This window comes from Lontra canadensis, unplaced genomic scaffold, assembly GCF_010015895.1.
Source record: "Lontra canadensis isolate GAN:19392208 unplaced genomic scaffold, GSC_riverotter_1.0 scaffold2, whole genome shotgun sequence".
Lineage (NCBI taxonomy): Eukaryota > Metazoa > Chordata > Mammalia > Carnivora > Mustelidae > Lontra > Lontra canadensis.
The window spans coordinates 55603563-55675651 of record NW_022630996.1 but is presented as its reverse complement, the minus strand read 5'-3'; positions in this window follow the sequence as shown (position 1 = coordinate 55675651).

Genomic DNA, 72089 nt, shown 5'->3' with positions numbered 1-72089 from the left:
CAGCATTAGGGAAATACAAATCAAAACTACAGTGAGATATCACCTCACACCAGTCAGAATGGCTAAAACTAACCAGTCAGGAATTGACAGGTGTTGGTGAGGATGCAGAGAAAGGGGAACCCTCCTACACTGTTGGTGGGAAGGCAAGCTGGTACAGCCACTCTGGAAAACAGTACAGAGGTTCCTCAAAAAGTTGAAAGTAGAGCTACCCTATGACCCAGCAATCGCACTACTGGGTATTTACCCTAAAGATACAAATGTAGTGATCTGAAGTGGCACGTGCTTCCAAATGTTTGTAGCGGCAATGTCCACAATAGCCAAACTGTGGAAAGAGCCTAGATGTCCATTATCAGATGCATGGATAAAGAAGATGCAGTGTATATATATATATACACACACACAATGAAATACTATGGAGCCATCAAGAGAAATGAACTCTTGACATTTACAATGACATAGATGGAACTAGAGGTTATCATGCTAAGTGAAAGAAGTCAAACAGAGAAAGATAAGTATCGTATGATCTCTCTGATATGATGAATTTGATAAGCAAGATGGGGGTCGTGGGGGTGGGGAGGGAAATAAATGAAACAAGATGTGATCTGGAGGGAGACAAACCATAAGGGGCTCTTAATCTCAGGAAAAAATTTAGGATTGCTGGGGGGTGGGGTGAGATAGAGTGGCTTAGATATGGACATTGGGGTAGGATATGTGCTATGGTGAGTGCTACAAATTTTGTAAGAAATGTGTTCAGACCTGTACCTCTGAAGCAAATAATATGTTATATGTTAATTTTAAAAAATCTGCCTTAAGAATATAGAAAGGCAGAAAAATTAAAACAAAAGTCAGTACAATGAAAGAAACAACAAAGATAGATTAAAAATCAGTAAAATTAAAAAACACACAATCAGTATAGAAAATCAATGAAATCTAAAGTTTTTTTTTTATAGCATCAAAGATTGATAAACACTTAAATAGACTGATCAAGGGAAAAAAGTAGAGAACACAGAGACTACTCATGTCAGGAATAGAAAAAGGAACCAAGTTGCACATCCCACGGTATTAAAGGAATAACAGAATATTATAAACAACCTTATGGCAGTAAATTTTTTTATTTAAATGAAATGCACATATTCTTGAAAGACACAACTTACAAAACCTATGCAAAATAAACAGAAAATTGCATAGCCCTATAAAGCCACATATTGTTTAAACATTTTAATTTGTAGATTTACAATAAAACATCAAACTTCCCACAAAGAAAATCCAGGTCCTGATGTGAATTCTAGCAAAAACCTACAGTAAATATACTACCAATATTATACAAAGTGTTTCACAAAACAAAGGAAAAAAGGACATTTCCAAAATGATTTATGATGCAAACTAACCCTCAGATCTAAACTGGGCAAAGTTACAAGAAAATAAATAATCCTCATAAATATATCCAAAAATCCTTAACAAAATATTAGCAAACTGAATCCAGCAATATATCAAAAAAATCATGAGTAAATGTGTTGTAACCCAAAATGCAAGATTAGTTCAATGTTTGAAAAATTAATCTGATCTAAGGATCCACATTAATGAAAGAGAAAAATTACATGGTTATACCAATAGATAAAAAGATTTTAACATAACATCTCCCATTTATGATAGTTTCAACAAATAATTAATAGAACACTCCCTTAAACTGCTAAAGAATATCTATATATTAAAAAAAAAACTACCAACAGCATTGTATTTATTGATGAGAAACTCAACATTCCCCACCTAAAATTGGAAACAAATCAAGAATCTCCACCAATAACCACTTCTATTCACATTATATTGGAAACACAAGCTAGTGTAATAAGTCAAGAAATCAAATAAAATGATCCAGAGTCAAAAGAAAATGTAAAACTGTATTTACAGATGACATGGTAATCTTAGAATTCTAAGAAATCTTAAAAATTAAAAAGAAAAAACCCTGCCAGATCTAATAAGTAACTTTAACAAAGCTATATAATAAAAGGCCAATCAACAAGAAATCATTTTTCTATATATTATTAAAACAATTTAGATGAAACTTAACAGCCAATAGATGGGCACCTGGGTGGCTCAGTGGGTTAAGTCTCTGCATTCAGCTCAGGTCATGATCTCAGTGTCCTGGGATCAAGCCCCTCATCAGGCTCTCTGCTCAGCAAGGAGCCTGCTTCCCTCTCTCTCTGCCTGCGGCTCTGCCTACTTGTGATCTCTCTCTGTGTGTCAAACAAATAAAATCTTAAAAAAAAAGCCAATAGAATTAGAAACATAAAAAAGGGATAAAACTAATAAAAATGTGTAAAACTACTATCTTGACAATAATAAAACATTGCTGAGAGAAATTAAAGGAGACCTTAATTAAATGAAGAGATATACCATATTTATGAAACAAAAGACTCACCATTATCAATAATTTTTATATTATTATTAATTATCCTCAAACTGATATGTACATTGATGCTGTCCAAAGTCCTAGAAGACTTATTTGTAAATATTGACAAGCTGAATTTAAATCTTATATGGCAATAAGGAAGATGCACAATAGCAAAAATACTCTTGATAAAAACAAAGTTAGAAGATTTACAATACCTGACTTACAATAAGCTACAGCAATCAAGACAGTATAATATTGACATGGGGATTGATGAAGAGCTCAGTAGAACAGAAATAAGCACATGCTTATATGGTCTTTTCAATAAATACACCAAAATAACTTAATGGGAAAAGGAAAATCTTTTCAACAAATAGGACTATATACAACGGAGAAAAAATAAGCCTATAGACTTGTATCTCATACTCTGCACAGAAATTAGTTCAATATGAACTACAGACCTACATATAAAATCTAAAACAGGGACACCTGGGTGGCTCAGTTGGTTAAGCAGCTGCCTTCAGCTCAGGTCATTCCAGCGTCCTGGGATTGAGTCCCACATCGGGCTCCTTGCTCAGCAAGGGAGCCTGCTTCTCCCTCTGTCTTTGCCTGCCTGTGCTCACTCTCTCACTCTCTCTCACACACACAAATAAATAGATAAAATCTTAAAAAATCTAAAACAATAAAACTCCTAAAAATCACTTAGATGAATATCCTTCTGACCTACAGGCAAGAAAGAATTTTTTTAGACAGAACCAAAAAGTGATAATAATAAAAGAAAACAGTGATAAATTAGACATCACAAAATTTAAAAGTTCCTCTTCAAAAGATACCTGAATCAGTAAGCCACAGGCTGAGAGGAAATTTTTGTGATATATACATCTGGCAAAGGATTTATTTCTAGAATATGTCTTTTTAAATTGTACGTCAATAATAAAGAAAAATGAACTTAAAATGAGTAAAAGACATGAGCAGATACTTCACAAAAGAATACGTACAGGGGCGCCTGGGTGGCTCAGTGGGTTAACCGCTGCCTTTGGCTCAGGTCATGGTCTCGGGGTCCCGGGATCGAGTCCCACATTGGGCTCTCTGCTCAGTGGGAAGCCTGCTTCCCCCTCTCCCCCTCTCTCTGCCTGCCTCTCTGCCTACTTGTGATCTCTCTCTGTGTCAAATAAATAAAATCTTAAAAAAAAAAAAGAATACATACAAATAACCAATGAATATTAAAATCTGTTCAACATCATCAGAGAACAAGGAATATAAACTAAAACTCTAATAAGGTACCCCTATATACCCAACAGAATGGATAAAAGTATAGGCTTACGCCAATATCATACTTAAGCAAAAACGTAGAACTTCTATGTATTGTTGGTAGAGGGATAAAATGGTATAATCACTTTGGAAAATGATTTGGAAATTTCCTATAAAGTTAAATGTATTCTTACCTTATATCTAAGAATTTGGGTTTTATGGTTATTTATGGGTATTTCCTAAGATAAATGAAAATATATGCCCACAAAACCACTTGTACAAGGATGTTCAGAGTAAGGTTACTTATAATAGGAAAAATATGGAAGCAATCCAAATATCCATCAACGAAGAGTGATATATTCATGCAATTGAACAATACTCAGCCATAAAAAGAAATAAACTACTGATACAAGAAACAATAAATCTCAAAAAATTAAAATCCATCAGAAACTTCTAGCCCCATGAGATAAAGTAAAAACTGCTTTGTATTATTAAAGGTTAGTGCCTCAGTAATCAAGTTTCAGCTTTTTCCATCTTCACTGCTCTGAGCACTCCTGTGGTTTCAGCAATAGCAGATATACTCCAGGAGTTTGCAAATTCTTTTGCAAAGGTAATAAATTTTAGACATCATAGGCCATGTGATCTCTGTCACAAATACTCAACTCCACCACTGAAGTGCATGAGTTTCTCTAAGCAATATGAGTATGTCTGTGTTTGGCCCGCAATCTATAGTTTTTTTTTTGTTTTTTGTTTTTTTAAGATTTTATTTATTTATTTGACAGAGAGATAGAGGAAGAGCATAAGTAAGCAGAGCTGCAGGCAGAGGGAGAGAGAGAAGCAGGCTCTCTGCTGAGCAGGGAGCCTGCTGAGGAGTCTGATCTCAGGACCCTGGAATCATGACCTGAGCCGAAAGAGCCGCTCAACCAACTGAGCCTCCTGGGCGCCCCACACCAAGCTATTTCATACATAAAAGAGTACCTACTACATGATTCCATGTTAGAAGAGGCAAAACTAATCCACAGTTAATTATTATTGGATCAGGTTGCCTCTGGGGGTTGCCTGAGAAAGGGCACACAGGAACATTCTTGGGTGATGGAAACTTTATGCTTGATAGACATGTGATACCTGGGTGTTTACATTTTTTCAAAACTCAGATTATGCCTCAATAAAAAAAAAAAACTGAAACTCAAACATAAGTAAAATTCAATGCTAATACTAATATCTAGAGTTTATATTAGTGTTTTAAGTATTATGTAACTATAATCTGCTATAAGGACTTTAATTAAATGTCCTTAAAAAGAACTGAAAAGTTTTCCTCAGGTTTATATAATAATGAAAATGTTGTACAGTAATAAAAACTTATTTTGAACATATTTCAATACTAAAAATATTCGATCAGGCAATACAATTTTTATTTTTATTGTGTAAGCCACACAGATTTTCATGACATTAAATCAATATACAGAATTTCTAGGGAGTTGCAAATTTTCACTACTAGACATAAAAGAATCAAGTGGAAAAGCTGAATAAAACTAAAGAAAGTAAGATTACCATCAGATTTAAATATGTATTTTGGGGGCGCCTGGGTGGTTCAGTGGGTTAAAGCCTCTGCCTTTGGCTCAGGTCATGATCCCAGGGTCCTGGGATTGAGCCCCGCATCAGGCTCTCTGCTCAGCAGGAAGCCTGCTTCCCTCTCTCTCTCTGCCTGCCTCTCTGCCTACTTGTGATCGCTGTCTGTCAAATAAATAAATAAAATCTTAAAAAATAAATAAATATTTTAAATGTGCTACTGTTTCCTATATATATATATTCACACACACACATATTTCTATATACACACGTATATACATGGAAATAGAGCATGTTCTATAGTGGCATGGGTTTCGAAGTTTGTGTTTGATTGTGGCTCTACCATGGACAAGTTCTGAGACTCTGGATAAGTCACAACGTTTTGATTTCTGAGTTCCTCTTATACAGAATGTGGATAACAACAATAATACCTAACAAATATGCAACAGTACAAAGAGAGATTTTTTAAGCAATACTTTAGACATACTATGGACTCAATAAAAGTTAGCTACTATTGTCCTTATTTTATCAGATATGACCATATATGAAGATCAGGATATTAGTATGGAAGTAAATATGGATATGGATAGGAAAAAATACTAAACATTTCAATAAAATACGAATCCCACCTCAGTCGTAAGATTATGGGTAATTTTTAAATACTTTTATGCTTTCTACTTTTCCTCAAGAAAGATTTTTATAAACAAAAATATTAAATCTTGGGGGAAAAAAAAGGTTGTCTCTCAACATCCCAAGCAAATATCTCAATGCCCTCCAAGGTAGCCCAGCTGTCCTCGAGATAGCAGACATCATCCTAAGTCAATTCTGTGCTATAACTGTGAAAATATCTCCTCAATAATTAAAGCATTAGCCAGTTGGCCTTTTCCATAAAATCATAACAGAAATGGCTGATCACCACATTATGTAGGAAATTCTGTATCCCATGGCTGGAGATTAATAGAATGGCATATTCCATTGACATTGTCATACTAAAGCAACAGTGTTCTCTCCATGCAGCCACAGAAGTGGGTACGCTGTTCTGAGCCAATCTAAGGTGATTACCACGGAAACAGCACTCATTTTACTAACAGCAAGGCATATTATCCTTCATGCATGGTGTAGCATCCAAGTTTAATAAGATTCTGAAAGTGAAACTGAGGACATTTGGGAAAAGGACCCTAAATTCTGTGGAAGTATTTTGTCACCTCTTATTTGTTTATCACTTGCACATCAAACAGCCATCTCAATTATGCTAATGAATCAATTTAATAGAAGGGCAAGTAGGTACACCATAACAGAAAGAAGGCAACGTTAATAGTACAGACTGGAATGTTTGATTAAAGTAGTAAAAAAATCATCCATCTTATACCATAGTATGGAGGAATGTGGTGGGGGAGGGTGAAAAACAGGAGATAATTTTATATTAGGATGACACAGATAAATCAGAAAGCAGCTTTTTAAGCTATGATTTTTGGTGAGGCTAAGCAATTATTGAAGATCGGGACTGGCTTTGGTATTAAGGAGTTTTCTAGGGCCTGGGAGAGCAGAACCATGCCACTCTCTAACCCTGCCCACCCAGCTGCCAGAGTACTCTTTCTAAAAAACAGATCTTTAAAGCATAAAACCCACCAGAAACTCCACCATCATCCATAGGATAAAAGGAAAACTGTGTTTACTTATCAGTAGGCAAGAACCTCCAACATCAGGCTCTAGCTTTATAAACATCCACTCCAATCAGCCCTCCTAAGGCTTCAGCAATATGGTGGTACTTGCTGACCCCTTACATAACACCTTGATTTTTTCCATACAACAATGCTTCAGCACAGGTTGCTTTGCCTACATAAAATGTCCCTTTCTTCTTTGTTCAGCTGAATTATTCCTACTCATCCTTTACAGTTAAGTTTCTAAACTTTCCAAATTCCAGAGGTAATTACTCCTCTTGTGTGTCACCAAGACATTGTACATGGGTACCACATTAACACAGGGATTATTGACATATATGTTTGTCTCCTAGGAAACTATGTGTTTCAGGAGAACAGAGCAGAAATGGTGTCTTAATTACATTTGTATCTTTTTTCAAGGTAAATAGTTCATGTTCTATAAAAAATTTATTAAATATTGACTTGAATAAATAGAAAAAGATAGTATTTTTTAAACCATCATAAGGTTAATTAAGTTCAGAGAAAAACTGTGGATTTATAAAGAGAGGCACAAAACCAAATTAGCCCTATTTTTCTAATTTTTCATCAAATTTATCCCTGTAAACTAAAAATTTCTTGTCTATAATCCCTCAAATTATTTGGATATGATTTAGAGCAGAATTGCTTCTTTGGCCTAATTGATATCCAATAGCTTACGAGAATCATAATAACAACCAAAGTGGAAGCTTGAGGTCAAACAGGAGTGTTTATCACTTGAATGAACTGAGGCTATTGACTGCTAGGGGCAGTCAACTTACAAAGGGGCAGTTTTCAACGTTCATCTCACAGATACTATACCAAGGACAGACACACTCTACAAAGATTTTTGGAAGTAACTTAACCTCCAGAAAAGATTAGTTTTCCAGTTATCAATCTGTTTGACTGAAATGGGATAGTCTTTCTGCATTTTAAAAATTATAATGGGGATAAAAATATATTATATGTTTATAAAAAATTTAAAAAATTAAAAAATTTAAAAAAATTTAAAAATAAAAATTATAATGGGAAGTTTCATAACTGACATATTTTCTTCTGTGAATAGTTTAACTGATAATATCTCAATTACCTCCCCACAATCCTTCTCCCTACTCTTGTCCCAGACTATCAGAAAAGCCCCAAGCATCGTTAAGTTTTTCAGCTCTCTCCAATGCATATCAAGTCCCTATGATAGCATTTACTAAAGTATGCTACATGCAATCCCAATTCCATAAGATGTTAATATTTATTATATGAAAAGAGGATTCCATGATCAAATAATCATAATATACAGTAAAAAGTTATCTTTCACTAGCACTTCTCAGAGACTTTAATACATTAAAGTGTATCAAAAATCTCACACTTTAATATATGTTCATATATCATATAGGAATTACTGCATATATGACCATGACATATTTTTTCCAAGCATCTCTCAAAGTACTAGTGGTCTATGAAACACATTTTGAGAAATTCAATTCTCTTACCCAAAAGAAGGATGTAAGGACTGTGAGATATTTTAAGAGCATGATGGCGGTCTACTCTCAGTATGACAAGACTGACAAGGAAATGACCATAGTAGGCACTGGACAATCTCACCAAAGTAATATGTGTCTCCCAAATAAGAAACAAACATAATTGTGAATAGTTGGAAATTCAATCATTTTTCTTTTTTTTTTAATTTTATTTTTTTCAGTGTTCCAAAATTCATTGTTTATGTACCACACCCAATGCTCCATGCAATATGTGCCCTCCTTAATACCCATCAGTCATTTTTATTAATTACATTTAAAGTATTTTTCCAAATGAAAAAAGAATGGACACAATTACAGATAAAGAATATACCTATAGAGTTAAAACAGAAATATTAAGATGAACACTCTCGGAGTCAGAATTAGGGAGGTGGGACACACACTATGTCATCCAAAATTCTGTCTTAGCATTTCTTACTCAAGGGTAATTTACACATACAAAATATTATGGTGTTTTTTTTTTAATTAGAATATAAACAATATCACAGCTGCACCCATGAGTTTTTCCTTTGGAATGCTAAATAAATCCTATTATACAGATGATGTATGTGCAGGCTTTAACCTGTATATGAACACAGATATGGAAATGAGACTTGCAACAGAAGCAAACAATGGGGACCAACAATGAAAATGAAGGAAGGCAAAGCATGGAGTGACTAAGACAGACTTGAGATCTAAGATGAGGTGCTGAGAGCTCAAAACATGAGTAGGCAATAGTTAATACTAAAAAATCAAAGGAAATAGTTGGTCCAAGTCTGCTGATGGTTAGAAAATATTCATCCAGCCAATAGAGGCTCACAGCAAGAGCACCTTCTGACCTAGGAGAAACTGGTTAAAATTAAAAGACTTCACATCCTAGAAATGCTGGAGATCATTGTGATCTAAATAAAAAAAAAAATTCATAGAAATAGTCCTGAATTTAATTCTATATTCTGCCACTTCCTAGAGACCTTTGGATAAGTTCCTTGTGGGAAACTCACAAGAAATCAAACAAAATAATGCATATAAATTAACTAGAGCTCTCCCTGTCCCTCAAAAGATGTTTAGTAAATATTAGCTATTACAATCATTGACGTTTCTGGGGTTGTAACTTGATTTGGGATAAAACAGAGAGCTACCTATATTAAATACCAAAAGAGGTTATGAATCTGTAACTTGCATTGTAAGAATCTCCTTATCAGAATGGGGAACGAGAGAAAAACCAAGATGCTGTATAGAAGTCCAGGGAACAACACTAGTTCATGTTCAAGGCTTAAATTGTAGTCAGACATCTCAGGTTTAATGTCAGTTCTCAGTGCTCCTTGTGCAGTTACCCTGGTCACCATGGTCAACCTCAGTAAGGGTGGAAACAATGCTGTATTATCTATCTATCATCTATCACCTATCTCCTGAAAGTATAATTAGGGTGGCATTCATAAATTTGTTTCTTCAATATGAGGTACAAGTGCAGCGCACAATGCAGAGCTGAACAGGACCTGCTTTGCATCTGAGCCTACACTTCACCAGTGAGCAGCTAGGTCACCTTCAACAAGCCTTGTAATATGTTGGTTTTAACTTTAAGGCTTTCCAAGATGTGAGGTATACCTGCCTCAAGAAGGACTTGAGCAGGAATAGGACAGGAAAGAGTCCACAAATGGGGTATGTCCAGGGCTTCAACTGTATAAGGATGAAAACAGTAGAGGCTAGAGGCAGACAAGAGGAAGCTAGACTTGACTTCCTGTCTCACTAAACCTAGTCCTCATGTTTTTCCAATGACTTTTGGTGTTCAAGGCCCTCTACCAACTTTCCTCAGTTCTTTTTGGCTAGCCATACTCCCTATTGTTCTTCTGATACTTATGGTTCTTCATTGGGCAGAGAGTACATAAGGGTCACCTAGGAAGTATTTGTAAGTTAATAGTGCCCCAATCACTACTGATGGGATTGGCGGTATGTGTTCCTGGATTCTGTGGATGGCATGTCAATGCCAATGTAGAAGATGGCATAAGTGTGAAATGCCAACACAGAGACACACTCATCTTTGGAAATACTGTTCTTACCTCAATCTTTTTTTTCAGGCAACAAATATAATTACCCAATGCAGGATTTGGGTGTATACACAGGCACCCATGCTCACTCACCTGAATGTCATCTTGTCATTACTAATTTGTATCTCGTATCCTATTCTTAAAAACTTCAGCTCAAATATGGTGATTAAAAAATGTAAACTATAACTTAGAGTTTTAGAGGACAGAAAAAATCTGGACATCTCGTATGTAATTCTCTCCCTCAATATGCACTATATAAATGGAAAGAAAATGTCTGCCCCCTCACACTCTTCAAACTTGGGCATTGAATCCCCTATGAAGCTTATACTAGCCCCAAAAATCAGCCTCTGAATTGTTCATTCTTTGGTTAAAGTTATCCTTTTGACTGGCATGCCTCATAAAATCTTTGCAAGTAATGCAAAGAGGTTGTTAAGTAGAAAATATTTCAAGAGCTCTGAAAATATAAGCTTGACAGAGACATAGCCTTGAAACCCTCAGTTTACAAGAAAATTTATTGTACACACATGTTGTAGCATTAGAATGTAGTATGTGGCATTAAATCAAAAAGGAGACAGCCAAACACCTACAGTTCTATGCCAGAGTTAAAAAAAAAAAAAACAAAAAAACACCAGTCACCCAGAGAAGGGAAAAAAAAAATTAAGTGCCAGGAAAAGAAAAAGAAATGACTATAAAAAGCACCATGGGAATGTTATAAACTATCATTTTCTGGGCTCTGACTTTGAGCTAGTAAGAGACCATCAGTTCTTCAAATGGCTTCAACAGATGGAAAATAAAAATTACCAATGAATATACTGGAACCTTGTTTTACAGCTCTATACATTTGAGACACACTACAAAGCAAGGAGTAAAACTTGCAAATACCCTAAATACCTAAATACCTAAATACCCTAGTAAATACCCTAAATAAATACAGATTATAACTGTTACAAAGGTGACAAGTATGAAGTTGGCCGGAGGGGTGAGGGGATATTATAATTTTTGTGTTTTGCAGTAAGTCAGTTTGTGCGACCAGGAAGTCATCGTTTCCAGAAGAAATCACTACAGGTGTGGCCGTCAGCCAGTGACTCACCAGGCTTTCACCAGCAATGAGTATAAGGTTCCTTCTAAGTCTTAGAAAAATGTGGAAGCTTCGTTATTAGGAGTAACAGTTGAAAAATCATAATAGTATCTTCAGATAAAATTTAGTAATTTTTCAAGAGGGGATATCTTCATTACTATTGATTCTTTATGGTCCAGAAAATTAACAGCACTCAAGCCTTTGTCTTGGCCCTGAAACTATAATTCGCACAGTGACACCATTATAACCTCAAACTACTCATTACGGCCTCAGGTGTGAAAGAGATAATAAGAACAAATAAAGACTGTTCTCAGTAACATGGACTCAGTCAGAATCCCAATTTAGTGCCCAGAAATGCTGAGAAAAAGAACAGCAGAAAATATTCAACACTCAAAACACCAAACTCCCATAACATGGTTTGGTGCACAAACTCTCAAATTAGAAATATATACAGTAGTTAAACCATATAGTTCATCATTATATAATGAATAACAACAGCCTAAGAATGGTATTGGTGAGATTAATCAAGGGAACACAAGATGGTTTTAAGGCACCGAAGTCTGAATACATTGTTTCAAATGTTCTCCACAGACTTTTTCGAAGATTCAAATTTTTTAAAAAAAATCTAAATGATAAAAAACAAAGTTGCATAATAATAATAAGTTTGGGGGCTTTTTTGAGTTCTGAGTGAGGTGATTACCTTTCTTCTCATGTCTTCTTAATAGTGCAGCTGCTATATTCTTTTGCTGCACACATCCTTGCATGAGCTCTTTTGTTGGTGTATGCACAGGCTTTGAAGAAAAGACTCAGCTACTGGTGTTAATCCAACAATAGCACAGCCCTATTCACAACCCCAGCAAACACATAATGAATACAACCAAGTCCAAACTGTGCCAACTGGATTGTTATGCTGACCCTGCAGGACAACGTGCTATATTTCAAAACAACTATTAGTAACATATGCAAACAAAATGTGTGATGGCTTAAATTTTTTTTTTTTTAGACTGTGCAGCTGGTTCTGCTGTTTACTTACCATCTATTAACCCTTCCTCCTTCTTACTAAAACCTGGATTTTTTTTTTTTTTTACATCAAATCCTTACTGCAATTTGTTCTGTTGTCCACCCAGACACTTGAAGAGTCAAGGCAAGATCCTGTTATGGGCCTTGTTATAAACAAGGTATTTTCATGGTTCAGCTAACACTTTTTTAGCTTCACCTAAAACTAATCTTCCCAAGCTCTTGGAATATTGATGATGTTTATATTGCTGACTAGGAGCCCAGGCACAACACTGTTCCAGGATTACCATCTATTGCATCGGGCTGCTGTCATGACATTGTTGTTTGATGAAGTTCATTCAATGATAATAGAGTCATAAGATAACTTCATTAATTTTATTGTCTTAAACATCCAAATGCAATTTATCTTAGAAAATGGTCAGTTTTTAAGATTATATCACACGCTACTAATGAGGTTTCCAGTGTTCAAATATTTTTTGGAAGAACAATAGAGAAGTTCAGGGTCAATTAGAAGTTACAGAAAAAGATGGGGTGCCTGGGTGGCTCAGAGGGTTAAGCCTCTGCCTTCGGCTCAGGTCATGATCTCAGGGTCCTGGGATCCAGCCCCTCATTGGAATCTCTGCTCGGCAGGGAGTCTGCTTCTCCCTCTCTCTCTGCCTGCCTCTCTACCTACTTGTGATCTCTCTATCTCAAATAAATAAATAAAATCTTAAAAAAGAAGTTACAGAAAAGGAAATTCTTATACCATGTACAAAATGATAGTGACCAAAACCAACATTACCCATACAAACACTCAAGATACTGCATTTAGTGACCAACCAGAAACCATGCCATTTGGGTACTAACTAGGAGAGAAACATGCTGCAACATTTTGACAATAGTAGAATTTTGACATGAAAATATTTGTTTCACTTGGGTATCTAAAATTATATCAGCATCAATTAAATAATTTTTATTTGAGTCAGGTTTCATTATGTGGTCATATTTCCAAGGTTGACAACAATAACTTGGATACCTTTCCTAATATGATAGTTTTATTTTCTGTCACTCTCTCTGGAATATAAGCTTGCATAAAACTCTAAGTTTTGTTTTTTATGTTTCCTCAGTGCAGAGAACTGTGCCTGGTGAATGGTAGGCACCCAAGAGGTATCTACTGAATGAATGAGTGAATGAACCTAGAACACAGGCCATCTGCTCCACAAAGAAACACCGAAGTCGCATGCTTCCAAGCATCCACCAAACCCTGTGTTCAGAGGAAAGATAAATAAACAAATGACCATAGCAAATCCCTAGCTCAGTAAATTGGCAAAAATTTCTATATTTTCACACCTTAAACCACAAGAGGCAACTTAATGCACTGTGACATTAGCATTACTATCAAAAGTTAATCCAATCCAAGAAATTGGTAATCACTTGTCCTCTTTAATTACTGGTTAAGAGTTTCTAGATGTCTCCAGGGATGAATTCATGGATAGCTGAGCATGACATCATAGTCACCAAATCATTTCATTCATGACACAGGGCGGGGGAGGGGAGAGCAGAGAGGGGGATAAAACTAAATTATGTCAAGTGTACCACTTAAAAATACAAGGCAGAGTATCTGGGACCTAGTAACATCACTAACAGGATAAAAGTACAGAGCCTCTGAAACAGTGACTGAATTAGTAAAGAATTTTTAAAAATAAAACTGAGGACTTCACGTTTGGGTGCCAGAACTTACATTCAATTGATGGTGAGGGAAAACAAAAACTAAAACAACAACAACAACAATGGAGAATAAAAATCATATCTTGTTCTAAACATAATACTAAAAATAACTCCATTTTTAAACAGGTCAACACAAAGTATGCCAAGAAAAAAGCAACATGGAAGCGGTTAATAGAACCAATCCAGATTTTACTCAACTTCAAGTATGTAGCTCATATAGCACTTTGTGTTATTTGTACTAAGATAAACATATTCTCGTCAGTAAAATTAACAATCAAGTCATTTTTGTTCTCTGACAGCAGTAGCTTGCTTTATGATCAAGGGATAAAAAATGGAATGAGATGGACATGTCCTCAACTTCTACACTATAGACTTGAGAAAGCTTACTTCTTAACCCCATGCACTAAGATCAGCTGTAACACCCAGCATTTTTCATGTGGCTCCCTCATGTCCTTCTCCGTGGCCAGTTCATAAGGGCATCTGGCATGCCACCACTCGCACTCCCTCGATGAAGTCACCTTTTCTCACAGTAAAGTGCTTCACTGGGGTCTCTTAAATCATCCAGCCAGTGCTATCCCAGAAAACTGTTGTTACAGCACTGCATTCAAACAAAATAAAACTGCATTCAGCAAATCAATCCCTTACAACAGAGCTCGACCCTTTGACATGTGTCATTTCATTTTAATCTCCATGGCTCTGCGAGATAGAGATTACTAGTCCTATTCTATGATTTAGGAAGCAGAGGAGTCCTGACTTGCTGAAGGTTAGAGAGCTGGTCCAGCAGCTTGGCTGTATTGATCCCACATTTTTAAGGCCAGAGCTCTTTATACGTTCTACAGCTGCCCTCCTAATGAACTTCTCACAGGTGCTCAGTTCTCACAATACTCTTTCACATTCTGTATCACTGGAGTGATTGTTCAACGAAGATTCTGAAATAAGTTTTCCCAAGAGTCAAAAACAAATTAAAGGCCTAATTCACAAATGACAACATGCACGGCATGAAAAATAAAATAGCCAGGCCACAAGTATGAAAGACCATTTCTTTAGAAAGACTGCAGTCTGCACATACAGATAAATGATTAGTCTTCCCTGATTTGTATGCAGCTGGTAGCTTGTCTGAACCCTTCAGGTTATGACCATGACACTGGGATACTTTTGATTTTCTTCTTAATTGAAAATCACATGGTAACGATGGCCAAGTTCTGTGTAGCACAATCTCATCATCTCGCAGGGGCAATCAATGACTTCAAAGCTGTCTAGCACTAATAGAAGTGCACTCAAATAGCTTTCAGGAGAACACAATCACTGTCTTCTCTTTTCTAATTTTTCAGCACAATAGTTCAGAGCAATAGGGGGAAAATGTGTTATTAGAAGAAAAGATGTGAGTTTTTACCTTGGTTTTATTACTTTCTACCTGAGTTACCTTGGGCAAGTCACTTAACCTCTCTGGGCCTCAATTATCTCCTATGTAACACCCAAAGATAATAATACTCATCCTGTCGACCTCACAGGGCAGTTAGGAGAATCAATTGACATGAGGGGGAGTGCAAAGTGTTATGTAAATGTAAAGGGCAGGCAAGGAAACTTAGAGACTTTCAATCAAAAACCTGACTTTTATTCCCCTATCTTATTTTTTACATTCTACTTAACATTATACAATGTAGGAGAATGAGAATTTTTATGACAACTGCCTTAAACATCTGTGAAGTATTCCAGCAAGATTTTTATTTTTCTCAAATAAAGTGTAGTGAGTTTTGTTTTATTTTGGATTATTTGGTTTTTGATTTCACAAGTTATACATGTCCCTGAAGAAAATTTTGGAATAACTAATATATAAAATACTGGAGAAAATTATTGATGGCAAATTTCACAGAAAACATTTTAATTTATTCATTTCTATTCTAATTCTCTGCAAATATGTTTATATATAAATATGTATTGTTAATATAAAATTGGACTGATTTTTTAAAATTTTGTTTTTTCACTTATCAAGCTTTACATAAGTTGTATCTGGAAACATAAGACTTTTAAATGAAAACCCAACATTCCCTTGAATAAAAATATTTAATTTTTGAACACTGAGGTTTCTTTCAAATTTATGGCATTATCAATAATTACATGATAATCATCTTTATATGTAAATTGTTACCTTTTTGAGTAGTGTTTAATGATTGGTGCTTAGAAATGGGATTTTCAGGTTAAAAACTGAATATCTGAATATTTTTAAGGCTTTTGTTACAGATTGAAAAATTCCTTTCATAAAAACCATGTTAATTCATACAACTGTAAGCTGCACAGGAAACTCCCTACCTTATGTCATTCCCCACCAGAATTAAACATCCTATCACATACTCACACAGGAATATACACACACACATATATAACACAACATGAAACAATACATGGCATCTATAGAGATGATGACTACATATCAATTTGTAGTCAAAACTCGATTGTAATAAACACTTTATGTGGCTAGCAGGTATGTTCCAGTATCATAGTATGATAATACTTAAGGGACCAAGTATATATATCTTTTTGTGAGTGATTATTTACTTAGGATAGATTCTTAAAAGTGAATTTATTGAGCAAGTTAAAAAAAAAAAACTTTATATACCTTGTCAAATGGCTTTCCACTATTATCATGCTGGTTTAGGTTACCACAAATGGTATTTTTCATTTATTCATTCAATAAACACATACTGATAACTTACTCTGTATTGGACATTATTCTGGGCACTAGGGATACAACAACAAATAGTCAGAAACTGTAGCTGTCATGGAGCTCATGCTCTAGTTGAGGGGAGAGAGAATAAACAGGATCAATAAGTAAAATCTATAGATGGACATACAGCTAGGGAGAAACAGAGAATGGAGAAGAGTAGAGAGAATGGGAGTTAACAATTCTAGATCAAGTGGTCAGTAAAAGCTTCAAAGAGAAAATGACAAAGCAAATGTCACTATGCTACTTGTAGGATAAGTAAGATGAGAGTCAAGAATTGGTTATAGATTTAGCAAAGCAGTGGTCTTTCTTGACATTGTTAAGATAAATCTCAATGGGCTGATAGGAGTCAGATCATGACTTAAGGAGTAAGGGTCAGAGAGGTCACTAGACCTGCAACTACGTAAGTACTTAAGCTAATGGGGAAAAAGAAATCCAAATCAGGAGATGAAAAAGTAGTCTAAGACAAAAGCCCTACCTCAAAATAAACTTTATTTATTAGGGGGAATGTCCTCTGTAGACCAGACAACCAATGTAATACTGTCAGCATGGTACTTTATTTAAAATATTTACATATGATATGTAAATTACACTGAGAAAGGAGAGGAAGGTAAATACGGTATATAAATTACACTGGGGAGGGAGAAGAGGGTTACTTATCTTTGGAAGACTCTTAACTCAGGATAGCACTCAAGGGTAACTATGTGTTTCAATTTCATCAATATCTACCCTCAGAATATCCATTACTTAACAAAAGGTAAGCTAATAATAATTTTCATTGGTAAATGAATGTGTTCAAGATATTCGATTAGCTAGATTTTGCAACACCCCCTTGCATCAATAAATATGTACAATTCCCAGTTATCCCAGCAGCCTATTTGAAGTAGCACCTTAGATTAGGAGCTCCATTAGGCCTGTGCATCCTTGCTTTATGGAATATTCTAATTCTAAATCCAGACTAGAAATTTGACTGAGCTTGCATTTAGAGTACTGCTAAGATTCACCTAAGAGTGAAACTCTCATGAAACATGCTTACCTGAAAGCCTGAGGGCCTTCTATGTCTTCTCCCTAAATCTTCTACTTTAACCCCAAGCCTGAATGGCTGAGAACACTTGTGAGCAGGCAAAAGTGAAGCTAAGAGTATTTCCTGAATCTTCTTGAACTACCCTCTTCCAAAATGCTTGGCAGCTGCATGATCTTCCAAGAGGTTCATATGTGATCCTGTGGTGAGTAGGATAACCTGGTGCCACAGAAGCCTCCATGGTCCTTCAGAAGAATCTGAATCAAACCTTACTGTGCCTGTATACGCTCTTCTGTGTAAATTCCTCAAGAGTCACTTCCTGGATGTCTGAGGATGTGGAAATCTTCAAGAAGATGGTGACCACCTGATTCTGCAGGTGATTAGCCTGTGAGAGGCTCATTGTCAAGGATGACAAGGGCTCAATTTGGGTCTTAGTTGCTTCACCCCTCTGGCCAAGAGGCTTCTCCTTGAGGTTCTGCCTGCTATGGGGAAGTTTCTCTGCCATACTTCCAACCATGAACCAAGTAGAAAAGTAAGCTTCTCTATTTCTCTAAGCAGCTTAAGCTCAATGTTTTTCTTTAATGTATTTTACTTTGTCTTCTATTTATTTACTTCTGAAAGAACAGCTGTATATTCAGATGTTGATTTTTTTCCCCATAAACATTTTCCTTAATTACAAACCCCATTGCTATTAGAGTATTCTAGGATAGTTCATCTGTAGTTTCCCTGGACAAATTTCCAGTATCTTTAATAGTCATTTACCTTCCACTCCTAGTACATGATTATCTGGCTCTACAGAGATGAATTTATTCCTTAAATATTTGAACTATTCTGAAAATAATTAGGAATAGAGACACCGGAATCAGGCAGATATGGGTTCTACGAATTCTACCATTTTCAGGCTGTGTAATCATGAGCAATGATTTAATCGCTGAAGCTCATTCCCAGCATTTGTAAGATAGATATGGTAATGACTTTCTTGCAGTGTTATGAGAATTAAATAGAACAGTATATGTGAATTGTTAAGCAGAGTGCCTGGCACATAGTAAGTACTGAATAAATGGTATCTATTATTAGAAATGGTACCTATTTTTATGGTATTAATATAGGTAACAATATTAGAAAATATTGCTAAAATAGCAATATTCTCTTGCCAACATTAGTGTATATAAACTACAATTCTCAAAATGCATGCTTGAATCTTCTAGTTTCCACTCTTTCTTACAATTGATTTTTCATACATGGTTGGACTATGTCACCTCTCAGTTAATTGTAAGCTCTATGTGAACTTTGTGGTGCATAAACAATGAATTCTGTTACACTGAAAAGAAATTTTTAAAAAAATATGAAAAATAAATAAATAAATAAAATCTTTTAAAAAAATAAAAATTCCTTCTAAAATATGTACATTTTTTACATTTAATCTCAATAACCTGTATTATATTATAATAACCTATATTATTTTCATTTTGTTTATCTTCTTATATTCTGGTTGGTTTTGTTTTGTTGTTGTTTGGTTTTGTCTCTTTTTTCTTTGTTTTGCATTGCTTTTTCTTTTCTATTCAGTCTCAATAAATGCCTGACAACTTTCTTGTTGTCTCAGAATTCCACTGAGCATACTTTAATGTCTTCTTATGAGAAAAGTGATAAAAAATGATACCAAATATATTATAAAGCCAATGTAGAAGTGCTATGTCAGCATATGCTCTCCAAATATCAATCCTTTAAAAAATTAATAAGCAATTAATATAGACTCAAGTTATTACTAAATAGCTTAATTAATCCCTCTTTTACAAGAATCTGAAAGAACACTTAAAGGTCGATTTGATAACATGCTTCTAGCATCACTTCTGCTCCACTGGATTGTGCCATTTTTACTCATACATCTTGGATTGTTCATTCACATAGTATCTCAAGAGAAAGCATTGCCACAATTAAACTGAGACATAAAAATAAGTACCTGAAAAGTACTGAAGGAAGAAAAAGCCTAAAAATGTTTCAATCATATATTGCTCCTAAAAGCCTGTGAGACTTCTCAGGAAAAAAACCTCTTCAAGTAAATAGCTAACAACTACCATATCCTCCCTAAGAAACTGAACAGAGTCCATACAAGACAGTTCAGTACACATCATTGAGCGGGCTACCCATGAACACACTTAGCAGTAGAATAACACTCAGTCAATAAATCTCAGAGCCCTGCAAATCATTTTATTTCATGATTCCTTCAACATGCATGTACTTAGAATCAATTATTTGCAAGGTCTTTCAGAAACACAAAAAGTAAGAGACATGGGTCAGGCTGCCAAGGAGATATCAAAAATACTCCTAGAAAAAGGACACAGACTTAAAAAATCTTAAAATATCGAATATGCTGCCAAATAAACATCTGATAGAGAAAAGGAGTTCAATGAAAGAGGCAGTAAGTAAATAAATAAATAATAGTTGAAGAGATTATTCCATTGGTTGAGAGATGAGGATAATTTCCATAGAGAATTTGGGAATTTGCTTAGTAAAGACAAGCAAACTCTGAAATTGTAATGCAAAAGGTAATGGGTATTCCTGGACAAACAAGACCTGTTCAAAAGGACAGAAGCAAATATACAGTGATTTCATGCATCCAGTTACAGTGGAAATTTCACATAAAAGAACTACTCAGAGGAAAGGTTTAACTATTTTGTGGAGGGCTTAAGTTAAAAAAAACAAAGGTTTTCTTATATATCTATATATCTTATATATCTTATATATCTATACTTGTTACTTTTGATTAAAATAACAAGCATTCAGTATCTTAGGAAAAATCCTTCTACACACACACACACACACACACACACACACACTCCAGAATGCAATGGCAGAATATGAAGTGGAGGAAGCAGTCTCTTTTTCTACATTCTTCAGATTTCTGAATGCTTATTTACAATGAAACTTTCCCTTGACAGTCCAACTCACAGTCATGTCCTCTTTCCTCCTGAATCCTGTCATCTGCTATCACTATTCCCCACTTGGCAATTCTGTTTGACCTTATTTTGCCCTTTATCTTTTTATGAATATTATTTTCTTAGCCAAAATTTAATATAGCTTGAGAGCAGGTACTATGTCTCATATTTTTTAAGCCTTATACTTATTTTCATTTATTAACCTAATATTTCTGGTATTAGTGTCTCTGGGTTATGAGAAAGGTCACTGTATATACTCTGGTTAAAAAAAAAAAAACTAGGGAAATTAAAAAAAAAAAAAAAACAGATCCTCACTATCTACTAAATAAAGTGAATAGAAGAATAAAAATATATGGGTCTGTTTCCACCCCAACCATATAAATGCTTTTAAAATAAGCATTCTTTAAATGTTGTCTCCCACCTTCTTCAGACTAAAAGACACAGACAAATTTTAGTGCTAGTATTTAAATTTAATAGACTAGAGCTTTATAATTACTTTGGAATGGGCCTGGGGAATAATTATACCACCATTTGGTGAATTTTCTTCTTGATGACATCACCCTGAGTATTCAACCTCAGGGGGCTTTTAATATAGGTTAGTCATCTCAACTTGCTATGACAGTTAGCTGTAGAAATTTTATTAAAACAGCTAGATTCCAATATAAATTGTTTCGAATATCAGAAAATTCTGGACTTAGCACTGACTAAAGAGCTATAAAACACTTTCATGTGAATATCAATTATAAAAAATGACATATTTACTTTATTACTATTGGAGTTTAAGGCACACATTAAATAAATTTATTTTCCCTTAGTCTAGGTAAGACCTATTGTGTAATAAACACAGGAATCAGGTAAATAGAGACTAAAATACCTTAATTAAAAAAATGTTCTTAAGCAGACAATTAAAGGGAATAATACAGTGAACCTCCATACCCCATCATCCAACTTCAATACTCATCAATTCTTGGCCCTTATGTTTAATCTATATATCCTCATCCATTTTCCCAGTCCCTCATTGGATTATTTTGAAGCAAATTTCATATGGAACATCTATTCTTCCACAAATAGTTAAGTATATATCAATACAATATAAATAATTTTTTTAAAGATTTTATTTATTTATTTGACAGAGAGAGACACAGTGAGAGAGAGAGCACAAGCAGGGGAAGTGGGGCAGGGAGAAGCAGGTTTACCTCGGAGCAGGAAGCCCAATGCAGGGCTTGACCCCAGGATCCCGGAATCATGATCTGAGCAGAAGACAGACGCTTAAGGACTGAGCCACCCAGGTGCCCCAAGAATATTTTTGACATAACCATAATATCAATACCATACCCAAAGAAAAAAATAATAAGAATCTCTTAATATTTGATGCCCCAAATATATGGCTAAATACATTCCATTTGTTTTTTCTCCTTCCAATTGACCTTGATGGCTTTGGGAATAAATGCTATGATTCCTCATGCTTTTAGTGGATTTTTAAGTGGATTTTTAAGCACTTTGTATCATATAAGAAATTTACATAGGAATATTAAAGGATAATTAATCAGAAGAGAGGGTCACCCATCACTCATCAGGAATTAAAGATGACTTAGGTATGCAAAAGCAACCAGGGGGCATTGTTTATAATCAAAGCAGCACCAGAATATAAAGTGACAAATACCATTGATAGCCGTAAACCACTTACAATACTGATTCAATCTATAAATATTTTATTCAACAAAATGATTGCAAAATCAATGATGCCAAAATGATTGCCAGTATTCTTTAAATATAAATTTTATGGTCTCTTAAATTTAGGCTTTATCCAGTGAGACATAGAAGGAATTTCCCACAGACACGTGACTAGTTCTCTCACTCACTTCCTGGAGATATTATCTTGTCACTTCTCAGCTGTGCTTTCTCTGACAACTCCATAAAGAACTGTAATGCCAGGATCATTGTTTTCACTATTTTTCAACTATTATTTATTTACTTACTTACTGCCTTTGCTCTCCACCCCACCCCAACTAAAATATGCCATCTTTGAAAGCAGAAACTTTATTTCGTTCTGTCATGGATATATTTCCAATACCTGGTGTATAGTAGAGAATTAAGGAATACAATTTGTTTGTTTGAATGAATGAAATATATTTATTTGAAGGAGATGCTATAGACAAAGTAATTTCATACTGCTTTTTTCAACTACCTGAGATTTATATCTGTTCCAGAGAAATAATAATATAATACAGAGGAAATATATTGAGGAAAGTTTGCAAATAAAGATTTTAGAGGCTTCGTTGTTCATCCTGGCTTGGCCATATCCTACCTATGTAACTTGGGTAAATTCTTAATCTTTGAGGTATTGAGTTTTTTACTTCTAGGTGTCAATTATTCATTACTCCAGAAGACCAGCAGTAAAACTTACTGATAAACCAAAGCTAACTTTATTATATTTAACTGCAGTAAGAGATACCATGATGAAACTTTGGTAATGTCCAAGATCTGGGAAGTCAGAAAAGAGAGAACATTTACGGGGTTTTAAGACATGGGCTGTGTGCTGGTGGTGGATATTAAGGAGGGTACATATTGCATGGAGCACTGGGTGTGGTGCATAAACAATGAATTTTGGAACACTGAAAAGATAAAACAAAATTTTTTTTTAAAAGACATGGGCTGTGTGGTTTTAGAGCAAGTCTGTTAAGGATTGAGATGTGGCAAGTTTTATGATATACTGCTTTTGGAGTGATTGGCCCATCTATATGAAGAACTTGAAGAAATTTTTGATTCCTATAGCCTTAATAAATTATAAAAATAATTCTTGTTTCAGGTAGCCTTAATTAAAAATGCTGTCTCAGTTGCTTCAGTTTTATGTCCTAAAATTAAATCTATTCTGGAATAAGCAGCTAAGTTATGTTTCACTTCCTCTTAATACTGGGAAAATAAAGTATGCTTGTATCCAGTATTTTTCAACACAAGGGCAAGAAATTGTATTGGTGAGCACCTGGATGGCTCAGCTGGTTAACCGTCTGTCTTAGATTCAGGTCATGATCCCAGAGTGCCAGGATGGAGTCCCACATTGGGGAGTCTGCTTCTTCCTCTGCCTTTCACCCTGCTCGTGCGCTCTCTCTCTCTCTCTCTCTCTCAAACAAATAAATAAATAATCTCTTTTTTTAAGAAAGAAAAGAAATTGTATTGCTTTCAGTCCTAAATGTGAGCGCAATATTCCTGCTTAATATATTCCCTGCAACATGCCCAGCTTACAGAGTGATAAGGATCAAATCAGATAATGTGTCCCAAAGGTGACAGAAAGGCATACTGCTATTATTACAAAGCTCAATACAATAAGTACTTATTGAATTCTTATCATGCACAATAAATAGTATTAGTCCCTGAAAATGATATTGAGACAAAAAAGACGCTATCTTTAGAGTGTTTACAATTTTGTCAGATGGTAAAAACCAATAATACAAATAACTGAACAAAAGTAAGAATAAAGTATGTGTTACAAGAAAGTACAAAAAAAGTGCTACAGAAGTTTAAATAGGAGATGTGTGTTAATAGGGATTCGAGAACAAATTTGTGGAAGAGGGGGATTTGAAGAAAAGACAGGATTTTGCCAGTTGCATATGGAAGCCATTGAGACAAGTTAAGAGACAAGACACGCTAAAGAATTGTTTGCACTGAAAGCATTCTATGGTCCAGTAAGTCTGGGAAAACTAGTCAAAACTAAACAAGTTTCTCTATTGCAGGACTTTGAAGGCTTTCGTTTGTGAATATGTGTTATCTTCAAGAAGAGCACACGGTATATGACCTCCCCGAACTTATGTGATAAAACAACCCACTCTCCTATTTTAGAATATTTCATCAGATTTGTTGCTACGGAACACATTGCAGTTAACATGAGAATGGAGAGAGGTAAGATAGTCAGGGTATAGTGTCTGGAAGGAAAAGTCAGGGAATAGCAAATAGTTCTGTTTTCCTAGAGCTAAAAAAAAATTCTTGAGTTACAAAATTCAAAAAGTCTTGAGAACCACAGAAGAGAATATATATTTAATATAGTGGCAAAGAGGAAACTATCAACAGAGTAGGCAGATATTATGATTAAACAATGTGTACATGGATCAGTTCATCAGCATTATGTCAGATATACTAGAACAGGAAGAAAAAAGGAATTGTGGGGTGCCTGGGTGGCTCAATGGGTTAAGCCTCTGCCTTTGGCCCAAATCATGATCTCAGGGTCCTGGTATGGAGCCCAGCATTTGGCTCCCTGCTAGGCAGGGAGCCGGCTTCCCCCTCCCCCTCTGCCTGCCTTTCTACCTACTTGTGATCTCTCTGTGTGTCAAATAAATAAATAAAATCTTAAAAAAAAAAAAAAAGAAAAAAAGAAAACAAAAAGAAAAAGGGAATTGGGAGGGCAGAATTCGTTGTTCAGTACTGTAAACAAAAACTATGGAGAGACATATCTTGTGGGGTGGCAATAACAACAGAAATGAGATTCAAGAAACAATAAGGTAAAATCTATAGAATATGGCCTATGATAGCCTAGAAGAATTGAATATAAGTCAGAGTTGATACTGAGCTATTGAGCATGGTTCCTGGTAGAATTCTGGTGCCAGTGATAGGAAATAAGGAAAATACTTGAAGGTGAATTGTTAAATAATTTCATTAAAACAGTTTTTTGAATTGGTGAATTTCTTATTCTCCTTCTTTTAAAAAGAATGGTTTTTGTTAACATTTCAATATGCATCTCTATAAGGACAATACTCCCAAGAAATTGTATTTTTCCAGAATATAAAAGTTTCATGAATTCTAACTTTCTATGAGAAATCTAATGCTATTAAAACATATTTTATAAGTCAATAAAATATTCATTACCTTTTCCATTAATGCAGAACATATCTTATGGTTATACCTTCCATACCTTCTATGTACTAGAAAGCACTTTCAAATGCATCAAAGGAAATAGTTGTCATAATTTATCCAAACAAATTATCTTTGAAAGGGAAGTTTTAAATTAAAAGAACCATACCTACTCAGATAATTAGCACTGTATAAATAAGTAAGCATTACACTGATTATGAAAGAGAACAAGACTGTAAGTTGAGAAAAAAAGTAGCTTAAGAGGGTGCTAAAGTCAATACTGTAAAGGAGGTTTTAAATTCTGCCCAAATTGCTTAGACATTCTCCTCCAAACTGTCTTCCTTTAAAAATCATCTGTTAATTCAGCCTAAAATGTCTTCATTTCATTTACATAACACAAGCTTTGTCACAGTTTGAAGTTACCTAAAATAGTTATTATGTCTTTGGGCAAAAATAGGCAGACAGCATTAGTGAGAAAAGTGTGTGAGTACATAGATCCCCTACCGAGACAGAGATTATATGTCTGGCTTCCTAAATACCAAAAGCAAGATTGGATTAAAACCATGCCATTGAAAAACTCCCAAATGTAGCTGGGTGCTATCCAAGAGTCCTGCTTCGCAAAAGTACCTGATTCCCAGGAGAAAGGAAAGGAGGAGATGGGGAAGGATGATTTTATTTTTCTTCATTCATTATTGAAAATGCAACTTTATCTGAGTAGATGGCACAAGGCAATGAAATACTCTTTCCATAGTTACGATTTGGATAGCTTTCTGTGACCTTGGGAAAGGTTTTCTGTCTCAAAATAACAATCTATAAAAATCTCATTCACTCAGCTTTGGAGGTTTGTTTAATTAGTAAAGTGCTTTGAGGCGCTAAATAAAAAGTGCTAGACAAGTATGATGTATTTTCCTTTTTAAGTCATTTTGAAACCTCTGTGAAACTGTGTTAGAAGAATCTCTACATCCTGCAGCCACAACAAAGATGAGCTACGTATACTATCATGTTAGAGCAGTGAGGATAGGAAAGAAAAAGGGAATATCCAGAAAGAATTTAAAGATACATGCCTTTAGGGGCACCTGGGTATGTTCAGTTAGTTGAGTGTCTCTTGATTTGGGCTCAGGTCATGATCTCAGGGTCATGAGATCAAGCCCCCCATCAGGCTCTTGTTGGTGTGGAGTCTGCTTGAGATTCTCTTTCTTCCTCCCTCTCTGCCCCCTCCCCCACTCATGAGCTCTCTCTCTCTCTTTCTCAAAAAAAAAAAAAAAAATGCATGCCTTTAAAAAGTACATGGGGGGGAAAAAGGACATGGGAATAGAGAGTTAAAGGGTGGGGCAAGGAGGGGATAAAGATAAAATGGCTATGGACATAATGACCTATTCCTGAAAGGAATAGGTAAAGCACAGGGACCCTGTAGGGCAGTAAAATTATTCTCCATGATATTGTAATGACTGATGAAAGACATTATGCATTTGCCAAAACCCATAGAATTTTATAGCACCTTGATGTACACAAATATTTTTTAAAAAATCATTTAGGAGATCAGAATATCTCAGGAAGGAATTCAGACTGTGAAAAGAAAACCTAACTGCATTAAAAATGTATTAAACAACTTCACTGAAGAAGATGGGAGAGAAGGTACTGATCTAAGTAACTTTGGAAAGGAGTGCAGTCTGTAAGACTAAAGGCAGAAGTAACTACACATAAGTACTATAGTCAGTTGATAATGTTCTTTCCATTAGGATTATGGGTTAGTAATTCTGATACATGTACCGTGGAATAAAACAATTAAGTAAGATTTCTGTCGTTGGAATGTGATTTTACAGTTAAGTATAAGGGGCTAGAATGGCCTATGGTTACAGATTAGAGTTGAAGACATCAGTATGAACTCCTATTTGGCTTACTATAGATACACATGGTTACATATAGAAATTTTTATAGAAATATGTATATATATATGTGTGTGTATATATATACATATATATATAACCAAGTGAAAAAATGTATGCTTATATTATCCATATATACACTTTTTTTCACTTGGTCATTTGAGAGGGACTGAAAGAAACAACACCCCAATAGCAAGGAGCACACCTTGAGACCTTGGTCTCTAATACCATTCTCCAATAAAGGAACCAGGATCATTGGAGAAATGATTGATTCTATTAACTGAAGCAGGAGACGTACAGGACGAGCCTCGTGCATCTTACAGTGCCAGAGGCTAAAGAACTGCTCAAACACACACATACACAGTGTACAATATGTCAAAGTTGTGCAAAAGCCAACTGAAAAAGTTCCAAATGGCCAAATCTGGAACAATTTGATCAACAAAAAAATTAGTAACTATTATATTATAACTCAGAGTAAAAAATAAGTATCTATGAGTCGATACTGATCCACACAGATATATACATACCTACACACATACATACACACACATACAAATAGTACACAGAAGAATTCCAAATAATCAAGCAGCTCTTCAGAGTCTTCTTTATATTTTTTCTTACAGTACATACACAGAGAAGAATTTAAATAAATATTTGTTAAACTTTGGATCCAGAAGTGCCAGAGAGAAAGGACTGAAGGGATATGTCTGCTAAATGGAGGTATTTTGTATATCATTTATAAAAACAGTCCTCTTTGATCATATTGCATATGTAACTCAACTATTCACTTATGTTATATCATGGGATAAGATTTAAAATACAAATAGACAATTTTTTTTCCCAAGTAAAACTAGCCTTTGAAGTCAAGGTATTCCAAGCTTGTTGCCTCAGAAAAGGACCCACATAGCCAAAACCAGAAAGCAGAGTGCCAATTTGTTGGCCTTTGAGTTTCTAAGTTTCTGAAATTCATGAAAGAAACAATAATTTAGAAAGCCAAAGATTTTTTATCTTAAAAGCTACACTTTTAGGGGCACCTGGGTGGCTCAGTGGGTTAAAGCCTCTGCCTTTGGCTCAGGTACTGATCCCAGGGTGGGATCCAGCCCCGCATCCAGCTCTCTGCTCAGCAGGGAGCCTGATTCCCTTCCTCTCTCTCTGCCTGACTCTCTGCCTACCTGTGATCTCTGTCAAATAAATTAATTAAATCTTTAAAAAAAAAAAAAAAGCTACGCTTTTGGAGAAAGAAAAAGGATTGCATTCCAAAACTTATTTAAGATGTCAAATTCAAATTTCCAAAGAAAAAGGAAGGTATAAATTCGGTACATTGATAGAAGATTGGAAAAGAACAACTGCATTAATGTAGCTTCATCACTTGCAGCAAATACATGACTCTGGTGGGGAATATTAATAATAAGGGAGGTTATGCATGTGTGAGGACACATGAGAAATCTCTGTACTTTCCCCCCAATTTTGCTGTGAAACTTAAACTGCTCTTTAAAAAGATTTTAACTTAAGAAAAAAAAAAAAAAACACTGGATTGAAAATTCATGTTTAGCCCACTTTCAGAGTTTGATCAGTTGTGGAAGAATATCTGGAAGAAGAGAAATGAATTGCTGGAAAGATGGCCCTGCCCACTAGACAATAATATTAATAGTTGGGAGATAGGGGTCATGGGAACGAGGAATTGCTGGATGTGAAATAACCCACAGGGGACTTTTCTATCCAGATCCCTGGGTGATAGAAGAGAACGTTTAGACAAAAAAATTAAATATATATATATGAGAGAGAGAGAGAGAGAGAAGTAGATCCTTAAGTCTTCTGCAACTCATGGACAATTGGAAGAGCACCCAAAAGTGTCCCCTAACATCAAGAGATGTTATAAGAGAGAAGGAAATCCTCCAGGCATATATGTACCCATCTGTCAAGACTGACAACTGGGAAGTGGTAGTAATTGTCAGCCTAAGAAAAATCATATAGTCCAAATGGGATCTTTTTTGAAAATAAAAGGGATATGGTTCACAAGAATAATACCCAGACGAAAAATGCTCCCCAGAATTATATTGTGAATTTTATGAACAGGGACTAAGTCTTAAAATTATTAGTATAGTGTTATATGCTAGACAGATAGTGTTCAACCAATACTCAGGGAATGGGAGTACTGGGGTGGCTCAGTCAGTTAAGTGTTCAACTCTTGGTATTGGCTTAGGTCACCATCTCAGGGTTCTGGGACTGAGCTCTGCATGAGCTCTGTGCTCAGCTCAGACTCTGCTTGTCCCTCTTCCTCTGCCCCTCCCTGCTCAAATAAATACATAAATAAATTTTAAAAATCTTTAAAAAAATCAGGGAATGATCACAACCTACATAATATATGTTTTTAATCAATAAAGAATATAATTTCTGTTGTTTAGAATTTCTGTAAAAAATATGTTAGTGGGGCATCTGGATAGCTCAGTTGATTAAGGGTCAGACTCTTGATTTTTGGCTCAGGTCATGATCTCAGGTTTGTGAGATTGAGAGATTGTGAGATTGAGATTGAGCCCCATATCAGGCTCCCATGCTGGGTGTGGAGTCTGCTTACGAGTCTCTCTGTTTCTCTCCCTCTGGCCCCCTTCCTTTTTGTCTCCCTCTCTAAAAACAAAACAAAAACAAAAACAAAACAAAAAACATTTGTCCCATGGAAAAAGTAGTCCTCTCTTAGGTCTCTGACAGAAAATACAACTCGCACCTTTACTCTGTGTCCCAGCTATTTCTTGAGGGCAACCAGAATGTCTTATTTTAGGGAATACATTCTTGCTAATTCTCCAACCTGGAATATTCTTACTCCAGATATCAGCAATACTCTTTTCCTTGAATTGTCTCTGATCCAAGGCACCAACCGTGATAAGGTACCACCTTAACAAGGTACCAAGTTTATCTAAAAAGTGAACACAAAGACACACACACTAATACACAGACACTCCCAAACAGTCTCATTCTCATTATTCTGCTTTATTTTCATCTATATCTCTAACTACTACCTGATAAAGTACACACTTGTTTGTTTATTATTTGTCTCCTGTCATTATAATCTAAGTTCTGAAAGGAAATTTTGTCTGAAAAGCACATAGGTATATTTCAATTCTTATAACAGTACCTGACATATAAACACTCAATAAATATTTGGCAAATGAAGGAATACAATTTTCAAGGGACAGCCAAGACTTTTCTGTATTAGAACTTAATTATATAAATCATTTCTTGAAATAAGTCTCATATCAGCTGGAGCTTCCTAATATTTTTCATTATACAGTTTCTTATTGTTAATGCATTTGTCTTAATAGAATGTGACTTGCTATAGAACAATCTTTTACACTAATTTTCAACACACCTGGAAATGACCATTTGCTTATATCTGGGCTAATTTCATTATTTTTTGCACAAAGCTTTCTCATCAAATCCAGGTTGTCTGATAATCATTGCATTAAAGAAAAAATGTATCTTTTAAAATCAGGATGCAAATAAAATAGGTACAAAACTAACTTTGTTAGAGCTAAAAGGGGAAAGGTTAACAATTATAAGCCCTATTGGTTCTTAACCAACTGGTATTTTTATCTGTAAATCTTAGCCTCTATCTCCAGAATCCCTTACTATAGGCTATCAAGGAAGCCTATTTCTTGTGTATTTGTTTTTAATAGTTATGTGTCCATCAGAGCACACAATCTCAGATCCTGTCTAGGCCCACATCCTTATAATTAATTCTCTTGATTATCTTTGGTGGCATACCATCTGCACACCTGGAAACAGTCTTTTCTCAGGCTCTGCTGTCTTTCATTAAACTCCATTTAAATGGGAGACTTACAAGCAGGGGTATTGCCCAACTCGTTTAGCATGCCTCTCATTGGCTTTTTTCAGATATTCTCCAAAAGACTGGCCAATATATTACCCTAGAGAAGCCAAAGTCTCTCAAACAAATGGTCTCAAGCAGTGGGCTATCAGTTTTCAAGCCCTGCCATGTATATAACAGAGGGTAGTACACATAGCTTCCTTCAAACAAGTGGGTATAAAGAGATGAAGCTGTTCTATGTGAGGGAAAGTTTAATAATGTTGCATCATAGAGTTATCATTTCTGAGAAAAAGGGGGGGGGATTCTTTCTAATTTGTACCAGATACATTGAAGCTACATACCAACTATGTACCAACGAGACCCTAGGGTGGGGTAGAGAAGAAATATTTTTTAATACAATACTGGGCTTATAGAAGAAAATGGAAACCTCCACTTCTTTCCTACAGCTCCAGCAGTAAGAATGAGTAAGAAAAAAAAAAAAAAAGAGCTATAAATGTTGATCTGAAGTGATGAATAGTAAGTAACAGAGGATTCTCTGAAGCAGTACCTATGCCATACCTGCTATTTGAAGACAGAATATGACTCAGTTGCTAGACCAAAGACTTCTCTTTTAAATTCTGAACTCTTAAAGGAAGCTAAAGTATTAAAACTTTAGCAGTACCTTTAGGTTCTGAAGGAAGTAAATGCAAATTCTTGAGAAGAAATTCCCTATCTAGACCTTCAATATTTTTGCAGAATAAGATCAAACACAGATGAGATCATAATCAAATTATTTATCAAATATTCAAGTTAACAAAGCAGAATGAGAGGCAATCTGTAGAAATAACAAACTTTAAATTGAGAAAACCAAAGGTTCTCAAATATTGCACATATCTGTAGATTATCAGATAGGAAAGATTTAATAAAAGGATGAATCATGAAAATGAATAAGCAATGGGGAATTTTAAAATGTCCAAGCTAGAAAGGGCAAAACAGAACATTTTGAAGAAAAAATATATAATTTTTGAATTAAAAAAAAATTTTTAAATTTAAAAAGTTTAAAAAATTTAAAAATATTTAAAAAAAATAGCAAAACGCAAAATAGGCATAACTGATAAGAGAATTAATAAACTTGCATTGTTTAGGAAGTGTGATTAAGATACTGATTAACTTCAGATTTTACTATCCTATGCATGGTAAAATTTCAAGAAGTCAGCCATTAAAAGAGTAGAAATAGAATATAATTTAAACACACAAGATCAATATTTTATTATTCACTTTTTAAAAACATATATCTAGCTTACAAGATAGTCACTGCTTATAAGAAGCAATTACAACATAAGGACATAAAATGAATGAAAGTAAAAAAAAAAAAAAACCATACAAAGCCATGGAAAATTTAAACAAGATTCTTATTTTGCATGAACTTACTAAAATGGTCTCAAAAGAATTAAGCAAAAATTAATAAAACTCTACTCTCAAATATGTCCTTTTCTTAATGATTGGTAGGTTAAACATCAAGAAATAGCAAAACTATAGACTATTTGAAAGATTAATTAAGTATTACTTAATGAACACTTTTTCCCCTTTTCACCCAACAATTTCAGGATGTACATATCTGTCAGGCACAAACACATTTATAAAAACTGACCATGTAATACACCATTAAAAAAATGTATAGTGGTTTTAAAACCTGCCTGCAGATGTTTTGACATATCTTCCATTGAAATGTGAGTTTCAAGTCAAATGTGCAAGATCTGGGAGTGTTTATAACTGCTTGGGCCAGTGGAATACAACAGAAATGACACTACATGACTTTCAAAGCTAAATTATAAAATGATGTGCCAGTTCTTCCTTATTTGCTCTTAGAGCCCTGAGCCTAAAAATGAGAAGTTCAATTACCCTCAGGCCACCAAGTTGGGAAACTCAGAGTTAGCCCTCTGGTAAACCATCCCAGCTGAGCATCATCCTCCAGTCATACTTGTCAAAGCACCAGACATGTAAATAAAGCCATCTTGAACCCTCCAGACCAGCCCATTTAATGATGTCACATGGAGCAAAAGAATCACTCAGATAAGCCCTACCTAAAATTCTGAACTACTAAATCCAATAGGTAACTGAAATAGTAAGTCTTAGCAAATTTTGAAGAGTATGAATTATATAGACCACATCTTCTGATCTCAGAAAGAGATCAGAAAGAGTTTAGAGTTAGAGTTTAGAGTTTAAAGTCAGTAAGAGAAAGATAAATTGAACAATTCTCTTATGTTTAGAAAATTAAAACTAAATAATATATAGAAAAAAGAAAAAAATAAGAAAAATGTTAACAATGCTTATATTGTTCATTGATTAAAATTCAACATACAAAGTATTGTGGCATAAACCAAAAGTAATAACTTGAGGAAAATGTATAGTCTCAAGTATTTATATTAGAAAAAAAGAAAATATGAAAAGTTTCAGAAAATTGGCTAAACATGCAATTTAAGAACTACCAAAGAAACCTAAAAATAAAACCAAAGACATCTATACTTGGTTGAACACTTCACAAATATTTAGTTATTCAGACTTAATCACATTACCTATGTCTTAGTCCACAATTCAGGGTTCATGACCTTCAATTAATCCTTTCATTATCTTCATAAAGTTCTGATGGAAAGATTTGTTTTTGGGCCAGTTGCACAAAATTAATCATTGAACTAAGGTTCAGTTCAGGTTAAACTCCCTTTTATACTATAAATGTACAGTATACTGTTGTCTGGATAATGTTTACTTAAGAACATTATTTTAATTTTTTATGTTTTACAACTTCCTTCTCATTTTTCTTCTCATTGCAGTTATCTTTTGATGTTTGAGGTCTTTCCAATAATCTGTAAGGTTTTTTTTTTAAGCTACAATGATATTCTACATGATACCAAAACTTACCTTGTAACTTTTTGCTGATTCATACATAAAGTAAATATGTAAAGGATATTGTTATTTTCTTAATATTTTTACACATTATCTTTAAGAAATATGAGTAAAATAATAAATACAATTTACTCTTGAATAGCACAAGGGTTAGAGTACTGACCCCATACACAGTCAAAAATCTAAGTAGAACTTTTGACTTCCCCAAAACTTAACTATCGACCAGAAGCCATAAAGTAAACATAAAAAGTCAATTAATACATATTTTGTATGCTATATATATTATATACTTATTCTTCCAATAAAGTAAGTTTGAGAAAAGAAAATGTTACTAAGAAAATCATAAGGAAGAGAAAACACATTTACATGGCTGTATCATATTTATTGAAAAAAATCTGTAAGTGGACCTGTGCAGTTCAAATGCATATTATTCAAGGACCAGCTATACTACAATCCAATATGCTTTACCATATTCTCTATTAATCCACTGTATTTTCTGAAGTAAAGATTCATTTTTTACCACACAAATATACCTTCTGTCTGTGCTGAGAATGTGTTCGCTCAAGCAAACAACTCAGTACATCTTATCCCTTCAGCATTGTCTATAAACAATACTGCACCATCTTAAATTCTTTGTTCTCCCCAGGTGCAAACTTTATTTCCTTCAATTACATAATAAACTAGAGATAAAATCTTCATCTGATAGCAATCGATTTTTAATAAATACTAATTGATGATGAAAAAAAGAATCAGTAAAATACCACGATAATTGTCAAGAACTTCCTTTGGTTGATGTTATACTATAAAATAATTTTCATTATCATCTTTATTTACATGTTAAAAGATGAACAGATACTGATAATTTTGAGATTAAACCCTCCATCTCATTGAATGGTGAGGAATGAAAATCAGGTATATATTCAGTGGTTAATTTACTCCTGTCCCACAAATTCCAATTTTCTGCATCAGTTGGGATAATCTCTGATTGCCACATGGGTTAACACTTATTTTCATCTCCTTAACCAACTCATAATATAATATTGATAATTATTAAGCACTTATTACATGCCAAGTACTGGTCTAAGAGTTTTGCATATATTTGCTTTTACTCTTCATGATGTCACAAAGAAGTAGGTGCTATTCTCATTTCTAATTTTGAAATGAGGAAACCAAGGCACTGAAAGACTAAATGACTTGCATATTGCTACAGTTAATAAGTGAGGAAGCCTGGATTAACATAAAAAGGCCAATACTTGGAGGAGTCAAGATGGCGGAGGAGTAGCTGAGATGACATCAGGTTGCAGGAGTTCAGTTAGATAGTTACCAAAACATTCTGAACACCTACAAATCCAACAGGAAATCAAAAAGAAGAAGAGCAGAAATTCTAGAAATAGAAAATTGACCACTTTCTGAAAGGTGGAGAAGTGAAACTGAAGCGACAGGAAGATAGACTGCGGGGGAAGGGGCTGGCTCCCAGCAAGCAGCAGAGCAATGGAGCACAAAATCAGAACTTTTAAAAGTTTGCTCCACTGAGGGACAATGCACCAGAGGCTAAGCGGGGGTGGAGCCCTCACGGGGACAGCGTGGGTTCAGGTTCCACAGGGTCACAGAAGGATTGGGGATGTTTGAGTGTAGCAGAGTTCACAGGTATTATGGCAGGGAAGCCGACTACAGAGATGGAGATGAGGGGTGAGCTCTCAGCTCGGGATTACCTTAAACTGTGATATGAGTCACAATGAGGCCACTGCTCTTTGAGCAGGGACCCCACAAGTGGCAGATCCAGGAGACTCACCTTCCTTCTCTGAAGGCAGGAATTTGTTGGGTTGGAGACTCCAAATGGGGCAGTGTGCCAGAGACAGAAACATTCAGTGACAGGCCAGGTGAGCTCAGAGTGTGGCCAGAGACCAGGGACATGGGAGTGATTGAGCGCTTTTCTCCCAGGACACACTGAGGAGTGGGGCCCCAAGCTCCCCCCTCCTCTGGGCCCGAGATTGGGAGGCTGCCATTTTCATTCCCATCCTCTAGAGCTCTATGGAAAGTGCTCACGGAACAAAACCTCCCAAGAATGAACCAGAGCAGATTACTTAGCCCGGCCCCCTGACAAAGGAGGAGCAATTCCACCTCAGGCAAAGACACTTGAGAATCACTACAACAGGCCCCTCCCCCAGAAGATCAGCAAGAACATCCAGCTAAGACCAAGCTCACTGATCAAGGAGAACAGTGGAATTCCAGAAGAGGGGAAAGCAAAGCATGGAATTCATGGCTTTCTCCCCATGATTCCTTAGTCTTGCAAAGTTAATTAAATTTTTTTAATTTTATTTTTTTCTTATTCTAATTTTTTTTATCTTTTACTCTTTCCTCTTTTAATGTTTTTAATTAGTTTATCTTAACAATACCTTTCTTTAAAAAAAATCTTTTTGAAACTTCGTTATTATAGTCATATTTTATCCTTCATTATATCTAACTTTATTTTTGTATACATACAGGTTTTTTTCTTCTAAAATATTTTGGGATACAGCTACTAATAGATCAAAATATACCTTAAATCTAGCACAGGGCTTTGTTCTAGTCTCCAGCCTGAGCAAATTCTCTCCACTTTCTTTTTCTTGCTTTTCCCAAACAACTTATGAACTCCTTTTTAAGAATTTTTTTTAAAATTTGCATCTTTACAGTCATATTCCATCCCTTCATTATGACTATCCTTATGTTTGTGTGTATATATATATATATATAAGTTTTTCTTTCTTTAAAATTTTGAGAGGTAGTTTCTTCTAAGAGACAAAAATATACCCAAAATCAAGTGAGTGGCACTGTTCTATTCACCAGTCTATATATATATATTTATATATATATATATATTTATATTTCATTTTTCTTCTTTGTTTTGAACTTCCTTTTACCCCCACGATTTGGTGTCTCTTCTGATTTGGTTAATGCACATTTTTCTGGGGTCTTTGCCACACTTTTAGTATTTTATTTTCTCGTTCATATATTCTTATTTGGATAAAATGACAAGGTGGAAAAACTCACCACAAAAAAAAAAAAAAAACAAGAAGCAAACTGAAGGCTAGGGACCTAATCAATATGGATATTGGTAATATGTCAGATCTAGAGTTCAGATGACGATTCTCAAGGTACCAGCTAGGCTCAAAAAAGGCATGGAAGATATTAGAGAAACCCTGTCTGGAGAAATAAAAGACCTTTCTGGTAAAATAAGAGAACTAAAATCTAACCAAGCTGAAATAAAAAAAGTTATTAATGAGGTACAATAAAAAATGGAGGCTCTTACTGCTAGAATAAATGAGGCAGAAGAAAGAATTGGTGATATAGGAGACCAAATGATGGAAAATAAGGAAGCTAAGCAAAAGAGAGACAAACAACTACTGGACCACGAGGAGAGAATTTGAGAGATAACTGATACCATAAGATGAAACATTAGAATAATCTAAATTCCAGGAGGAGGGAGGGGGACAGAAGGTATATTGGAGTGAAGCATAGTAGAGAATTTCCCTAATATGGCAAAGGGAACAAACACCAAAATTCAGGAGGCACAGAGAAACCCCCTAAAATTAAATAATAGTAGGTCCACACCCTGTAATCTAATAGTAAAACTTTTAAGTCTTAGTGACAAAGAGAAAATCCTGAAAGTAGCCCAGGACAAAAAGTCTGTACAATACAATGATAAAAATATTAGATTGGCAGCAGAATTATCCATAGAGACTTGGCAGTCCAGAAAGAACTGGCATGATATATTTAGAGCACTAAATGAGAAAAACATGCAGCCAAGAATACGATATCCGGCTAGGCTATCACTGAAAATAGAAGGAGAGATAAAAAGCTTCCAAGACAAACAAAAACTAAAAGAATTTGTAAACACCAAACCAGCTCTACAGTAAATATTGAAAGGTGTCCTCTATGCAAGCAGAGAACCTAAAAGTAGCAGACCAGAAAGGAACAGAGACAATAAACAGTAACAGTCCACCTTACAGGTAATACAATGGCACTAAATTCATCTCTCTCAATAGTTACCCAGAATGTTAATGGGCTTAATGCCCCAATCAAAAGACACAGGGTATCAGAATGGATAAAAAAATAAAACCCATCAATATGCTGTCTACAGGAATCTCATTTTAGACCCAAAGACACCTCCAGATTTAAAGTGAGGGGTTGGAAAACAATTTACCATGCTAATGGACATCAAAAGAAAGCTGGGGTGGTAATCCTTATAACAGATAAATTAGATTTTAAGCCAAAGACTATCAGAGATGAGGAAGGACACTATATCATACTCAAAGGGTCAGTCCAACAAGAAGATCTAACAATTTTAAAAATCTATGCCCTTAACATGGGAGCAGCCAACTACATAAACCAATTAATAACAAAATCAAAGAAACACATCAAATTCAACACCCAAAGAACAAATAATCCAATCAAGAAATGGGCAGAGGACATGAACAGACATTTCTACAAAGAAGACATCCAGATAGCCAACAGACACATGAAAAAGTACTCCACATCACTCAACATCAGGGAAATACAAATCAAAACCACAGTGATATGCCACCTCACACCAGTCAGAATGGCGAAAATTAACAAGTCAGGAAATGACAGATGCTGGCAAGGATGTGGAGAAAGGGGAAACCTCCTACACTGTTGGTGGGAATGCAAGCTGGTACAACCACTCTGGAAAACAGCATGGAAGTTCCTCAAAAAGTTGAAAATAGAGCTACCTTATGACCCTGCACTACTGGGTATTTACCCTAAAGATACAAACATAGTGATCCGAAGGAGCATGTGCACCCGAATGTTTACAATGTCCACAATAGCCAAACTATGGAAAGAACCTAGATGTCCATCAACAGATGAATGGATAAAGAATAATTGGGAGATATATATATATATATATATATATATATATATATATATATATAATGGAATACTATGCAGCCATCAAAAGAAATGAAATCTTGCCATTTGCAACAACATGGATGGAACTAGAGGGTATTATGCTGAGTGAAATAAGTCAATCTGAGAAAGACAATTATCATATGATCTCCAGGATATGAAGAATTTGAGAGGCAATGTGGGGGGTTTGGGGGGGTAGGGAAGGAAAAAATGAAACAAGATGGGATCGGGAGGGAGACAAACCGTAAGAGACTCTTAATCTCACAAAACAAACAATGGTCTGCTCAGTGGGGTGGGGGGGTGTAGGGAGAGGGTGGTTGGGTTATGGACATTGGGGAGGGTATGTGCTATGGTGAGTCCTGTGAAGTGTGTAAACCTGGTGATTCACAGACCTGTACCCCTGGGGCTAATAATACATTATATATTAATAAAAAATAAAAAAATTTTAAAAAAAGCCAATCCTTTATGTACCTTATTATACCAGGATAAAAAGAGAAAGAAGAAAGTTTCAGAGTTGCATGACAGTAGCAATGTAAAGAGTGGTACAAACATGGAAAGAGACTGCTTAGGAACACTTAAATTCTTTTCCTCCCTGTCTCATCTCCTGATTTTATCCCCACTCTTTTGCTTCCTTATTCAGTTCTAATCCTGACAGAGCAACAAGTGCCTCCCATTGAAATGGACTCTCTAACATTTGGACAATCTGGACAACAAATAGACTCATGATCAGATCACACAACCAAAGTCCCCCTTGTCATTTTTCATGAGAGTGCTTCTGCTTATTGTTCAGTCATCAGATTTGCATTGCTGAGCTAGACCTCAGGAGAAAGAGAAAAAAAGCAATAAAAGGCATGGTTCTTACCAGCAAAAGGCACAAAACAATTGGTTACCCACAGCGCTTCCACAGTGAAAAGATGCCTAGAAATGTTTTCAAAGTAATGCATAAATGGATATGAGTGAGCACATTGTTAAAAGAGCAAAACCACACAAAAGAAATATAAGATTAATTTCTTACAATGAAATGGCATGAAAAAAAGGAAGGTTCCCTGGAAAATGGAGTTCAGAACCAGGTTTTAAAGGTATGGCAGGGGAGGAGGAGAGATGGTTACTAATGACAGGCTGCTCCTCGCCTGACAATTGTCATGGCTGGATTATCTCAAGTGTGAGCTCCACAATAGGCTTGCTAAAAAGTGTAATGCTTCAGAATCCTGTCATTAGATACCATTTCCCTGATGCCCTGTTGCCTGAGCACTGTAACCATTACACATTTTCCATGGGACTGAAAACAGAGCTCTGCTTTCTGGAATGACAATTTTTACAAACAGTTCCATCCTCAAAACATTTAAAATCTGGAGGATTCCTTCAGAGCAGAGCAGAGAAATACAAGTGCCATTCATCTTCTGCCCTTGCTCTCTAAACTCTCTTGAAGAAAATTATTTCATTGTGTACTTTCTCAGAGAGAAACTAAAATTCTAAGATTTAAGGGCCTTGAGGGTTAGTAGCAGAAACCTAGAGCCAGGGAGTTCGGCAAGAAGAAAATGAAAGTATGAGAAAGGGGAAAGAATTTTTAATGAAAAGAGTAAGAAAAGAAGGCTTACATAAAAAGTTCAAGGCAGAATCCTACATGCCAAACATTCTAAACTTCAAGAATTTTAGAAACTTTATTTTCTTCAGAGATTCTTTATATTTAAAGGTGTCACAGAAAGTACAGATCCTTTTCAGCCTCCCCAGTTCTGCTCATGTTTCCACCGGACCTTTTGCCAAGTGAAAAGCTGACGGTCAGAGTAAGTGGATTCAGCAGCCGCCACACTATGCTTTGATTTGGAGGAAAAGGAGGGTTTGATACCTGGCCTTTGGCCTTGCAGATTGGGCTATATGCAGCCGTTTTGACCTCCTACTTTTTAGCAGTGGGAAGCCATGTGTTTTGTCCTTCCTTTTCTTAGTTGATTTTTGTCCGGTTGTTCTGACATCTTGAGAGGTGGCTCATGGGAAGATCAGTAACTAGTAGATAAATCTCTACTAAACTATGAACAAAAAAATTGTCCCAACTTTTCAAAAATATAGAGTACAGATCCATTTTCTCTCTCTCTCTCTTCTCTCCCCTCTCTCTCTCACTCATTCTCTCTCCTCTTCTAAATAACCCATGCTATTCCTATAAATTACAACATTTCTCATCTGCCTGCCAGAGATGTAAAAGTCAAATAATGCCCTCTCATTTTTATAACTTTCCAGGAAGAGTCAAGAAATCCTTGTTACACCAAAAGATTCACCCAGAGGAAAACTGTCAATGGAATTAAGTCAGCATTCTTATATCCTTCATACTCCTGCCATATCTGCTCTCTTGATCACTAAGCTACATAGGCAGTAGTCCAGAGAAAACACTAGAGTGTATTCCCACAAACACCAATCGCTACCCCATATATTATATTTAATTCTGTAGGACACACAAAGACATCATTCCTTATTTAGGAAATGTGGTTGTTTTATGTTTCTTGCCTAAGAGGTAGATGTGCTATATTTCCATTATTTAGTGAAGAAACAGATATGAGGGTTCCTTTAAGGTTCTATAGGACCTGACATTTTGAAATAGAGGGATGTGATTCAGAATTAGAGTAGCACTTATCTCTTCCTCAAGGCTATATCTCAGGTCCAAAATAGTTTGAATATCACTAAACCATCGTTCAGTGAGGGAATAAGTGATAGCACCAGAAGATAAAGATGACAATTCTAGATAATGAGTAATATTTAAGTTGATAGTCAAAGGATTAATTGAAATAGCCATCATCACATCAAAGGAAATCAGTGACAATGGCTTTTGCTTGGCATGATCTGACATATCAATTGCAAAATTACTGAGGACTATATATATACTTTTTCACAGTCCATGGAATTGTGGCATCAAAAACTACCTTACAGTTTATCTACTGACATCTTTCTTATAGATTTAAAATGCAAAAGACACCACATGTATTTGTCTCTGACACTTTACCTCAAAGTTGTAGAAATAGTTTTTTACTGAATTTTTCTCTCCTCCAGGATATTAGAAAGAGAATTTTAAAGGAAATTTAAATTTTCCATAAGTCAATTTTGGGGAGTAGGAGAAGAAATTCTAATACTTCCAAATTTTTGCAAAGCTTTTTTTTTTTTAAATCAAAGGTGGTGATATTGGCACAATTTATTGTCACAACATGTTCCCCACAAAGATAGCCAATTCCATTTACTCTTTCAGCTGTCCAACTTTGAAGCAGAAGAGAAATTAGCATGTGCTACGTATCCTACAAATATTCTTATTTTATCTCCCCAGTAATTCAATGATGTAGGTATCTCATCCAATTCCCAGATCTCAAAACTGAGGAGCAAAGAGACCAGAGTCATAAGCTAAAAAGTATTAGTGTTAGAATTTAGTAACAGATGGGCCTAACTTCAAAATCCATACTCTTCTTCCCTTTGTGTATAAAAAATTATGAAAGAAAAACTGACCCCAACAAAGACTATAAATCATTCTAATCACATGTAAGTTGGAATTGGTAAAAAGAACTCCTCAAGGGCACCTGGGTGGCTCAGTGGTTAAACCTCTGCCTTTGGCTCAGGTCATGATCTCAGGGTCCTGGGATCAAGTCCCGCATCGGGCTCTCTGCTTGGTGGGGAGCCTGCTTCCCCCTCTCTCTCTGCCTGCCTCTCTGCCTACTTGTGATCTCTGTCTGTCAATTAAAAAAAAAAAAGAATTCCTCAAACGAAAGAAACTATCTATAAAAAAAATGAAAATTGATGATTATGAAGTGAACTTCCACTGATTGAAAGAATTATGCAACTTGTATATTTGCATTAAGCCTTCTAGAAATCGTTCACCAAATATTTATTGAACAACTATTTGCAGGAACTAGAAATAGTATGTTTAGACTTTGATAAGTGACCAAAAATTAACAAGAAAAATATTAGCTAAAAATAATATTGTAAATTGCATTATTGTAAGTTACTCACTTTGTCTCTCACTGTAAAGGGATTATACATCTCCACTTCATTGAATTGGGATGGGTTATATGGCATGGTTTGGCCATTGGGATGTAAGTATATATAACATATACCATATTCAAACAAAAAATTTAAGTGTAAATTCATGGTTTGACATTGTCTGATTAATGAAGTGATTGAAAATAATATATCTATACTAGTAGTACTCATTATTTCTCCTGCTCATGATCAACAAATATAAAGAATACACCCACCAAGAATAGTCACTCAGGAATACCAAAGTTCTCCACATACTGAAGAAGAGGCATACTCCTCTTGTGAGGCATACCAGATTTCAATGGATAACTTGCATATTGAAAAAAAACCCTTCTTATCCTCAAGAGATATACCTCCTATAGGAGAAGATGGGGAATTATATTGCTCTTTGTCAAATATGCAGATTTTTATTCCTGCAGTAACCCTCTCTGGGAAAGGTATACACATCCCCGTAATGGGAAGTGCTGAAATCCCCAGCTGACTTGCTTCAGGCGATGGAATGTGAATAAAAGTGACATGTGACACTTGCACACATGAACTTTAACAGCCAGTTTTTTGTTTCCCTGTCTGTTTTATCTATACCACAAAGCTTGAAATACTCAGAATAGATAATGCTTTGTAATACCAGGATCTGGAGCAAAGAAAATGTGGAGCAAAGTCACAGATGACCCATAATAGACATATGTTTCTTGAATGAGTAAGAAATTTGTGACTTTAAGCCCTGAAAATTGGGGTCATTTGTTACTGTGGCATAGTCAAGTTTATCCTAACATGGGGAACATTTCATTCTTTCTTAATAATCACTGATTTAGTGGACTTCACAGCATCCAAACTTTTCCCTCTATATTGTTTCTCTTGATAGACTTTTTGAAATGTGCTAAGCAAAAAATATCTTAAGATTGAAGCACCTGGCTCAGTCAGTTAAGCAACTAACTTCTGGTTTTAGCTCAGGTCATGTTCTCAGGATCCTGAGATCAAGCCCTATGTTGGTCTCTGCGTTTGGTAGGAAGTCTGCTTGAGATTCTCTCCCTCTTATTCTGCCTCTCTCTCTCTCTCTCTCAAATAAAAAAAGTAAATCTTTAAAAAAGGATTTTTCAAGATTATATTCTGAAAAGTACCACCACTGCATATACACCAAATAATTATTTTATTGTTGACTTTAATTTTAATAATTAGTTAATCTGGAGCTAGAATTTATAGCCTCTAAGGACAATTAAGGAGCCTAACAAAGATGCCTAACCAGAAGAGATTAGTCAAGGCAATGCCCATATCTATCATTTTCTTAAAAAGTAATTATAGACAGTCTGTGATCAAAGCAGTGGGTGATAGGATATATATAGATAGAGGACAGATAGATGGATAGATATTTAGATATGAGTATCCAGAATTCTGCTCCTAAATCAAGACCAGTCTAATTTTAACTTTGAGAGAGATTTCAGTTGCTATAGGTGAACGTAATTTACAATGAACAGTTTTTTGTTTTGTTTTGAATAAAGCACCAATAGCTTCAAGTAAAAAGAGTTTCCCATTAAAAATCCAATATAAAATTATTCCAAAACATACCTCTAGATGGCTATATGTGAGATTATTATCTATAGACCAGTTAAAGTAAAACACCTGCCACTGATGATGACTTTGGTTATAAAGTAATTTATCTAGAAGCATTCTCTCTTCCAAGATAAGATAGCAGAGTTACTTCTTTATTAAGGCCACTCCTAAGATATAATGCTAAAATCATGCCGTCGTTATTATGAGAGAATCTCTGCCTAACACTTCACCCTTGAAGATGGAAATACTTCCAGATCATCTGAACACAAAATCAGGTTATTGAGGAAATGTGAAAGAGGCAGGAAGGGGAACTAAAATGCATCTTCTTTTTAGTTACTTGGAAATTATTTTCTCAAGCACAGAAACTATTCTTAGAAACATTCTCTTGGTTTAGATGCAAGGTCTATATTAATAGTTAAATATAACAAATTTATAGCCATGGAGTCAAAAGCCAAAGAAAGACCATTAAAACTGCAATATCATGTTATTTTCATATTATTCCTATATTACTTTTAGCATTTCATACAAAAGAGTACAGGTTTTATTAGGCATCTAGAAGTGATAGGCCTCCCTGAGTTCAATTCCCCACATCAAACAGTGAGCTAAGTATAAGCTTATAGTTTGTTAAGAATATCAGTAGCCCATGTTTTAGGCTGAATAACCTGTGTATCGATGTGTTTATAATTTAGAAAATAATGGGTTGTTCCAGGCCCAGTGAGATAGTGTCATAGCCATGGAACTGGTAAAGGCAAACAAGTTAACAAAATTGGAACTCAGCATTTCATACTTACCTTTAAATACTCATAGTGCAAGAAGTCTTTCCTAGGTGGCATTTAGCTATTGATGACTGCACTTCACCAACATGCTGCTTATTTCTAAATATATTAATTTCAGCTTGACATTTGCTTTATGAACATTTGATTCTCAGAGTTAAGAAAACAGCTTAACTAGGAGAATAGATATGCAAAATTAAAGGTTATTTATGTAATCACTAACACAGTGATGTTTAAGACTCCTGGAACTGCTGTGAAATTTTAGGGTTATGATATCATGCCATATACTTTGAAAAATTAATCCAAATTAGTTTGGAAATGAGCACTTTCATATCCACTGAAAATTTCATTAACAATAGAAATATGGCGTTATAATCAAAGAAATGGTAAAACACTAGATGTCTACAGAGGTTAAAATTGGGTCCTTTTTAAAAATATCTTCATTAAAGATCTAAAAGTGATAATGAGCAGATTATTCAAATGTACAAATATTAAGAAAGAATAATAATAGTCATTGGAAAATAATTGTAGTTACTTAAAAATTAAGTATAAAAATTAGATTAATTTTAAATGACAAAGACTCTGGAAATAGATATAGATATTAGAAAAAGAGAGAAGATAATGTATCTGGAAAGCAGTTATGTAAATAAATAAATCTACACTATTATGCAAAAATCTCAATATTATCTGGAAAGATGCTCTATACAATAGGAAAGTTAAAACTTTCTACATCTAACTAGATCTCAGCCATCTGCCCCATCAGACATCACCCTGCATTAGGCAATGAAGATAATTCAACAATTTTTAATTAAATGGATGAGAACAAAAGGCAACTATAAATAATACCTTAATGCCAAGGTATCAAAACTAGTACACATCATTTTTGGAGTCTGGTGGAAAGAGGACCAATCATTCAATACTCTAGGACAACCAAATAATCCAAATGAGTCTCATGTTCCATATATTACAATCAATCAGTAATTAATCCCCTCCAATTCAAATCACCCACTTTGTGCTGATTCTCTGGCCTTCCAATGTAGTTAAGACTATAAACCATCTCTTCCTCATCTCTCAGCTGCTACACATGGCTACATCAGAACTGAGGCCACTATAATCTACATATTACCTCAAAATGGTACATAGTCTCTCAGCTTTCCTTATTATCCAGAGTCACTGTCTGCCAGGGCAGAGATGAAAGGAACATTGGAGAAGCTGCTCTGAATACACTAACCGAGAAGCACAAGAGCCTTGATTTCCAAAATTCTGAAACTGTTCTTGGCAGAATATTCTAGGTGTTGACCAGCAATTAATCACAGTGTTCAATTTACCAAGACTCTATCTTGGAGTAAAAATCCACAAACCTAATGTGGCCATAAAGTGTTTCTTGGAGGGCCCAGAAGAAATGTCATTAAAGGAGCATTTTTGTTTTGTTTTGTTTTAATTAGGTAATGAAAGCAAACTTCAGTGTGTGTAAATGAATGATCTTTTCTTTGAGGCTAAATGAAGCAGTTAAGAAATGAGAATCCCATCAAATGGACCAATGGCTTTCTGATCTTTAAACTCAGGACACAGAAAAGGAAGAGCAACTAATTTCAGCTGAAAAGACACCATCTGAGAGATGATCAGATTATGTTCCCACCATTAATATAGGCAAGAGTCAAAGCTGATAAGGGCGAAAAACCAAAACTGCAGTTCTGCCTGGATAAACTCTTTCCCAGGTTTGGGTGCCTGGGTGGCTCAGTCATTTAAGCATCTGCCTTCAGCTCTGGTTGTGATCTCGGAGTCCTGGAAGCAAGTCCCGCATCGGGCTCCCCACTCAGCAGGAAGTCTTCTTTTCCCTCTGCCTCTGCCTTTCTCCCCTGCCCATGCTCTCTCTCTTGCTGTCTCAAATAAATAAATTCTTTAAACAAAACAAAACTCTTTTCCAGCTTTTCCAGGTAACAAAGACAGTGTAAAAAGGTTAATGCTAATGATATTCACCACTGAAAAATGAGTTTAGATGCTCCCTCTGCTATACTCTTCCTTTTGGGATAATCATAATAGATTGTTTTTCCCTGTGGTTAAACAATTGGGGAATTACTAAAACAATTTGCAATAAACAGACATTTATAATGTAGAAACACATGAAAGGAAATAAACTGACATTTCAAAGCCATTCTACAGGAGGCATGTTGCAGATTTCAAATTGAAAGGTATTATTTTGGCACAACAAACTTGAACTGCAAAAATAATCCAACCCAAGATATATGTTTTCCTTCTTCAAAAATCTTCCACGGGGTGCCTGGGTGGCTTAGTACGTTAAGAAGCCATCTCTTGATTTCTGCTCAGATCATGATCTCAGAGTCCTGGGATCAAGCCCCAAGGTAGACTCTGCACTTAGTAGGGAATCTCCTTGAGGATTCTCTCTCCCTCTCCCACTCCCTCTGCCCTTCCCCCAGTTCATGTGCATATGTGCACTTTCTCTCTTTCAAAATAAATAAATCTTTAAAAAAATAAGTAAATAATTTTTTTTAAAAAGCCTCTGTGGATGATGTTTGTTTCATGGTTTTTATCAGTATATTTTGAAATTAATATTTTAATATCAAGTATTTACAATGTGCTAGGGCCAAATCAGTCATCAATTAGTTATGCCTCAATCAATACCAGGAAAAGGAAGGTTGTAAAAAGTAGCCATATTTCAAAGATTTACATGAAAGTCAAGATGGTTCCACTATTAGAATTTTATCATGACTTTTTCTTTCTAGGGTTCCATGTAACTTCTATAATTTATTTTGGCATACATTTTTCCTTTAATTGTATGTCTCTTCTACCAGATTACAACCATTTGTGAGTAACAGATTTTGTCTTTGTATCCTCACTAGCTATCCCAGTACTTGACATATTGTAGATGTTAAAAACATGTTTTCTGAATGAACAAACTGGAAGATTCCTGTGGTGGTCTGGAACATATCCCGTCTTCTCAAGGACTTCCACTTTACATAAACCCTCTTCTCTTTTCTCTTTCAATTTCTTCCTCCCTATTTTATCTCTAACTTTTCTGAATCCTTCCTTGACCCTACATATCACTCCCACTATTCCCCTACACTTCTTCTTGTTACACCAAGATATCTCCAAAAGAAATTATTTCTATTTCCTGTTATCACTTTGCCACCTCCCATTCATTCTTCCATTCACTGCAATCTGACTTCCTGCCACTGCAAAAACAGTTTTGATGAGGTCTCTAATGGCTTCTATGCTGCAAATCCAAGGGATGCTTCTCTCTGTGTTTCTACTCAAAATTGTCAAATGAATTTTACATAGTTAATCGTTCACTCCTTGATTCATATTCATTTTTCCAATCCATCTTCAACCTCCTCTCTACTTTCTCTTAATCATCTCTTTCATTTCCAACTCTTTGGAATTATCCACCTTATCCACTTTCAAATATGAGTCATCACATACTGATGAGCCTGAGCTCTTTCTGAGCTCCTTACTTGTATAGCAATGGCCTCCATGGCATCTCCACTTGGCTGACTTAACATACTCAAAGGGATCTCATGACTCCTTCCACTGGGTTTCCCAACTAGTCTTTTACATCTTAATAAATAATACCACTACCAACTCAATTGCTCAAACCAAAAACTATAGGATTGAACTTCATTCCTCCTTTCCCCTCATATAACCTCATAAAATCCATAAACAAATTGTCAGTTGTACCTCCAAAATAAGCCAAAATCTAGACATTTCACCTTATTTTCATAGCCATCACCCTAGTCTAAAACATTATGGAATCATTTTCTAAAATGGCCTCTTTACCACAGTAGTATCCCTACTTTTATTGTTGTTTCCTCCACACTCAATTTATTCTCCATCCAGCAGCTAGTGTGATCTTTTTAAAAGGTTATCAAATCACATTGTTTCCCTGCTTAAAACCCACAAAGCTTCCCCAAAGCAGCTTGAAAAAAATTCAGTCTTTACCAAGTTTTATAAGATTCAACCATAATCTGGCCATTGCCTACCTCTCCAATTTCATCTTCTACTCTTCAGGCATTTATGATTCCTTTCTTTATATGAAAACACTGAGCTCTTTCTAAGCAAAGAGCTTACATACTTGTTCCTCTTGCATGAAATTGTTTTTCCCTTGGCTCATTGCATGGCTAGCTCCATATCATCCTTCAAAATTCATTTCAAAGAGTAACTCCTCAGAGAGGCTTTCTATGAGTAAGCCTCTAAGTAACCACCCTACTTAGAGTGGTCCTCCCCAACTCCTAAGCCCAGTTACTCACTTTCATACCATTCTATTTATTTCAAGACATTTATCACAACCTGAAATCATGTTATTTGTTTACTGTCTGTTTTCTCTGAGATATAAACTGGAAGGGTTTTATTCAATTGCTATAGTTCTGAAGCCCAGAACAGTATCTGGCATTTAAGTATCTGCACAATGAGTTAAAAGTAAATGAATGGACATAGGAGAAGTGCAGTAATTTAAGAGGCATGTACTTTTAAAAAATCTCATTACTACCTAAAACCCTATTATAGTATAGAGTCTTTTCATTGGTAGAAATCAGCCATAAAATTACAAAGCATATGAATTAGTTCATCTAAGTTCTTTTACTAGGAGTTTTTCTAGATTGTAGAGGAGTAGGCTATATATAATTCTAGGTCCCCTGCCCTATCTCTGTACCTTTAAGCTAGATCCAATATTTCCAAAGGACAAGATATGTTAAGCCACAGAAGCACAAAGACTTCACTTTATAGCTGACTCTCTCATGGTTGTTAGCTCTGACTCTCTTTCCATCCACCCAAACCCCAAAATACCTCTCTCTTTTCAGAATAAAAAATCTGTGGGTTTACACTTAGACTATCCCCAGATATTCTTGAATATTAAGATATTCTTGATACTCTTCTTCTATCGACTCCTTTCCTTCCATACTACCCTGGGTAGGATGTGTCAAGTTATGATGATTTATAACTCTACCTTGAGTAGAATGCATCATGATAAGGATAACCCAATTTTTTTTTCTCTCTTTCCCAAGAGGGATGGTAGACATATTTAGAAAATAACAATATAAGATTCTTAGTTAAATTTGAATTTCAGATAAACAACTTTTTAATAAATAGATCCCAAATTTGCATGGAATACATTTGCAATATTTGGAAAATATTTATGAAAAAAATGTTCATTGCTATTTGAAATCCAAATTTAAGTAAGTGTTCTGTGTTTTACCTGGCAGCCCTACATAAGGAGAAGAGGCATTTTCTCAGTCTTGGGTCCAAATGAAGGGAGAGGTTCTTCTGGTTCTGAGTTTCTATTAGTAAAAGATAAACAATGAAATGAGATCATTCTAAAATTCAGCAAGTATTAACGGAGTGTATATTTTGCACTTAGCTTTCTTGGAATTATCAGATATTCACTGGTAAACAAAATAGAGATGGGCCAGCCCAAGCTTATCAACAATCACAGGAAAAAGAGAAAACTTTTTATTTTTTTATTTTTTTGAGGTAACCTCTAGGCCCAATGTGGGGCTTGAACTCACATTCTTGAGATCAAGAATAGCATGCTTTCCTGATAGAGACAGCCAGGTACCACAACAGACAAAAAATTTTAAATAAACAGGTAAGTCAGGTACTAGCCTGTTTTTTTAAATTTTTCTTCCAGTTCTCTCTCTCTCTTTCTCTCTCTTTCTTTCTCTCTCTCACACATACATACCACATTCTAAAAACAACTAGTTTTGATTATTTATAAATTTGACACAGTTCTCTTTTACTTTGCTTAAAACCAAACAATAATCTCCTTTAGGAACACAAACCAATCTTTTTACTATCTTACCATTAATATTACAGAAAAATAAATGGTACTGATGGTATCATATGCTTTGCAGAGCTCTTTTCCTTTTTGTTTTTTGCAGTTTTGATTTGATTTTCAGATTTTAATTCAGAGTAAAAACTCACCACTTTCAACTAAATAGCAATGACTTTATTATGAACAGACTGTCTTAAGATAAAATGATATTTTGTGATGCTAATTATCTAGATTTGCCTTGTTATTCATGCTATTAATATTCTCTGCAGTTATTTTTTATTACTTTGAATCAAAACGCCTTGGCTCTAAGTATGAATTGGTTGGTGAAAGTATAAAGTTAACTACTTATATATGTCATGACTTGGAAAAGTCAAGAAAATATGTTCTAAGGCCCTTTATTGACCTTATATACTGAAAGTTAAAGAAGTTTGTCTTGGAGAAATGCTTAAGGGTTTTTTGTTTCATTTTGTTTTTTGTTTGTTTTTGAAGATATTATTGAAGTGGAACAAAGATATTCCAAAAGGTAAAATGTTGAGGAATTCTTTCTGGGATTGTCCTCTCTGATGCATAAGGCCTGAATAAAGAATGATTTCTCTAAAACTGTTCCTTACCTCTGATTTACAGAAGCAAACACCAGAATATGAGAAACTCTTCTTATAGCAAGGGCTGACATCACAAAGACCACTGTGGTTGGCTGGGCTCCCAGTGAAGCATGTACCTACACTTCAGTGTCCTCAATCCTCAGTAAACTTTCTCTCAACCCCTCCTTTCTGTCTCTCCATTCTCATGTACTCACATGCCCTTGAAGGTCAGCCCTTGATGGCCAAGCTGAGTAAAACTCCTTTAAACCTCATGACTCGTTCTGCATCAGGATTCTCAAGCTTTAAGTATCCTGTCCCTAGTACTGAGCAGAGAGAAAGAAATGACAACATTGATTCCTATTCCAATCACTGAGTCCATATTTATGCACTTCAGTTTCAAAAGTCTGGATATCACAGAGTCTTAATCCAATCAACCCCATGTAGGCAATGTTAAAAATCCTACTGCAAACTGCAAATTTTAATCAGTGCTCAGACTAAGCCTAGGGCCATTCCAAGATACTAGTGTAAAGTTTAAATTATGAATTGTTATTAAAATGGAGTTTCCCTACTTTTCTGCAGGTTCAATATCTGAAATTAGGCCAACTCAGTCCTACCTTATAGACAACCTACAACCAAAAAATGTAAATAGCATTAATTGTATTCATTTGCTCAAAACATAAGTTCGGTGGTTTAAAAAAAAATCCCTATTTTTATTAATCTGCAATAAACAAGAACACTGTACATTTAAAAAAATGTGTTCAGTGACTACTATATTTCGGGCACTGTGAGAGGCACTTAAGGGCACAACTACAAAAAAAAAAAAAAGATGCAACTGTTAAACTATCTAATGGTTAACCCATCAGTTATATGTACATGTTTTCAAAGTATTTGACATCCCTGGAAAATGTTATAAATTATTTAAAGCACTTGAAGATTTTCAAACACTAACAATTAGGGAAATATTTATTCATTTATCTCTAGATGAGTAGGTGAGATATGTGGAGTATTCAAGTTGTTTATAATGTGATGAGAGACAAAAACATTAAAAATTACAAATACAGTAAACCCAGGCAGGAGTGTGGAGCACCATGAATTATTGAGTATAGAACTAGTCAAGTTTCTATTAGGCATAGCTGTGGTCTGAATGATTATTTCCTCCAAATATTCATACGTTAAACCCTAATGCCCAATGTGACAGTATTTAGAAGTGGGGTCTTTGGGGTGTGATTAGATCATGAGTAGTAAAGCCCTCAAAAATGAGATTAATGCCCTTATAAAGGGGGTTTCAGAGAAATCTGTAGGCCCCTTTACTATGGAGGAAAAAACAAGTCTGAGACCCCAAAGAGGGCCCTCACCCAAACAGGCTGAATCTCTGATTTTGGACTTCCAGTCTTCAGAACTACGAGAAATAAATTCCTGTTGCCTGTCAGCCATCCAGTTTATAGTATTTTTGTCACAGCAGCCTGAATGCACTAAGACAGGCACTTCGTCAGAGTTTCACATAGACTATAATTCTATCCTCCACTGTCTTGCACAGCTCTCCATTACACTACACAGAATTTTGCACAAAATTTAAATAAAGAGATGACTATCTATAGTTTAGTTTTAATAATTCACAAGTAAACCAGAAGATAAAGTTCCTGTCCTCTCTAGCTTCCATTCTATTGCATCCATATATTGTCCTTATATTAGCAACTACCAGAGGCTATATATTTATTCTAATAAATTTTGGAATATAACCCACCCAGTGCAATATCTTCTTTTCAGGCCCAGTGCAGTGACTCCCACATCACTGGTGCTTAGTACATATTTCTTGAATAAATAATCTCATTTAACTATCAAACAGTTTTGCTAGATAATTGTATTATCAAAAATTACATCAAGACAGAAAACCTAGTTCTAAAATGAAGCCTTAAAGAGGTTAGAAGACTTGCCCAAGGTTACACACTTACTACAGAAGCTAGCTTGCAGTTTTGTTGAAAGGATAAAAGAAAATAATGAGAGTGAAGGTGCTTTGTAAACTCAAAAGCTAATTTGTTGATCTAAAAAAGCACTCACAGGAAATGAAAGCAGTAGATTTCAATGTTCATAGTTACCATTCATTTTTCAAACAAACCCTGCAAGATGTTACCTTGAAATTCTACCATGCTGAATTACTCTTAGCTAAATTGCTACTTTTAGCATTATATGTTGTTTAAATGAATTATCTTTCAAATAATAACCAATATTTAAGTGTTCACAAATCTTAAGTTTTGACAGAATGGCTGAACTCCTGAAGTAAATAAATTATTTCTATAAAACTTCGTAAACTCATAAGGAAAGTTGAAGTTTCACTGTACATTTAATTAATAATGCTACTGACCAAAACAAAGAGGCATTAACATTCCCATCAGTTTCACTAAAATTTAGACAGGCTTCTTCCTGACTCTAGACCCCTGATCTCCCTTTTCTTAAACCATTTCCTTTAAAAAACTTGTCACTGTAAATTGTTTTCTATCTCTTTCAGATGTAAATCTTTTTAAAAGCATCCTGACAGCTTTACAATCCAGGAATGTCTTTCTCACGGACCTGGGAACCTTATCTGTTTGAAATGAACCCATCAGAGGCGATACCACCCCTATTTGCCAGTTTCTGTGAATGGGTAGAAGTTTAAACTTTGGAGGGCACCTTTCAAAACTACCTCTTGTCATAAACATGGGAGAAGTTAATTTTTTCTTTAGATAAAACGAATTAGAGAACACAGATAGCCTCTGACCTACTCTGAATGTCCTCCAATATTTTTCCACTCGCTCATCCCAGCCCTTAAAACACTCTACCTGACGTGTGTCAGCAAAATTCAACTCAGACTTATGACATCACTCCCCATTACAACAGCTTTGAATGAAGTCTTTCTTGCCTCTTTAATTTTATCTGGTATAATTTTTGCTTTGATACTATACTTTTAGAAAAGATTTTCCTAGAGTAGAGGGATGTCCCATGTGTAAACAAAACACAAAACTGAAAGAACCTCACTTACCATAAAAATATCAGGTCTGAGGCAAATATAAATTTGTGAAGTCAAATTTATACTATTGCTTGAGATAAATGTTTCTGAGTAAATTTTCCCGCCATGTAAATGATCATTTTCACAGACAAGAAACAGACATAGAAGCTACCTGAATAAAAGACATTGATCTCCTGTTATTTGTAGAAATTCATGTAACTTAATTTAAAAAACAAACAAACAAACAAAAACCAGCATTTGAGGGACACCTGTGTGGTTCAGCACTTAAGTGTCTGACTCTTGATTTTGGCTCAGGTCCCGATCTCAGGATCATCCGATTCTCACGGTCATGAGATCAAGCTCTGTTTTGGGCTCTGCCCTCAGTGTGGAGTCTGCTTGAGAATCCCTCTTCTTCTTCCTCTCCCCCTTCCCCACACATGTGCACTCTCTCCCTAAAATAAGTAAATAAATCTTTTTTAAAACTAGCATTTAGACTGGGTGGCTTGGTTGGTTAAGCATCTGCCTTCAGCTCAGGTCAAAATCCCATGTCCTGGGATTGAGTCCCATGTGGGTCTCCTTGCTCAGAGGGAACCTGCTTCTTCCTCTGTGTCTGTTCTTCCTTTCCCCTCTTGCTCTCTTACTCATTCACTCTCTCTCTCTCAAATAAATAAATAAAATTTTTTAAAAATTAAAATTAAAAATAGGATTTGAGGGTGCCTGGGTGGCTCAGTCAGTTAAGCATCTGACTCCTGATTTGGGCTCAGGTCATGATCTCAGGATCATGAGAGTAAGCACCATCCTCCGTGCTAGGCCTGGAACCTACTTAAAATTCTCTCTCTACTTCTGCCCCTCCTTCCCTTTCAAAAAATAAATAAATAAATAAATAAATAAGTAAAATAAAGTTTAGAAGCATAACCAAATATTTATAATTAACCAATTTTAGAAAAGCAACTTATAGCAGGGAGTTCAGCTGTCAAGTGTGATCAATGGCAGACCTTCATTGTACATCCAATACAATGCCACACCCTTTTCATTTTCCACTCTGGCAATTAAAAGTACAATAAAAAGAAATCAAGTTACTCATTACAGGAAAATGTAAATGAGAAAAAAAAATCAAGATGATTGAATAGAATAGGCAACAGAGCATTCAGAAGATAAAGTAAGAAGGAGGAAAATCAATCTGAATGTCTAAAACCTAGATTCTAATTAATATCACCAAGCTTGAAAAATATCTCTTTAAATTCACACAATTTGAATTTAAAGATGAGCTCAAACATAAGCTAAAGGTATTCATAGCAAAGCAGCCCTGTTCACTTTGCTCAGAATAGCAAGAACTAATTTTAAATGATAGCTCATCAATATGAGGCTTCTAAAGAAGACAGACCAACAAATTAAAATAGAATCTGATTTCTCATAAACTGGGAAGATAGCACAAGATTAAATGAGATATACATGTCCTGGGGGGAAAAAATAATGAACTGGGAGTGTGGGTATGGAGACATAGGAAATACAGAACATTTTTAAAGCTGTTCTCTAATGAATTAAGAGAAATAGTCTTTCTTAAGAAATATAATGTTAATATTTGTCCCAAATAGACCAATAGTTTTAAATGATGAAATTAGCTCAGGTTCACTAAAGATCTGAAAATTCAGACATGCCAGGGAATAACTTGACAAAGAAAATAACTGTCACAGGAATCAATTTCTTATTTGGAAACATCGTTTGGCCTTAAAAAATTCCCAAGTGAAAGTTAATAAATCAGAATGATCTCTATTAGAATGGAACTATTATTTCAATTACTTTTATAATACAAGGTTGGCTATCAAGAAATAGAAATAAGAACCATGAAATAGAAAACATATTCAATCTATTAACTTTCTATATGATTTATACAGCACAGAACAGCTCAGATAAATGTAAATGAAATTCAATTATACAGTTAATTCAGCTTGTTTATTTATCAAATTAATTACATGAAACTAAAAGTAACAATACTATAAAATAATTTTTAAATCACAGAACTATTTACTCAACAGGTGTTAGATGGGATCTTAAATTTTTCAACTTAAATTCCATTTACCATGTCAAATTATTGTAAAGAATTTACAACCCAGAAAGTGCAAAATGTATTTCTAATGAATTCTAGATACCAAGCGAGTGCTATCAAAGACTCACTAATTCAACAAATAAACACAAACAAAATAACATTACAAGCATTGTCATTAAGGTATTCATCATATATTCTCCACCACAACATGACTTAAATTCAATGCAAGCTCTGTACCAAAAATAAAAAGCAAATTCATTTGCTTTTTTTCTTGCCTAGAGTAATATATACCATTAGTCTCAATATTCAGTATCTTATTCATGTTTTCTCTTTTCCTATCAGAATTTAGTGTACCATCAGAAATTGCCACTGTGATATTTATAGTCTTACATGCTTGACAGGTATCTTTTCTACTAAAGAGTCATTAAAAAACTCACAATGAAACATGAACACTCTATAATACAGATTGTAATTCCTGACCGTAGGAAACCAAAGGAAGTTATACATTTTTTTCCTTTAGGAATATTTTTCCCAGAATAAAGTTCATTCCTTGAGGAAGCAGAAAACAGATTCCATGATTTTTAAGTTATGTTTACACTGTTACTTAGCTCTGGGTAAAATCAAACACTGTAAATCAGTTGAAGTCAATATTTCATATGAAATTATCAGTACTTTTATTCCCTTGTTAAACTTGTAGACTATTTGTGACTTTTATAAAGTGCTGACCTATACAATGTCACATTTCATTTTTATCGATCTGTAATTTTCTTGTATGTTTATGTGCATTTGTTGATTGTGAAATGGGGGAAAAACTGCATTGTATATACTTTATATTTATATTTTATTTTATTTAACATATATACCTTATTTCCAAACTTCGTATTGAGAATAACACTGTTTTAGATGAAAGCCCAAGTTATTTTGCCCCATATGTATGATGAAAGGTTTCAAAAAATCTTGAAAGGTCCTCTGTATTCTTTCTTAAAATCTTCCATAGAAAGAAATTTCACTGCACTGAAATAAATTCAAGTTTTTTGTTGAAAAATTCTAAATTAGAAAGCTCTTCTTTATATCCACCCCCCCAAAATACATGCCTCTATCCAACATTCACCACTCTTTTTCATGAGGCAACCCTTTAACTGTTTGAAGACATTTATAATATTCCCTTCTTTATTCTAAATTCCTCTTCCCATAACTGGGCAAATTTGATTTTTAAAAACTCATTTATAATTTCATAGTTATCTTTAAAAGGGTATATTTCAAACTATAAACTTAGTGGCCACCCTACCTAGGTCTTTAATGGAGGCATACCTAACACAGGTCACTCGAGGGCACACTACAGGGAACAAGAGAGGCATCAAATTAGCCTAAAAGAGAAACCTTATACACTTGGTCAAACTGCCTTAAATAAATGCTGGTTGGTTTTTTCTTTTTCATTTTTTAAAATCAGTTCCCAAAGCCACTCCCCTAATACTGGTGAGTGTAAAGAAAGACCCCCGTTATAGAAAATTTGTCAATATCATTATCAACTTGAGCATCTCCAGGTTACAGATATCAAAATTTTTCTAAGAATAGTCAGTTTTTGAAAATCAAGCACCAATCCCCATTCTCTAATTACAGTATTCTTATTTTCCTTGAGGGAGTGATTGACTCTATTTTTTCCCTTCTCTCTATGTGCTTTGAAAGGAGTAGACTTTCAGGGAAGGCATTCATGTCAGAAAAGGACAATCAGAGCATTTCATTTTTTCCTGGGCACAGCAATACGTTCAGCATTGGACATGTGAATCAAACAGAGAAAGAATCTAGAATCTGGAGGTATTTACTTAGATTGTAGAGAGAGCTATATGCTTTTCTTCCCATTTATTTTAAACAGTCAAGATCTAAAACTAGGGCTTACTGTCAAGTCATCCTGACAATCATGAAGTCTCCAAGAGAAGCCAGCTTGGAAGATAGGAGAGCCAAGAGGTGGTATGGGAGGCTGAGTAATGCCCCTCCCGCAAAGATTCCCTTTCTTAATCCCTGGAAACTGTGAATACATTACCTTACGTATAAGAAGGGATATGTGAATAAGTTAGGGGTCTTTCTTATCAAGGAAGACCTAAATGTGATCATAAGGATACTTATAAAAGAGAGGCAAGATGATCAGTGGGGACAAAGTGGTAATGTGATGATGAAAGCAGAGATCTGAAAGATACAGCCAAGAACAGAGCAATACTGACAGCTTCTAGAAGCTGTAAGAGGCAAAAAACAGATTCTTTCCTAGAGCTCCCAGAAAGCTCTGTCAACACCTTTATTTTAGCCCATTAAGACCCATTTTAGACTCCTGACCTCATTCTGTAAGAGAATAAGTTTGTGTTGCTTTAAGCCACTAAATTTGTGGTAATATGTTATAATAGCAATGGGAAACTAGGGCAGGTAGAGAAACACTGAGTCCCGGTGATTTCCTTAATCCAAATGGGGCTAAAGCCAATGCTATCCTTAGAAATTTTTTGTTAAAGCAATCTGGGTTGGGTTTTCTTTCACTTTCAACCAAAAGTATTCTCATATAGGAACGAAATCAGGTTTCAGCTGACGTTAGTTAAAATTATCCAATTTTGCCTATCATATTTCTACATGATCTTCACATTGAATAATGTCATTCCTTTATTCCTTTTCTTAAAGGCTTTTTGCCAAATTTATCATCTTGATATGATGTTATCATTTAAACCTATTAAGACATTTTTGATGCCTAATTTTTCTTCCAATCTATTAGCTAACTTTATGAGTATTGTGCCATTTCTTTATTTTTTAAAATATAGCAGATATCTCCTCCAATAATTAATTTAACTCATATATTAATAGGCATAATTTGCATATAATCTTACCTATGAATCAACTTGAATTTGCAATCTATTTAAACCACATTCTTCACCTTTCTTTAAGTCCAACTGAAGTGAAATAATAAATTGCTAAAATTGAATATATTTTTATATATACTTCTATAGAAGTGTCAATTAACAACAAGAAACAAGATTAATTTATCTTAAATTCTTCTTCCCATGTTCATATCAATTTCATTGATCACTACCTTTTGTTCTATTTTGTTTTGTTTTATTATATTTTACACCTAACAACACATCTCAGAGCACCTTACATACAAGTTCTCACAAGCCTACAACCTTCTCTTTCCTTTTAACTTTATTGAGATATAATTCACATTTCATAAAATTCAGCCATTTAAAATGTACAATTTGGGGGCACCTGGGTGGCTCAGTGGCTTACACCTCTGCCTTTGGCTCAGGTCATGATCTCAGGGTCCTGGGATCTAGCCCCACATCCAGCTCTCTGCTCTCTCTGTTCAGTGCGGAGCCTGCTTCCCCTTCTCTCTGCCTGCCTCTCTGCCTACTTGTGATCGTCAAATAAATTAATAAAATCTTTAAAAATTAAAATAAAATAAAATATACAATTTAAAGGTTTTTAGTACATTCATGGAGTTATGTAACCAGTATACCACAATCTGGTTTTGGAACATTTTCATTATCCCAAAGGAAATTCTGTACCTACCAGTCACTCTCATTTCCACCCCAAGTTGTCACCTATAGCAATTATTAATCTACTTTTTCTCTCTATGAATTTGCCTATCCAGGACTTCTCATATCATGGAATCATACAATATAAAGTTTTGTGACTGCCTTCCTTCACTTAACATAATGTTTTTAAGATTTATCCATCTTGCTACATGTATCAGTATTTCCTTTCTTTTCACAGCAAGATAGTATTTCGTGGTATGGATATAGACCAACCACATTTTTAAACTGTCTACAGAACTGAATAAAATAAACATTAACCCAAACATGTCAGTTTTCCAAAATCTATGTCTTTATTCCTATGGGAAATCTGAAAAATGCACCAAATTTAACATTCTTTTTCCCTACTTAATCATTTGTTAAAAATAGTAATTAATTCTACAAATGTTTCCAAGTTCCTTGAGATGGAATTCATCTAGACCTAGTTTTTCAAATTCATTTAATCCAGAGATGTTCTCTCATGAATTGGGCTCACCCTACTCTTTTGCAATCTCTGTATTATCTTATACAATTTTAGAATTATTCTCAATAGAAAAATGGAAAGGGGAGGGGATAGAAACCAGGCAGAAGCCAAGTATTTCTGCTTACTCTGATGTCATTAGTATGATATTCACCAGAAATGGCTGCATGACTTCCTTATCTACCTTCTTCCTTCAGGAAAGGGAAACTGCCTTTTCTGGGAAAGACCTTTTAGGTAGGTGAATCTCTGCAGGGAAGAAATGACTGTGTGCTGATCCATACATTCCACAATGTTTAGGTCTACACTTAATGTTGGGGTCTACACCAATCTGCTTAGAGTTCTGGAGAGAGTTTACTCTACAGAAAGAAAGCGAGAAAAATAAAAGAGTAAGACGAGAGAAGAAAGCCAGAAAGGTAATGGAAATTATGTGGGCCTAATAAAGATTCTCCTCTGATCTCACAAATATTTAGTAAGTTTTATAAGCCCAAGAAGTGTTCAATAAGCATGATTTTTCTGGAAACTGGTGAAGCATCAGATTTTCACATGCACATTGACATGTGGCAACATAATGATAGAAAGTAAAGATTCAAGAACAAAGGGCTAAGAAAACAAGACCCTTGGAAGTTCAGAAAAATCTTGAAGGTGTTGAAGGTTGTGTGCATTGGCCTTCAAAATAATTCTCCCTACATTTCAAGAGTCAAAGAAGTCCAAGCTGATGTGGAGGAAAATGGCTTAGATGAGGCAGCTTTTCAAAAGGGTGTAACTTTATTGATTGATTGATTGATTGATTTTTGCAAATTGTTGTTCATTCTTAGATTCTACCACAATTTCATACTAATTCTTTAATTGCATTAATTTTTCTGTCTTTTAGTTAGGCTTAGAGTTTTCTTTCCTTTGAGATGGATGACAAATGGATTTATTAAAGTCCGTATTCTTTTTGAGCTTAATATCTTATAGAAATTCTCATCTCAGTAAATGTATGTTTGCTAGGGTTTCCAGAACAAAGTACCACAAACTAGTGGCTTCAATAACAGGGTTTTTGAGGCTAAAAACCCAAGATCATGGTGTCAGCAGGGTTGGTCTCTTCTGTGTCCCCTTCCCTTGGTTTGCAGATGACTACCTTCTCACTATGCTCCCATAGGGTCATCTCTGTGTCTGTGTCATGATTTCTTCTTATAAAGACATTAGTCATATTGGTTAGAGCCTAAACTAATGACCCCATTATATCTTAATTACCTCTTTTAAGGCCCTATCTCCAAATAAAGTCACATTCTGAGGTACTACAAATTAAAGTCTCAAGATATGAATTTGGAGGGATACAATTCACTGCATAACAGTAGCATAATCATATTTTCTCTGTATTATGTAATCTAATTTGACAAAACCTTCTGTATCCTTTATATATCTGTATCTGTATCTATATCCTATATAATGTGTCATATTCCTTTACCACCATAAATGGAAATGATTATTTTCCATCAATAATTACATATATCTATAAATACATACAGCTACCACACAGGTCAGAAATCCCAATACAGGCAGATAGTCTATGTCTTGATCACTCTAGGGTACAATCTTCATCCTCCATATACCAGATTGTATCTCTGTTTTTATGTGTGTGTGTGTCTTCACCTGTCTATAAATCTTGTTTACTCATAGTATCTTAATTAGGGTTAGGAAAGATTGATTCCTAGTATCACCATAGAAATTACATATTTTAATGAAGGATGTCACACATGGGATTATCTATTGGATAGTTGTCTACTGACCAATGTAAATGTCTACTGTATTTTAGTTATTTGAGTCAGAAATCTCAGACTGTTAAGTGATGGATAAAGATGAAGAAGAGGGAGGCAGAAAACAGTGTACAAAATGTAAGCCAAGAGAACACAAGGAACCCAGTGACAGACATAAAAATACAATGTAAGCCTTTCAACATTCTGTAACATGTTTTTCTATGAGATTATGATACTTTAGATATGGGTTATAGAAATGCCACTATTTCTTTAAGTGCTATTACTCCCTCTCCTACAGGATTTCTACCACATTACAGAGATTTTATAAAAATCATTAGAAAAGGTCCAAAGTACTTTGAGCTCCTCAGAAGAAAGGCATAAAATAAAACTAATTGTCACTACTATCATTATTATGCATTAAACATGTCAGATTGCTTCAGAAAGGTTACTCATGGGACCAAAAAACTACTATTGTACTAAACAATATATTAAATTGATTAATATTTAAAAGGGTATATAAGAATCATTGCCCCTCAGGAATTTACCTTTCATTAATCAAATTACTAAATGTAAGTATTAAAGCAGTACTCTATGCATATCAACAAACTCAGAGTTCCCAGATAACAAACAAAGACTAAATTTGCCTTCAGGCTCATGTAGATTTGTCTTCACATACAACACTTCACAACCAGAATGTAAAGTATCTACAGCTCTAAGTTTCCAACCTTACTTCTTAAGAAATCTTTTAAGATATCATCTGAATAATTGTTAGGAATGATATTATACTGCATGGAATCAGAGCTGTGGATTTGATAAGTATAAAACTTTTTAGTAAGTGTTTTTATGTCTCAAAGTCTTAAATTAAGGAACAAGCCAGGAATCTAACCTTTAATATACCAAAAATGAGAATTTCAAATGTTTTTGGGTATACTGTCAGTGCTGCCCATACTCATCAGAGACAAACTCTGTAAAAGGATTTGTATATTAATTTCAATGAGGCATTTTGATGCCCTAAAGAACTGAGATGACTCAGGATTTAAAAATGTTTTCCTGCCCAATGCATCCAAAAGGCCAGCCAACTCAAATGTAGCTGTAAATTCAAATACCTGAATTATTGTGCATCTGGGTGTAGCTAGATTACTATGTGCCAATAAAAATGTCAACTTGTAATAGAGATTTTTGAATTATTGTTCATTTCTTAAGAAATGTGTGTATTTCCTTTTACTTTTATGTGCATGTATATCTCACTTTTAAAATACCACAAATAAACAAAAACAAAGAATTCATTCCTAGTAGTTGTGCCTTACAAAAAATATTAAAGGAAGTTCTTCTGGCTCAGCTGGTTGAGTATGTGACTCTTGATCTCAGGGTTGTGAGTTTGAACCCTATGTTGGATGTAGAGATTACATTAAAAGAATAAATAAATAAAGTAAAATAACTGATAAAAACAAATAAAAGAAGTTATTCAGGATTAAAGCAAGTAAAGACTGATGGAATTTGAATCCATAAGAACAGAAAGCACCACTAAAGGTAATTATGTAATTATTTAAAAAATATATATATATGTATATGTATATGTGTGTATATATATGAATATATATGTGTGTGTATGTATATATATATGTATATGTATATATATGCATTTTCTTCCTCTTCATAACTTAAGAAGCTATTGAATAAAATAATATGTATATGACATGTCAGGTTTATAACATATAAGTATACTATATGTATAATATATTTGCCACCAACAGCTAAAAGAGTATACTTTTTGTAACATTAATTGTTGTAATCTGTGCAGCAATAATTCCACAAAAAGGGGGGGAATGGAATAGAGGTATATAAGATAACATTTCTATATATTACTGGAATTATGTTAATATATGCCTGAAAATAATTCTGGCAAATTCATATGTGTATGGTAAGCCCCAGAGCTACCATTAAAAAACAAACAAAAACTGAAAAACTCAAAGAAATTGAAAGGCCATATTAGAGAGCATTTATTTAATGCAAAAGAAAATAGTACGGGAAAAACAGTGGCAAGAAACATAAGACATATAAAAAAATTAAAAGTGAACTGGCAGATGTAAACACAACTATTATAATAATAACATTAAGTGTAAATGGATTAAACAACCCAATCAAAAGTCAGAGATTATCAGACTGCATTGAGAAAAAAAAAAATCTGTATGTTGGAATACTAATACCCAACGTGATGGTATTAGACAGTGGGCCTTTGAGAAGTGCCTAAAGTCATGAGGATGGTATCTTCATGAACAGTGCAAGCATTCTTATAAAAGACACCTCACAGGGATCCCTAGCCCCTTCTACCATGTGAAGACAAAACAAGAAGTCTCTGGCTATGGGCCAGGAAGAGGCCCTCACCCAAATATGCTGGCACTGTGATCTCAGACTTCCAGCCTCCAGGGTTGTGAGAAATACATTTCTGTTGTTTGTAAGCTGGCTAGTGTGTGGTGTTTTGTTATAGCAGCCTAAGTGGACTATGACAGAACCACACCTGCAGAAAACACCATGTGTATAGCTATAACACTCTGATGTGAGAAATATATCAAGCAAAAAATGCTTTTGAGAAGTCAACATAATGGTTGGCAACTGAAATTTTTGTTTTCAAAATTTTTGTTTGAGGAAACAGCTAATAAGTAAATTGGCAGGTTTTATTTATTCAGATAAATGGTCCTACCACGGATCCTGTTTTAAATAACCTTTTTGGCTTTTATTCTGCCATAGGTGGTATATGAATTTCACAAGATACAAAAACAGAGAACTAAGGTTGTTATATAGCCAAGTTGCTTTGCAATGTTCATATTAAGACCAAGATTACCATCTGTTCGTTAGGAAAACTGTGTAACCACAGGAAGATGTATGCTTTGCCTCAAACATGTCTTTACCCATCAAATTAAATAATAGTGGCCACTGCCTTAATATTACAGAGCTTCTGTATTATAGAATAAAATATGAAATCAAGTGCTAATGAACAGGCATAGGTGATATATAACAGACATAGCCAATAGGCAAGATTTTCATTTGTCAGGAATGACACCCTTTTTTTAAATTATTGGATTTGTATATTCATTTTGTAGGTTCAAAGTGTTTTTGTATGTGGCTTTTCATTTGATCCTCACAATGGTCTAAACTCCAGAATAAAGCAAGAGAAAATACTCCTTTACCAACAATATTTTCATTTTTATGGTAAAACATGGCTAAAAGTCATTCTGTGTCATGCATTTTGTGAAGAAAAATAATGGTTTTTCTTCCGATATTCAAGAGGGTCATCAGATCATATGCTTAACATTTAGCAAGTATAGATTTATGCCTGACCTAGGCTATTATAAATGTATGAACTTTTTTAAAAAAAGGAATTTCTATTTGCAGTTAATCAAATGAGTTATTTCTTTAAGATAGTATCCTAGCAACTTCAGAGAGAAGAGGAAGTCCCTGCTGATGTTAGAAAGAGATTTGTTTATCACATACCCAGATCTAACTTCTGAATGTGCTTCAAAGTGTTGCTTTGATCAAACAACTATCAAAACTTTTCTATTATAGAACTAACAAGGTTGTAAGAATTTTCATTTCACAATTTCTCAATTTGAGATACCCATAGAGAGGGAAAGGTGTTTCTCTCATTTATAATAAACACCTTTATTAAAATAAAGAATATTTTAATGAGACTGCATCTCTAAAATAAACCTAATAAGTTATCAATAATGAAATATTTAACTAAATATTTTCAAATATTATTGGGATGACAACTAAGTAATTAGGAGTTTGCAACCAACTTTAAAATAAACCTTACCTGGCACATTATCCAACTTAATATCTCAGTCAATGACAAATGAAAAACACTTGAGTTCTTAATATCATCTTCCAGTCCCTGTTCTTCACTTCTAACCTCTACTCTGATTCAAATCCAGAACTTTAAAAAAAAAAAATACTAACCCCAGCTTAGAAGCATTGAGTCCAGTTCACTCGGTATATTCCATGATTTCACATCTCTGTTAAACTTCTCTCAGGTAATATAGTATAATAAGAGGAACTATCAGTTGAAAATGTGGCCTTGGTTTTACAAATTCTAATGCAGAAATGCAACAGCCCTACCCACTGGTCAGATTAGGCAAGAAGGAGAGACAGGGAATCCAATGAACAAATCTAAATATGAGGACATTGATACCTGAGGAAATATCTAACATATATAAATGAATAAATAAAATAAATGAATGGAGACTAATCCATGTAGAACTTTGAATCTGGCCTTAATGAAAATACATTAATAAGATGTATGGAGAAAAATCTGTTTCTTCAAGTTTTATCATTTCCAAATCTACAGGAATTTATATTGGAAAATAAAGATATGTTTTCACATTTCAAATCTTATAATTCATAATTAATCCCTAACAACCAAGGAAAATACAAGCTTATAATATCTACATTTTCACTTCTATAAATTTCACTCCCTAAATTTGGTAGATAGAAGGACAATTCTTAAAAGCATTAAATACTGTGTCTCGGTTAGCTTCCCCCACTACTCCCTATGAATCAGACACTATTAAAGAATGTAAGTTAGAATAGGAGCAATGCTGCATATCATGGATGCTGGGAATAATAATGTTAAGAAGCAAGATGTGCCCTGTTCAATTAAATCAGAAAGAAAAAGGAATCGTCTATCTTTAACTGATAACAAAAACGATGGCAATAATAACATCTAACCTCTAATAAGTGCTAGATGCTGTGCTAAATTACTTATATACATTAGCTCATCTAATTTTTATAATAAAACTTCAAAGTAAAAATTATTATGAATAGTTGGTAGATTAAGAAAATAATGCTTAACAAGGTTATGCAACTTCCCCAGAGTTACCCAAAAAGTGGCAAAATTGGAATTCAATTCAGGACTCTATATCCCCAAGTCTGTGGGGTTTTGCATGATGCTACACAGTTTTCTATCAACCCAGCATTGTCAAATATCTTTAAGTAATGTAGGATGCATGGTTCTAGGAGCCAACAAATCCTATAAGATTATATTAGAAACAGAGGCAGTGACTTACTTCCATGAGCCATTTCTTCATATCAGTAATTCCAGTTTGGGTATTAATCAGGTAGGATTAGCTTGGTCTGCATAAAACATAACACCTTGCCCCTAAATAACAATGGTTTAAGCAAAACAGATGTTTATTTCTTCTACAGGTAGAAAAAATTCAAATGTACAGAGTCTAGAACTGATGTGGCAATTTTACAAGCATTCAGAATCCAAGCTTATTCTGTCTTTATATACCTTGATCTTTAGAACTGGTTTCCATCAACAACATTGCCTTACTGTACAAGATGGTGGCTTGTGTTAGCCATCTAATTTTAGGCAGGAAGAAAGAAGAGGATGAAAGGGGAAAGGGGAAAGTGTCACTCCTCCAAGATGAGTCCACACACTTTAAACAAAACAAAACAACTCTTCTAGAAAGACCAATACCCATAGTTTGCACTCACATCACCTTGGCCACCCACAACTCACTTCAAGAAAGTTTGAAAATGTCTTCCAACTGGGAAGGCATCTAGTGGCAAAGTACAAATGTGTAATAAGTGTTCTATCAATAACTAGCAATTTCTTTTTTTTTAAAGATTTTATTTATTTGACAGACAGAGATCATAAGTAGGCAGAGAGGCAGGCAGAGAGAGGAAGAAGCAGGCTCATCTGCAGAGAGCCTGATGTGGGGCTTGATCCCAGGACCCCGGGATCAGGACCTGAGCCGAAGACAGAGGCTTTAACTCACTGAGCCACCCAGGTGCTCCTATAACTAGCAATTTCTATCAAGTGTGAGATACTGTCACTGGTAAGGCTGTGTAATACCGTCTTTTAAAACTGTCTCAGAGACAAAACCATTAAGTAAAACATGGTATCTTGTAGAAGCAACACTTTTTGACTCGTTCAGAAACATCTAAAGAGACACAAATCTCATAATCAGAATTCTATTGCTGCTTTAATAAACATTCTTCTAATTACTTATAATTTAAAGCTTATTAATTCAATATTAAATACAAATTAGATACAAGGACAAATAAGAAGAATCCTAAGCTACTAGATAACACATCTGTCTAATTTATTCTAGCTCATTTGGCTCTGTTCCTTGGAAAGATTTCATGTATTTACGACAAAATCTGGTCTGATGACCAATGTCCATAATTAACATTCCCAATCTCATGCTCTGTGTTTTCTTTGTTTTTTTTTTATTAACTTATGTTACCTCAGATATAGCACCCTTTCCTCCACCTCCACTAGCCTAAATTGACCAAAGCACATCCTCTGGAAGTATACTTCATATAGCTCAGAATCAAATATTCTTATTTCTCTGCCACGTCATTGAAAGGAAATCACAAAGTCCTTACCTCTGCTTCCTCCTTCAAAACCTTACCATGTTCTCTTCATTTCTTTCAAGTAGCCACCCTTGTATTTGGCTCCCCTTATTTAGACTATCATGATTAATTATCATGTATAAAAACATGTTAAAATGAACATTTGATATGGCTTCATGGTATAGAATGAAAGCTTATACGTAGAAATGACAGTGAGGCAGATGTAGCTAACGTCTTTACTAACCTCAAGAGTAGCCTCATAGTGGATAAGACGATCTCAAGGTGCAGACAACAAATACCATACACCATTAAGCAAAGGCTAAATGCCAACCAGTAGGGATAGTAAAAAGTGAACTGTTATGTTGAGTGGGAGGTCAGCTGATTCCCTAACATTCCCTCACACTAAAGTATTTTGTCTAAATTAAAATAAATTGAGTTGCACCACAACCCTCCAAGTGATAGCTAATGAAAGCTTATATTTTATTGGATATTAGCTTAGCTGATGAAATTATAGTTGGTCCTCTGTGGGAGTGCCTGTGTCAAATATTTAATACTAATTAGACAATAAAATTCAGATCTAGCATTGACATAGGGAGGAAAAACAAAAAGGATTATTAAATAGAGGTGATGGTTGCATGGGTTTTTATTGCTTTTAGGAGAACTTAAAACTTAATCAGCTCTTCAAGTGACTGATTATTTACATTGACTACAAAGGATTAAACATTGAGAGAAAATACCAAGCATTCTAAAGAAAGCTAAGTAAAAAATCTATCTATCCATTATCATCATTAACTATATTAAATCTAGTTATATAATACTAGAAAACAAGGCAAAGGTCTATGAAAACATATCAAATGACTTCATTGCTCAAATATATTGAACAAATTAATATAATGCAATTTTAAATTGCTCCAAGATAAAACATTTCTATTTTTACACAAAAATAACTTTTCTTTCTAATATTAATCTACTGACTTTATTTTTTTAAGATTTTATTTATTTATTTGTCAGAGAGAGAGAGAGTACAAGCAGGGGAAATGGCAGACAGAGCAAGCAGGGAGAGAAGCAGGCTCCCCACTGAGCAAGAAGCCCATGTGGGGCTTGATCCCAGGATCCTAGGAATATGATCTGAGCTGAAGCCACAAGCTTAACCCACTGAGCCACCCAGCCATCCAATCTAGTGAATTTTTTTAAAAAATTAACAGTATTGGGGCAGCTGGGTGGCTCAGTGGGTTAAGCCTCTGCCTTCGACTCAGGTCATGATCTCAGGGTCCTGGGATTGAGCCCCACGTTGGGCTCTCAGCTCAGCCGGGAGCCTGCTTTCCCCCCACCCCCTCTGCCTCTCTGCCTACTTGTGATCTCTGTCTGTCAAATAAATAAATAAAATATTTTTTTTTAAAAAATTAACAGTTTCAAGTAGACTTTAGTCATCCTGAGACTCTCAAATTTCAGTCATCCTTGGGGCTCTCAAATTTCAATAGTTTTATTTCTATAGAACCATGCATATAAAGAAAGAATGTTAAAAACACATTTCAAGTTAATACTCTACAAAACAAAGGAGAATTTGAATGCTGAAAAGACTCAGAGGTCACAGAGTGTGCTGCATCATACATTTCACTTTTGATCTCCATGTCAATATTGTAATTTGATAAAAAATGAGGTTTCTCATAAAAATAATGTCTATTTTCATGGGCAAGATAGAGAAGTTGAGGCTAACGAAAATGCAGTTATGGCCTATACCTCCTGGAAATTGTTAGAAAAGACAACAACTAGCAAAGAAATGTGCTGAATTTAATTTATAAAGAGAGTTAAGGGAATATGAGGCTTGAGCGTTTGCTCAATTTCATCTTCAAATTGGAAAATAGCAATATTAACATAGTTATTAAGAGAAAAATTGCTTGCTCGTATTATTGCAAAGCACTCCAACAAATAAATTGATATGATGTTTAATATTAAAATCATCTGTACTTTGAGTTTTGTATAAATTGATTTCTAAAATGGTTTTATCTTTACTGCATCAGTTTGCTGTAGAAATCTCTGAACTAATGTCTTAAAAGAAGTGTGTTGCAATTATATGCACAATAAACCAAACCAGTAAAAGCTCATATTCTAGACTTATAGAAGACAGCATCAAATTGTAGAAAGAAAAAAGTATTCAAGTTAAGGGGTTAATCTTGGTACAACCTGTTAGTATGTAAAATTGCCAATGTTATTAATCTCTCAAAACTTTAATAAACTCTGATATGAAAAATTAAGATAATGATTGTATGCCTAGTTATATATTCCCCACCTCCTATACCTAACAAAGTGCTATGGAATACAGCAGATACTCAATAACTGACAGTCATCTGCCCCTCTTCCCTTTTGTCACTGTCCCACAACAGGAATTCAATCCTCAACAAATAAGAAGCAACCAAGTAATCATTCTTGTCACAAGAAAATAAAACATTGAGAAGAACAGTCAAGATGATATAAGAAAAACTATGGTCATAATTCCTCTTTTCCAAGATAGCATTAAAATAATAGTAAATTTGTTTTTTAATCATTTAAATCCATAGCATTTTATGATAGAGAGAAAAATACTAAGTAATGAAGAAGCTTGAAGGAAGCCATGATTTAAGATCCGTAAAAGGTAATGTGGGGGAAGCAGCTGAACTATTGAATAGAATCTTGGAGAATCTTTTTTTTTTTTTTTTTTAAGATCCTTTCCTTCCTTCCTTCCTTCCTCTTTCTCTTTCTTTTTCTCTCTTTCTTTCTTTGAGAAAGGGAGATGTAGAACTGGATTCTCCAATGAGCGTGGAGCCCACTGCATGTGCTTGATTGCAAGAACCCAAGATCATGACCTGAGCGGAAAGCAGACACTTAATTGACTGAGCCACGCATGTGCACCAAATCTTGCAGAATCTTCAGAAAATACTGCAACAAAAAGTCAGATGTACAGCTAGAGAAAGACTGTTAATTGAAGTTGTATATACTAGACT